The following is a 72,089-nucleotide window of genomic DNA, read 5'->3' as shown; positions in this document are numbered from 1 at the left end:
ACACAACACTCGCCGCACACTTGTACTGCCTACGTCTGTCTCCTGATCCCATCTGCCCTTGGACAAAAAATAACCAGCAAGACTATGAGGGAATAACAAATTTTTAGGTACATATGATAGTATATGGAAATCCTATTCTCACTGTATAAACAATTGCTCATTGTTCCAAGTAAAGAAAATGTTCACTTCATACAAAGGCTTATAACATCAGTAAAGAAGTAAAAATATCTAATATACACATGGCCAAAGGTACATACACAGTATGTGTGTATGTACCTTTCTTTTATGTGTTGAATCAAGACATAATAAAGGTAGCAGAAAAAACACTGGTTTATTTATTTATTTTTTTTATTTCATGTTTAGTATCTAAATATGATATTCAAACAATAATGAATACTTAAATGTAATAATCATGCTGTGTCTCATCATAATTGTTGTTATCATTGTTCTTAAAATGTTGAAGAGAAAACTAAGTCAGGGTACTCCAGAGTCTCAATCTTAATGATGAAAACTGTAAGGGAAACTGTGTCTTACATGATAAAGGTGTTAACCTGAGGAAAGACACAAACAAAAAAAAGGCTCTGAGAAAATAATAACAAGGTGGGAGAGCCAACTGAAATGTGTCTTAACCCTTCTCTTCCAAAGGAATTACTTTGAAAAAAAAAAGACATGTAGAGTTAAAAAGTATATATATATATATATATATATATATATATATATATATATATATATATATATATATATATATATATATATATGTGTGTGTGTGTGTGTGTGTGTGTGTGTGTGTGTGTGTGTGTGTGTGTGTGTGTTTGACATGAGTCACACACTTTTCATTTCAAACTACACCAAATGTCATGAATTGAAGATAATTAATAACATTAATAATGAAATACAAGTAAAGCATGAATACCTGTTCAATAAAATTAAGTTCCTTAGTTAAGCATCTCTTTAGTTCTGCATTTTCTTTTTTTAACATCTTCTCTACTCTAAAGACACTCAAGGGAGTTAAACCCCATGGAAATTAACATTCATCAAAAATATAGGCAGAGTGTGTGTGTGCAACACCTAAGCTTACCTTTGTGTTTGCTACTTCATACAGGTGAAAGCACTACATAAAAAGTTTTTTTTTCTAATCTTACACCAGTCTCACAATACTTTTGTTTACCTCATCTGATAAAACTACTGATCACTAGCAATTGGAACACCCACTATAGCTGGCAAAAAATAATCAAAAACTTGATAGAAATTTTTTTATATATTTATCCATTTGTTGGCGGGTGAAAGAAGCCCCATGTAGATAGTTTATAAGGCAATACTGTGAATTTCCCTCTAAACGTGACACCTTTCCCTCCTCGGAGTCATTCTTTCCCATTCTCGTCACATGAACAATGAGATACTGGTACACACCTCACAAAACAAATAACAGGGATTTAAGTTTATTTTTATATCACTTTGCAGCATAGTACAGTACCTCTGTTCCTCCTTTGGTAAATGATGGAGTGATAGGTGTGGATGTGTGCCTTTGTTTGAGTGGCACAGGATACACGGCGGCCCTCGTGAAATCTTCATTTCTTATAATTGCTGCAACATGTTGTTAAGAACTTGAAAGGGATGTTGTTGTTGTTGTTGTTGTCAGGGCCGCGAAGATCTTTAAATCCTTATGAGCCCTGGAGTAGTCCTGTGTGGATATCACAGGCACGATAGCTGGCCGGTCTTCCTCAAGAAAGCACAGGTAAGGCGAAGGACAGCAGATTGCCAGGAGGGATGGACACCTGAGGCCGCCAGGAGGGTAAGCAGCTCGATGCCCAGGGCAGAGAGCCAAGAACGTAATGCAGTGCAGTGGGGGTGGAAGCGTGGGCAGTAGAGCAGGAAATGCTCAATGGTCTCAGGGATAGTCCTACACCTACTATTTGTTAAATATATAATATATACATGCCTACAGTAACCTGTAATAGCAGAAAGAAGAGTTAATAGGAGTAGCGGTACCTAATTAAGCAGAGTTGGAAGTCAATATATGTGGTGAGCATGTCATCAATCACTAACAATCAGTAGTTCAGATAACCATACGATATGAAATACCACAACCAGGTAGTGGTAGCACTGAGACGAGTTTCAAGCCACGCGGTTTGAGAATTGTTTGCATTCGATCATAGGTGGCGTTGGTGTGAACTGGCAACCACAAGGCGCACGCCTCAGTTACTCTTGAACACTAGCGAGCTTTCCTCTCATAGTATTTATACTCGTTGCCCGGGGCAGCGTAGAATCGTGTTCCTAGTGAGCAGTGCGCTTGGAAATGTTGCAGTGGGGGGATGTAAGTCTCTCTCTCTCTCTCTCTCTCTCTCTCTCTCTCTCTCTCTCTCTCTCTCTCTCTCTCTCTCTCTCTCTCTCTCTCTCTCTCTCTCTCTCTCTCTCTCTCTCTCTCATGATGACGCCCGTTCTCTAAAATAATAGCATCTTTGCCCTCCTAACTCTCTCTCTCTCTCTCTCTCTCTCTCTCTCTCTCTCTCTCTCTCTCTCTCTCTCTCTCTCTCTCTCTCTCTCTCTCTCTCTCGTAACTTAATTAATGTCATTGGGCACTGCATTATAGAGAAAGTTTATTCAGAAAGTGGGATGAATATCATAAAAATTGAGATAATAGCACACTTTATTTTTTTATATGTACAGTTCAAGTACGTACATACATGTATATTTCTTGAATATGTAGTATCACTTGTTTACAATTGATGAAATTGTGCTAGCAAAGATAGAGGCACAGTACGAACATGCATACATAAATGTTATATATATATATATATATATATATATATATATATATATATATATATACAGGCAACCCCCGTTTAACGAAGGTTCACACAACGAAATTTCGCTATAACGAAGGTTTCATTTTACTACCATCTGCTCGTTTAGCGAACACCAAACTCGCTTTAACGAAGTTTTATCCAGGTAATTTTTTTTCCAAATTTGAAAGCCCCACTGTATCATGCAAGCTGACAGGCTTTTGAATACATCAGGAGCTGCTGGTACTAAGGCCTGCCTCAGGAGGAATCCTTAGACACCTATAGAATAAAGATCAAGATCAAGCCTCTCGTGGACAACACAGGTTCTGCCGATACAAAGGCCTGACTCAGAAGAAATTCTGTGTCACCTGTAGCATCAAGATCAAGATCAAGATCACACGCACCCCTCACTGCCCAGTCAAAACATAACAGCGTCACCAGCAGCTCATCTTCCTTAGTTCAACTTACCACCAAAACACCCTGCAATGTGGCCTAACGTTCCTAAGAAGACCAGAAAGTGTCTTACTCTCGAAGTGAAGCTGGGTATTATTCACAGACAAGAGAGAGGCCAGAAAACTAATAACATTGCTTGGCTCCATTTACTGTCTACTATTTTCAAGTCAAGATACTCTATTAAGAAGGCTAGTGAGACCTCATCTTCCTTGCAAGCTAAAAGAACCACCAGAACTCGTGACTCTAGAATGGATAAAATGGAAAGCCTTGTGGAAATGTGGTACATAAGTTTTGTATGCAGTACCATGATGCGCACTTTGTTTACATTCCACAGGTTGCCGGTTAGTGTATTTCCCGTTTCACTCTCCCTCCCTTCATAAAGTTAAGATCATCAACATTATAAAGTTACGTACATACATATATTAGTGTACATTATAATGACTTAAATTAAACTACCTAAATATTTAACTTCATAATTTTTACTTAAATTAAACCTTTTACTGTACTATGATGCACTCTCACTTTCCTTACTCTCAGTGGAAGTTCAAATCAGGGGTTATACTTGTTATAATCGGTTCGCTTAACAAAGTGTTTTTTAGGAACGTAACCCCTTCGTTAAACGGGGGTTGCCTGTTTATGTATATATATATATATATATATATATATATATATATATATATATATATATATATATATATATATATATATATATAATTTAAATACATATATAGGTACATGTATATTCTTTTAATATCTATTGATCATCATTTCTTTATATATATATATATATATATATATATATATATATATATATATATATATATATATATATATATATATTATAGGTGGTCCTATATGTATTCCATGTCTAATTAGACTTAACCTAGTAGACAGCAGTTTGTTTTAACACTTTCACTATTGGAATGCCTTCTTACCATGAATTTTGGATATCATTAGACAATTCTATTTACATTATGAACTGTCTATGGAGGTCAAAAAGGTTAACAACCATGCAGGAGTCTTCACTATTTAAATCATCACACAAGTTTCAGAGACTGTATAACATCACTAGATAGTAACCAAAATTAATATGAAAATGCGTCCTTGTACTGAAAGAGTTAAATTCAGAAATTCGATCCCCTTCTACTTAACCCTTAAATGCAGGAGCCCTTTAATCAATTCCTATACTGCTAGAGCCACTACACCTCACTGAGTCTTTTATTTGTTGCCCTTGGCTTGGTTTATCTTATAATTACATATTATATATATATATATATATATATATATATATATATATATATATATATATATATATATATATATATATATATATATATCTTATTGATGTGCCATGCCCCTGCAGACGTTGGCGACCATGGACTGCCACATTTCTCTGTCTCTTGTCATTTGCAATATTTGTGCAGCTTTCTTTCCATCTCCAACTGTTCTTGTTATTCCATCCATGTATTTCTCCCTTTGTCTGCCTCTTGCTCTACAACCTGGGATTCTCCCTGTTAAGCTTAGGTCTTCTATCTTTCCTCTTCTCATAACATGTCCTACGAACCTCATCTGTTTTGCTCTTATCTTTACCATTATTTCTCTATCACAACCCAATCTTCTTAATACTTCTTCATTCGATATTCTCTCTGTCCAAGATATTTTCAAGAGCCTTCTCCAACACCACATTTCAAATGCTTCTATCTTCTTCTCCATCCTTTTATTCAATGTCCAGGCATCTGATCCATACAGTAACACTGACCATATATATGTTTTAACTGCTCTTTGTCTTGTTTTTGCTGATATGTGGCAGTTAGTAAGAATATTTCTCATTTTCTGAAAAGCATTCTTTGCCTCACATATTCTTCTTTTGATTTCTTCTACACATCTTCCATCTTCTGTAATGAAGCTTCCCAGGTAGCAGAATCTTCTCACCTGCTTTATGATCTTCTCATTCACTCTTACACTACACTTTGGAACCTGTATCTTCTTACTGATAACCATCACCTATGTTTTATCTATATTAATTGTTAGACCTTTTTCTTCACATGCCTCCTTCACTGTTGTTAAAATATCCTGTAGTTTCTCCTGTGAGTCTGCAATCAGAACTGTATCATCTGCATATCTTAAATTATTTATATTTCTTCCACCAATAGCAAAACCTTCTTTATCTTCTATTGATCTCATTATCATCTCACTGTATAGAGAAAACAGATCTGGAGAAAGAACACACCCCTGTCTTACTCCTCTTCTAATGTCCATCCAATCACTTTGGTCTGTTCCCACTCTTACAGCCACCTTCTGGTTCCAATATAGTTATGTCATATCATTCATTTTAGATATTTTCCATCTACTCCTATTCCTTTAATATTTCCATAAGATCTTCATGTTTAACTCTATCAAATGCTTTCTCATAATCTATGAAACATAAATACATATCTTTTTGCATCTCTATACTTCTTTCACTTAACATTCTTAATATGAAGATCGCGTTTCTCGTTCCTTTTCCTTCCACAAAGCCGTATTGTTCTTCAGCTATCTCCCTTTTTATCTTACTTCTTATTCTTTCTAGCACAATTCTTAAAATTAATTTTAATACTTGACTCATTATACTTATAGTTCTATGTTTATTGCACTCTAAAGTTCCAGGTTTCTTTGGTATGGTTATAAATACTGATTGGTACAAATTCTCACTGAGTTCGCCACTTTTGTATATTTTATTTGCAATTCTTGTGATGTTTTTCGTACTAAAATTATCGAGAGCACGCAGCATCTCTATTGCCACACCATCTTCCCCAACTGCCTTTCCTCCCTTCATTCTTCCCATTGCCTTCTCCACTTCATTTTCCCTGATATCCGGTCCAGTCATTTCTACACCCAGCTCTAACTGCTCTGGCCTCTCATCCCAGAACAATTCCTGTATGTACTCTTGCCATCTTTGAAGTACTTCCTGTTTTTCCATTGCCATCTCGCCATTCTTCTTCATTATTACCTCCCCCGTACGCAACCTTCTTTTTCCAGTGAGTTCTTTCACTCTTTCATACATCATCTGAGTATCCCGATTTGCTAGCTCTTCTATTTCATCGCACTGTGCATTTATCCATCGCTCTTTTTCAGCAGAACATCTGATCTTTATTTCTCTGTTTATTTCTCTATATCTTAATACATTTCTATGTTTGAACTTCCTTCTTTCTTCCATTAAATCGAGAATATCATCTGTCATCCATTTTTGTCTTGCACGCCTTTCTTTCTTTGGTATTATTTCCTTATCCACTTCTACATATGCTTTTTGTAAACAAGTCCATTTCCTTTCCAAGTCATCACCATCCATGTCACTTTCATCTACAAGTTCTTCATATCTATTCTTTGCTGCTACATTATAACGTTTTCTTATGTCATCTTTTCTCAATTCGTTTAAATTCATTATTGGTTCCTTTTTCTTTTCTTTATGTTTTTCAATCTTAAATTAACTATTGCTACCACTGGGTTATGGTCGCTTTCACAATCTGCTCCAGGGTATGTTTTAGCGTACTGAATTGCGTTTCTGAATCTCTTATTTATAGTTATATAATCTATTGGATTCCTATAATTATCTCCTGGGCTCTTCCATGTATATAATTTCCTTGGATGTAAACGGAACCATGTGTTTGCAATCATCTGATCGTTTTCTTCACACCATTCAATCCATAGGTCACCTCTTTCATTTCTATCCCCCAATCCAAAAGGGCCAACTGTATCTCCTTCTCTTCCTCTTCCCACCTTGGCATTCAAGTCTCCCATTATCATTATTATCTCATGATTCTTACATTGTTGTTTTGCTGTGTTCAAGTTGTCATAGAACTGGTTTATTTCTTCATCATTGCTTTCAGTAGTAGGTGCATACAATTGTATGATATTTATATTAATTGGTTCTCCTCTCAATTTCACCAGCAATACTCGATCTGATATCGCCCAGTATCCAATTAAACTTGAGGGGATCTTTCAGCAGTGTGTCCGCCTGAATGTATAAAACATCCCCCGTCTGTATCCAATCTATTCACTCCTGGCCATCTTACTTCACTGACTGCCATTATATCTATTTTCATCCGTAACATTTCTTTCTTCAAATTCTCAAATTTTCCAGCCTGATAAAGAGTTCTTACATTCCATGTGGCACATTTTAACTTTGGGTTTCTTTGCTTTCTTTGATATATATATATATATATATATATATATATATATATATATATATATATATATATATATATATATATATATATATATATATATATATATATATAAACATGCATGCCATACATACAAAACCATCTGTAGTTTTGAAGAGTGTAGAGTCACACCAACATTACGCTGCTCCAAGCTCAGCTCTAGCCCAGCACAGAAAACTGATAAAATATATCTCCTGCCAAGCAGGTTAATTATGTCTATTTGGACAAAGGTTAGTTGAAAGAAAACTCTTTATTAAAATCTAGGGCTTTTAATGCAATTATCAATAAGCTGTTCTCCTAAAAATAATAATAAATAAATAAAATAAATAAATAAAAAAAACTGCCTTAGTATGTATAAATATATATATACAAAAAAAATTCCTGTCATAGTCAATTTCATTATTTAAATTAAAGTGAAACATGAATTCCTGCAAAATAGAAAATAAATAAGTATACAAAATAAAAATAAATAATATGTATCCTTACACATAGTCACATAAAAAAAAATTATGCGTAAAAAATAATCACACACACACACACACACACACACACACACACACACACACACACACACACACACACACACACACACACACACACACACACACACACACACACACACACACAGCCAAAGAAAGAAACATCATTACTGCAAGAAACAAAAAAATTGCTACACATCCTTGCACAAAAAGATTCACAAATACAAAGAATAAATGCATAAATAACACACAAACACATTTACATCATAAAGTCTTGCAAACTCCTCTTGAGGGGAGATCCCTTTAGGATCACATTGACCTCGGTTTCTTGAAAAAGAAAGAAACGGTCAGGCGACGACAGCTTAGTCTCGGGCAGGAAAGGTTCGAGTCCCGTTCCAATTCTCAAGGATACTGGGATCGCAAGAGAACGCCCTGAAGTATTCAAACCGTGGCCTCACCCAAAATATTTGCCTTATTCTCAACTTTACACAAGTAATACATTCACCCTCAGAAAAATCTGCAATCACAGTATCATCTTTTAACATAAAACAGTAAAAAAACATCATTCCTGGAAAAAAAAAACATTCTTGCACAAAAATATTCACAAATACAAAAACAAACGCATAAATAATATACACACCCACATATTCATTTTCTAAACTCTGACAATGACTAGATCGGATTTCCTCACATTCCCACGGTAATCGCATTAGACCATGCTGTCACCTTCCACGTATGAGATCCTGTAATGACCAAAAAACCATCAAAGGCAATAGGACATACATTGCTCATATGTTAGCAGATATCATGAGATGGCATGAGGAAATTTTAGGCACTACCCATCTCCTTTCCAGGTCTGAGAGTTTACCAGAGAAAGGTATGAATGTTTGAAAGTACTGGTTAACTTTTGTATTAGAGAATTGGACAGATAAAGGGTGAAAGGAAGAAGGAGGCTTTGTGCAGCAAGGTTGAGGGGGGGATGGGAGGCATACATTTAGCAAGATCAGCAGAGCAGTTAGTAAGAGATGAAACTTTGCAGTGGTAAGAAACAGGCTATAGACCAGTCAGAGGAGGGAAGTTGGTAACATAAAAAGCTTTAGATTCCACCCTACCTAACTGTTAGTGGACACCATCTCCCCCTCCTCCCCAAAAAAAAAAAAAAAAAAAAAAATGCAAAGGGTACTCCATACATGGGTGGATAAGGCCCTTGTACAGAGTTGGTATTGGGGATGAGAAAACCTGGCAGAGACGCCTCAGAATGCCTAACTTCATAGATGCCATTTCAGCAAGAGATGAGAAGTAAAATTTTCAATTTAGATTATGAGTAAATGGCAGACCAAGGATATTCACTGCAGAAGAGGGGACAGTTGAATGTAACTGAAGAAGAGGGAACAGTTGTCTGGAAGGTTGTGTCAAGTTAATAGATAAATTCAGTTTTGAGGCATTTAATACTAAAGTTTTTTCTAAATAAGAAATCTTAGAAAATCAGAAGAAATCCTGTTGGAGCTGTGACTTCCTGAAGGGTTGGTAGTCTCTGAAAAGACGTGGAAAGGTGAAGGGTAGTATCATCAGCATAAGTGACATCACAGATCTCTACACTACATCTACATATCTACTCTACATTTTGCACATATGAAAAGGTTTACATCTGCCTCCTTTTCACAGTGCAAATGATAGAAGCTTTTACACACCATGCACTCCAGCAATGTATTACCATCATGCTTTGGCAGTCTACATTTACTACATAAGGTAATTTCATAAAACATACTACTACTCTCACTCTGTAAAGGAGCTATTTCTACAGGAAAAGGTGTCATTTGACCAGCCATAAAACAATTTGCCAGGTGGGTTCTCATTTCATCTTGAATAAAATTCTGAGTGTCTGGACACAAACCAAAGAAAAGACCAGTGGCACAAGAAATAGCAAATGGGCCACAATCATCAGATCCTCTTTGTTGTTTAATATTTACATATTCTACTCTAATAGAAGAGGTCTGGCAATGCAACAAGATCACCACCTGGCAACGAAACTGATCAGAGGCTTCCAGTGTAGTGCTCCTTTTACTGTCAAATTTTTACTGTATTACCGTTGCAATGAATATTACTTATTGCTATCCAGTGACAATCTCGTACATTCAGGATCTGAACAAAACAAGTCTGGGGGGGTTTTAATATGAGCAAGGTTGTTACTTGTAAAAACAACACAAGACTGAAAACCTGAGACAGGCTAAAAGTACTACCCAGTAAATGTTTCGCATGTTTGGAGAGGTTCCAGTCACACAGCTTTGCTTGATAGGGTGGAATCAAAAGCTCTTCGTCTCATCAACTCCCCTCCTCTCACTAACTGTCTTCAGTCTATTTCTCACCGCCGAAATGTTGCATCCCTTTCTATCTTTTATCACTATTTTCATGGTAACTGTTCTACTGATCTTGCTAACTGCATACCTCCCCTCATCCTGCGTCCTCGCTGCACAAGGCTTTCTTCCTCTCATCCCTATTCTGTTCAACTCTCTAATGCAAGAGTTAACCAGTACTCTCAATCATTCATCCCTTTCACTGGTAAACTCTGGAACTCCCTCCCTGCATCTGTATTTCCGAATTCCTACAACTTGTCTTCTTTTAAGAGGGAGGTATCGAGGCATTTACTCCCCTAATTCTGGCTGACAGTTTTGGCACTTTTGCACTTTTCAGAGACCCAGCACTCAAGTAGGCCTTTTTTAACTTTCTTTTTTTTTTTTTGCCCTTGGCTGGCCCTCTTCCCTAAGTAAAAAAAAAAAATAATAAATAAATAAATAAATAAAATAAAAAAATAAATAAATAAAATAAAATACTGAGCATGGTCTATTGCTACATCACTAAGCCATTTCCCAGGATCCAATATGTCCACTGCTGCAAGGCAGGGATCATTGGTGGCAGGTGCCAGAAAGATCTCCTTTGGCTGTTCCTCCATTATTGGCTGCTTCTTCATCTCAACTCCATCATTGCTCAATCTAAAAAATTAATATAATGTAAGTTTTTTTTGTATTTTTTCTTTTGTTTTACGAAGCAAATGAAATTAATATAAAACCTTGAGTGCAACCCTCCCATTATTTTTTTTTTCCATGATGAGAACAAAAATGGATCTTTGAAACAGATAGGAAACAATCCTGTAGTACAATGTCTATTGTCTTTGTTAAACTTCTTTCCATGATATGGGTACATACATACATACATATATCCTGACTGTCTCCTCTGGGCTTTTTTTTCCCCATAAAATGAAAAGAAGGTATTGTGCTTTGTCTTAGCTTCCCCTTTTCTTGGAGGAGACAGTCAGGATATATGTATGTATGTATGTACCCATATCATGGAAAGAAGTTTAACAAAGACAATAGACATTGTACTACAGGATTGTTTCCTATCTGTTTCAAAGATCCATTTTTGTTCTCATCATGGAAAAAAAAAATAATGGGAGGGTTGCACTCAAGGTTTTATATTAATTTCATTTGCTTCGTAAAACAAAAGAAAAAATACAAAAAAAACTTACATTATATTAATTTTTTAGCCCCTTAAAATATCAGAAGGAATTAGCTAAAAGCCTGGGACACATGTCTTGCCACCTCTCTCTACAACGAAGTAAGTTGTAGGAAGATGGAAATACACAAGCGGATAGGGAGTTCTAGAGTCTACCAGTGAAAAATATGAATGATTGAGAATACTGGTTAACATTTGAATTAAATGGTTGGAGAGAATAGGGATGAGAGGAAGAAGAAAGCCTTGTGCAGCAAGGCCACAGGAGGAGGGGAGGCATGCAGTCAGCAAGATCAACAGAGCAGTTAGCATGAAACCAATGATAAAAGATAGAGAGGGATGCAACATTTTGTCAGTGAGAAAGAGGCTGAAGACAGTTACACTTATGTACTTTGGTTCAATAAACTCATGCAGGGCAAATGTTGTTATTACCACATCATACTGGTACATGGCAGCAAGGTGATATCATATAGAAAAGATTGGTGGGGGCCAAACACTAATGATACAAACCTTGAATCATTGAGTCTTTTCAGATACGGCTTTAGCTGACCATAGGGAAGCCGGGAAGCAATTTTCTTGCCACTCTATTCAGATTCCTGGGTTACTCGCCTGGATGAATTCTATGTCAAGAACTCTGCAAAAAAAAAAAAAATAATAATAATAAATAAATAAATAAATAAATAAAAATTTATTAATTAATCAATTAAGAAAAATAAGTTATATTTTATCAATTTATTTTTTTACTTTTTTATTTTTATTTTTCATTTTTACGCTAAGGCCTATAGCGCCTGTAAGTATACTTGAAGAGTATGCATAAGAAGCACGGTTCAGCTTCCACCCATTAGTGGCGCAGGCAATTTTATTTTTAGTGGTGGGCAAATTAAGGCCCATATCACCACCCAGGCACATCTTTGGTGTAATCACCCAGAACCTGGGTATCATGGTGACATGTAGCTAACTAAACCACTCGACAAATGGCATAGCTTCAAAATGATATGTGGTGGGATTTGATTATACGTGCGGACATCTGCCCAATCGCACACTCACCACCTTATCCACTACACCACCGCCTCTACCTACATCATCTCTGTGCTTCCCTGCATGCCTGGAGTGGCACTATAGGGTAGGCGAGGCGACGCACCACCCCCCCAGCGTATGTCCCACCATGAATGACTGACTGATTGAGGTGAATGTGGAAAGAGCAGTAAAGATGACAGTCGCCATAGCAGAGAGAAATTATTGGCCTATCTGTCCCTCTGAGAAGTAGAGCAAGGGTGCATGAGGCCTGCATAAGGTCTGTTTTACAGTATGGGTGCTAAGTGAGAAACTATCAAGAGTTCTGACAACTTGTAACTGTAAAAAAAAACTATAAGGCTGGTGTCAGATAGAAAAGTGTGTGAAAAGTGAGTTGATGGAGAGGTGCAGAAATGTAAAACAAAAAAGAAGAATGGGCAAGACTCACTGGAATTTTGTTGCTTTTCTCCGGATGAACTTTTTATTTGAATTCGTCTCATCATAGACAAAATCGCCGCTCTGTAAGAAAATTATTATTTTCTCGTACACAGCATTGTCCATCTCAAACTTCTTGTGCCTACTATCATACTCCTCCACAGAGAAGTTGGATCTGTAAAAGAAAGAATAACAAATTATATAACTTTAAGTATATATATGTTACACCCCGTTTGTGAAATTGCCCATTTCATGAAATGGGCAAACCCAATTCATGAAATGAACCTAACCTAACCTAACCTAACCTAACCTAACCATTTCATGAAATGGCCTCTCCATTGCACATTTCATGAATTGGGTTAGGTTAGGTTAGGTTAGGTTAGGTTAGGTTAGGATAGGTTAGGTTAGGTTAGGTTAGGTTCATTTCATGAATTGGGTTTGCCCATTTCATGAAATGGGCAATTTCACAAACGGTGTAACATATATATATATATATATATATATATATATATATATATATATATATATATATATATATATATATATATATATATATATATATATATATATATATATATATATATATATATATATATATATATATATATATATATATATATATATATATATATATATATATATATATATATATATATATATATATATATATATATATATATATATATATATATATATATATATATATATATATATATATATATATATATATATATATATATATATATATATATATATATATATATATATATATATATATATATATATATATATATATATATATATATATATATATATATATATATATATATATATATATATATATATATATATATATATATATATATATATATATATATATATATATATATATATATATATATATATATATATATATATATATATATATATATATATATATATATATATATATATATATATATATATATATATATATATATATATATATATATATATATATATATATATATATATATATATATATATATATATATATATATATATATATATATATATATATATATATATATATATATATATATATATATATATATATATATATATATATATATATATATATATATATATATATATATATATATATATATATATATATATATATATATATATATATATATATATATATATATATATATATATATATATATATATATATATATATATATATATATATATATATATATATATATATATATATATATATATATATATATATATATATATATATATATATATATATATATATATATATATATATATATATATATATATATATATATATATATATATATATATATATATATATATATATATATATATATATATATATATATATATATATATATATATATCTCAGATATGGGCATGATTGTGAAAAGTTATCATGATTAGATTTTGATTATGGTCTGCAATCTTTTTTTTTATATTGATTAAATCGTGATTATTATTATTAGGCTTTTTTATTGTTCTAATTATGATTACTGGAGTTTTGCTGCTTTTAACTGATTTTTTTTTTTTTGTGTGTGTGCATGATTATGATAAGATTATGGTTATAATCACAGTTCACTATGATTATTCATAAAAACAATGATTAAGACGTACAGTACAGTTCAGTACCAGCACCAATCATGTTTGCTGTTCATGTTAAAGACACGCGGGAAGGAGTAACTGGCTACATAAGTGTCTTTGGTGATGATGTGAGAATCATAAGGGGAGCCTCAATCAGGAGGACTGTGAAGTACTAAATCAAGACTTAGCTATTTAAAATAAATGAAGCCAAAGAAATAGAACATGGAGTTTAATGCTAGGAAATGTAGCGTGATGGAGTTTGGAAGGAGTGCTAGAACAAAAAGTACTTATTACCTAGGAAACAAAGAAATTAATAAAATGACAGAAAACAAGCATCTGGAAGTAACTATTCTAACATGTTGTTTGAAAAGCATATTAACGAGATCACACAGTATACCTGTAATCTACTTGGAAATATCAGAGCAGCACTGACATACATAGATCGATGAAGACATGATAACAACAATGATATGTACGTAATTGGAGTATGCAGCATTAGTGTGGTCACCAAATAAAAAAAAATAAAAAAATACATCAGGAAGCTGAAAAGAATCAAGAAAGCTGCAACAAAAATCCCTACAAATCTAAGTGAATATAGTTATGAAGAGAGGTTGGAAAAACTGGGACTGGAAGAAAGGAGGGAGAGAGGTGATATGATAGCATTATACAGGACATTGGAAGGGATAGAGAAGGTGGACAGAGATGATTTCATCAAACTTGATGTGAGGAGCACCAGAAGACATGGAAGGAAACTGAAAATGAGTGACTGCAGAGGTGACAAAGAAATACAGCTTTCCTTTAGAGCAGCATGAAACAAACTTTATGAAATGGTGTACAAAGACCATACAGAAATTTAAGCAAATTTTTGATAGAAACAGATCAGGAGGCAGAACAGCATGAACCTAGTGTGGGCCTTTTCCTGTATCTCACAACTGGGTAAACAAATTAAGTAAATACAAAAGTTGCAGCAGGCAACATGTATAAATAATGTTATGTAGCCCTGTGGCCAGGCTTTCTCATTTCTCACACCAGCCTTCATCATATTTACAATATTACCAGTGTTCTTTAGAGATTATCACAACTACAAAGGCATCTAAATATCAAGTGTTTGAAAATTCTCAACTTATATCCCTTCAGTTATGTTGTTACTGAAAGATATTGTACGTACTTACTGTTTGAAATTTTTAATCATTAGTTTTGATGGGAGAGCAAGTGGTCCATTTTGCACCACTGGTCCAACACACCCCACCTTCCTCTATATTATGACAGACAAGCAAGTCATAACAGGAGACAGCGCTTATGCTTTCAAAACCTACTTTGACTTGAAAGCAAAGGGGAGCGCGACGTTTCGTACCCACGACGATTCGTACACAAGTAAAAACGATGTTTCGTGCACAAGGAAAACGATGCTTCGTACACAAGCATAACGATGATTCGTACACTCGGAAAACAATTGCTATGTTCAGGTAGTCGACCACTCCTAGTGTTTACTACATGTAAGTTCTTATAAGTAATTGGTAGTTTACTTGAATGGTTGTACGTTTTAAAGTCTTAAATGGTTGTACGTTTTAAAGTCTTAATGAGAGTTGTTGACTCTTTCAATAATATAGTTATTAAAAACAATTTGAATACCAAAGTAATTGCTCTACCAACTCTGAGTAGGTCTATATATGTTACAGTCATTAACTAAATCCAGACAATATGGATGCGTTCCGCGGGGCCAACAACTGAGGCGCGTTTTTTATAGTCCACGCTTAAGGCAGCCTTAAGCCTGGCTTAAGGCTGACGTCATTTTGTGTTCTTTCATGTCCCCAAACTTGAGCCAGAGTGTAGCCCGCCTTAAGGCAGGGCCGGCCAAACTCAAGCCAGCTGCAGAGCAGGCTCGACTTTCCGCTAGCCAGTTGTGACGTCACATGTAAATAAACAAATGATAAGACATGACGAATGAATGCTCCATTAGCTGCTGTTGATAGTTCTGCACCAAACTGAATGCTGTTTCAGTATCTTCTGGTATCTCTGGCAAGTCTGGAAACATGATGGACTGGACTGTTGATGCAGGGAGGAAAGATAGCAACTAGGATGATACCAGCTTTGAAGCGCCTGGAGTATAGAGATAGATTAAAGGCATTAAACATGTTTTCATTTCAGAGGAGATGTATAAGAGGGGATATTTAAAATGTTCTCAGATACAAACTACATAGATGTGAGATCTTTCTTTACCTTAGAGGAGGGAAGTAGGACTAGAAATCATGGCAGGAAGATTAGAAAGCAAGGCTGCAGGTTAGATATAAGAAAATATTTCTTTAGTCATAGGGTGGTAGACTTCTGGAATGCATTGCCAGAGACGGTTGTAAATAGCACTAGTTTGACAATGTTTAAAAACAGATTAGATAAGCACTTAAATTTATTAGATTTATAATTATGTATAGCGCTGCATGATTGTTTTTATAAGAAATTTACTATAGTTAAACAAGACATGATCCCCATGTATGGGGACCACAAATTGTAGAGGATTTCGCTGCAGGACTTACCCCTGTTAATGGGCCAAATATTTAGAATTAGTATATAATGTATTGTGTACTTGTAAGTGAACTTTAAGTACTGATGACGAGGTCGCTGTGCGACTGATACAGGATAACCTAGATGGGCCCTGGTGGCCCTTTGTTATCCTATTATTTATGTTATGTTATGTTATGTTATGGAGGAAAGATAAGTTACAAAGCTGCAGCATATCTTGCACTTCCTGTTCGTCTGCCATCTTTATTGTTGTCATCTGTCAGCTGGTGACTGGTCACGTGATCGAAGGTCTAGCAGGCCCGTTTTCCATTGTCCCAGGTTCTGCTTAAGCCTGCCTTAAGGCGAGGTCTAGCCGTAGGGGCATTAACAGCTGACAGGCAGTAGCTAACACCTACCCGAGCCGCTAGCTGCTCCAAACTAACTGTTAGCACTTGTCAATTTATAAATCAGCTAAAAATTGCAAACAATTTACAAAATTACTAAAGTTTTGGGAGATTTTCTTGGCATATTGACTGAAATGAATCCTGGTATGGGAAAGATTACAAATTTTCAAAGCCAGAGCTCAAACAGCTGCGCTATTGCGCCCCAACAACATGTATTTCCTTTATTATTCCTCATAATAGTATAAATATCTCTCTCTCTCTCATATATATATATATATATATATATATATATATATATATATATATATATATATATATATATATACACATATATATGTGTGTGTGTGTGTGTGTGTGTGTGTAATTCACTGTTTGATCTGCTGCAGTCTCTGACGAGACAGCCAGACGTTACCCTACGGAACGAGCTCAGAGCTCATTGTTTCCGATCTTCGGATAGGCCTGAGACCAGGCACACACCACATCCCGGGACAACAAGGTCACAACTCCTCGATTTACATCCCGTACCTACTCACAGCTAGGTGAACAGGGGATGCACGTGAAAGGAGACACATCCAAATATCTCCACCCGGCTGGGGAATCGAACCCCGGTCATCTGGCTTGTGAAGCCAGCTCTCTAACTACTCTAACCACTGAGCTACCGGGCCGTGTGTGTGTGTGTGTGTGTGTGTACGAAACGCATCCTGTTAAAGGTACGAAACGTCGTATTTGTGTACGAAACGACGTGGTTACGAAACGACAGGTGTACGAAACGACGTTAACCCACACGATCTTGCAGGGGACCACAATCAAAGACTATATAAATAAACAAGACTGGAAAGCGTCAATTTACCGTGTAGCCTATAGTCTGACCGAGCTCAGATTTTACGGCTATGGGGGGGCGAGGGGAACTCTACAGTGCTGCCACGTTTCCAAAAAATGCGATGTGAATTGGAAGTTATTGGTATACAAGGCATCGCAAATACCATCAATTCAGATGTATAAAATTTCGACTTGTGTATATAGATGGCTGAATCAACAGTAACCATCATATGCATAAAAAACTGTATAGTACCATACAAACATGGCATACATATTCAACAGTGGTGCTGAGATATCAACTGCAGTAACTTATAATGGTACTTAGCGTATGTTTAGGGTGTGTAATAATATCAGTGTTACAGATATAAGATAATGAGCATGGAAAAAAGAAATAATCTATTATCCAAAGTAAAAAAAAAAAAAAAATAGTAGAAGTCTTGTGAGTGGCGGTAATACTGATGAACCCAGCCTGGCCAGGCCGAATAGCCTCACCTTGTAGTACCAGATGTTGCTATAATTATAAGATAAAATGCTCACATTTACTGGCTTTTACAGTAATTTCAAGGGTGAGGCATAATCGCATTCATAATTCGTAAGCAAAGCTAATGTGTAGTTTCTATTTTTACAAAATAGTAGGTATATGCCAATACATAAGTGAAAAAAAAAAGCATTTTTCACTTGAGAGCGGCAACTCTTCCACACCCAGCTGGTGGCCTTGACACATTGTGGTGGCGACGTGACTGACCTCGTGCCACTCACTTATATATATATATATATATATATATATATATATATATATATATATATATATATATATATATATATATATATATATACATACAATTATAAATGACTCTCTGCTTACCTTTGATTCTTTAGTAAGAGAGAGAGAGAGAGAGATTAACAGAACAGTAGTGAAAACGTGGCAATACTGTACAGAGACGCTCGCCCCCCCATGGCCGTAAATTAAGGCTGGTCAGACTATAGGCAAACTGGTAACTCTTCTTGTTTGCGGTTCACTCACGCGATGGCGCTGCTGCTGCAGCTTAAGATCAAGATCAGCACCGTTGATCTGTCTGCACGTTTGCGTGTGTCAACACTCAAACAAGAGGGCCCACAGCAGTGACAGGTTACACGCCGCATGTTCTCAAGAAATCCGCAAAAATTAACACTAGAGTGGGACATCCATGTGTTAATTTTGTCGCAGGACAAAGGGCACCCACCCACACTTGGTCTTCTATCGCTTTCCTAAAGATCATGACAGGTAAGTACTGGTGTTTAACATGTGGATCGTAGTATACTTGATTTGGTTGAGACCTGTACAAATCAGTATAAACCTGCGTTATATTTGTTTGCTTATGCTTGCCTGCTTCTGCTATATTTGTAACATAGCTTCCATTCTAGAATCTAGGCCAGTTGTTTTGGTAATTGTTTATGTTTATAATTTCCAATGAACTTATTAAACTTGCTTAGATATGTGTTTTTCCTTTCATGAGAATTCCAGATTTCTGGATAACACTTAAAAAAAAAAAAAAAAATCATTGCTCTCAAAATTGGCAAATAAATAAAAAATATGACTTACAAAAACATTGTGTTTGTATTTACCATTAATATGCAGAAGTAATCCATGTGTAGAGCACCAAACAGGTACAGTATGTACGCATATTACTTTGTTACTGTGCAGTACCCAACGCCAACAAAAAATATCAAACACAACAGTTACAAAACACAGGAATATTACATATTTTCAGCATACTGTTTTATCTCTTTTCAGTACATAAAGTATGCATATCAAACACTGTTCTGTATTTCCATATAAATGAAAGAAAATAAAGCATTCAACTGCAAAAAACATATTCTGTGAAACTAATTATTTTTTTCCTGATTTTATTTTTTTTTTTCCTTAAAAATCTGGATTTCTAGCCTTTTGAGAGTATTAAGAGCCGAATTAATAGAGTTCGTATATATATATATATATATATATATATATATATATATATATATATATATATATATATATATATATATATAATCTGTAATTTGGCTTATTTGAACCAATTTGAAAATATTTAACTAAGTAGGTGACATGTAATTTACCAAAGTACATTATAAATAGAGAAAGTACACACACACACACACACACACACACACACACACACACACACACACACATACACACACACAGAGCAGTGGACATCTGGAATAGCTTAAGTGAAATAAGTGAAAGGGTGGTTATTGCAGCCACCATACACATCTTTAAAGACAAGCTATATGTATAGCTATAGATTCTTGGACTACCGTGGGATCCACCTCACCCAGCACTTCACCACTGCGACACCTCATAATTATCACTTCCCCTCGTCCCGTTTTTTCCGCATTGCCTCCGTATAGGATTAGTATTATTGTTAGGTATTAAGTTGGGTTCTTTATTGTTGTATTTCTTTGTGTTATATATATATATATATATATATATATATATATATATATATATATATATATATATATATATATATATATATATATATATATATATATATATATATATATATATATATATATATATATATATATATATGTGTGTGTGTGTGTGTGTGTGTGTGTGTGTGTGTGTGTGTGTGTGTGTGTGTGTGTGTGTGTATTTACCTAGTTGTATTTACCTAGTTGTAGTTTTACAGGGCCTGGGCTTTATGCTCGTGTGGTCCCGTCTCCATATCTACACTTATCCAATTTTTCTTTAAAACTATGTACACTCTTTGCTGATACCACTTTCTCACTCAAACTGTTCCAAGTCTCAACACATCTTTGCGGGAAACTAAATTTTCTAACATCTCTCAGACATCGTCCTTTCCTTAGTTTCTTACTATGCGATCTTGTGCTTCTAAAGTCATATTCTTCTCTCAGGATCAGTTTCTCATTATCCACTTCATCCATTCCGTTAATCAATTTATAAACTTGTATCAGATCCCCTCTCTCTCTTCTCTGCTCCAAGTTGGTAGATCCATTGCCTTTAGTCTCTCCTCATATGCCATCCCTTTAAATTCTGGAACCATTCTTGTAGCCATTTTTTGTAGTCTCTAATTTTCTTATGTGTTTCTTTTTATGGGGAGTCCACACAACTCCTGCATATTCCAATCTAGGCCTTATTTTAGTACTTATCAATTTCTTCATCATTTCCTTGTTCATATAGTGAAATGCTACTCCAATATTCCTTAGCAAATTATACGTCTCTCTGAAAATTCTATCAATATGGCTAACCGGTTGATTATTTTCTTCCATTGTCACTCCCAAGTCCTTTTCCTTTTTTACTTTTTCTAGTTCTACTCCATCTCCCATCTTATAGATTCCCACTGGTCGTCTTTCACTTTTTCCCATTTCCATGACATGGTTTTTGTCCACATTGAATTCCATCTCCCATTTTTTTATCCATTTCCAGATCTTGTTTAAGTCTTCCTGTAGTATTTCACAATCCTCTTTTTGTTTAATGACTCTGCACAGTTTCGCATCGTCCGCAAACAGATTTATGTAGCTGTTCACTCCTCTGGCATGTCATTTATATATACGAGAAAAGTATTGGTGCCAATACTGACCCCTGTGGCACTCCGCTGTCTACTGTTCTCCACTTGGACTTCATATCTTTAACTATCGTCCTTATTTCTCTCCCCCTTAAGTAATTCTTCATCCATCTCAATGTGCTTCCTTTTAAGCCACCCTTCTCCTCTAACTTCCATAGTAATCTTTCATGTGGCACTATATCAAAAGCCTTTTTTAGATCTAAATAAATACAGTCAACCCATCCTCTCTCTCTCTCTTGTACTTTATCAACTATTCTAGAGTAGAAACTCAATAAATTTGTCACACATGACCGACCTTTTCTAAAACCAAATTGGCTATTTGATAATATTTTGTTGTCTTCAAGAAACTCGATCCATTGCTTCTTTATTACTTTTCACACATCTTGCATATTACACTAGTTAGTGATACCGGTCTGTAATTTAAAGGTTCTTCCTTCCTTCCGCTCTTATATATGGGAACCACCTCAGCTCTTTTCCACTCCACTGGCACTGTTCCATTTTCTATTGAGCATTTTATGATGTTGTATATTGGACTTGCTAGTTCTTCCCTACATTCTTTCAGTATTCTGCCTGAGACTTCATCCGGTCTCATTGCCTTTTCCTCATCCAATTCCGTCATCAACTTTTTTATTTCAAGCTTGGTTACTTTAATCTCTTTCATATAGACAGTCTCTCTATTACCCTGTGGTCTTTGGATTCCTTAGTAAAGACCTCATGAAATTTACTATTTAACAGTTCTGCCATACTTTTTGGGTCTTCCACCATTCCGTTTTCTCCTTTAAACCTTTCTATTGTTTCTTTTTGTCTTATTTTTCCATTTATGAATCTGTAGAACAATTTTGGTTGTTCCTTACATTTTTCGACAATGTCCTTTTCATAGTTCTTTTCTTCTTCCTTTCTCACCTTAGCATATTCATTTCTTGCTGTTTTGAAGTTTTCCTTATTTTCTGGATTTCTGTTTCTTCTCCACCTTTTCCATGCTCCATCTCGTTTCTCCTTTGCCCTAGCACATCTTGCATTAAACCAATCTTTCTTTCCTTCTTCTTTAGGTCTATATTTCGGAACATATTCCCTGACCCCAGTTTTGTATATTTCCAAAAATAAGTTATATTTTTCTTGAACCGTTAATGAGTTTTCCATCTCCTCCCAGTTTACATTTTTAAAATAGTTCTTGAGATTCTCAATATCAGCCTTTCTGTAATTTAATCGGTCTCCTTTGTATGATTCATCTCTATCTTCCTTTCCTTCTTCTATATCCATCTCTAATATTACATGGTCACTCTTTCCCAGTGGGCACTTGTATCTTATATCATCGTTAATTGGTATATCCCTTGTAAAAACTAGGTCTAATCTTGCCGGCTCATCGTTTCCTCTGAATCTTGTGTTTTCCTTTACTCTTTGGACCATCAAATTATCTATCATTAGGTTCAGGAATCTATCTCCCCAGGCATCTTCCCCCATACCACTTTCATAATTTTCCCAGTCTATCTCCTTACAGTTGAAATCTCCTACTTATATCACTTTTCTCCTTTCCTTAATGATTCTTGTAAGACTCCTTATTGTGTCATCTATCATGTCTCTATATTCTTGGTTAGTCCATGAGTTTGTTTTTGGTGGCACATATGTTCCAATGATTGTTAACTCCTTTTTGTTAATATGCATCTTAATATGCATCTTAACATACAGTATTTCTGTGTGTGTGTGTGTGTGTGTGTGTGTGTGTGTGTGTGTGTGTGTGTGTGTGTGTATGTCAGTTTCATATTATATTTATGTGCATTTCAGTTTCATTGTTATTGGGTTATTATATAGCTTCTTAAGTGCCCCCTTTACATTTCCTCACCAGTTGAACCGGCAGTTTTTTTTTTTTTTTTATTGTTATTGTTCACCGACTCCCCGATGCCAATCTTACCCTTTTAACCGGTGAACATAACAATTGGCGACCGTGACAGGACTTTTGTAACCCATGTTCAGTGTTCCATTTTTCCAGTGACTTTTTTTCTGTGATTACATTATTTTTTTTTTTTTTTTTTTGTGTTTCTGTGGTGTTGTGACTTTGATGTGTTTTTTTTTCTGTGACTTACTCTGCGTGTGGTTTAAATTTACCTTTGTGCGATCAAGTGGCTCCTTTTGGGTTAAAAGTGCTTCGTGACTTTCATTGGTATCGCATAGCAGTGGTAGAGCAGGAAACCAGGTAGAAAGGCGTGTTCACCGATAGCACTTATCTCTATTTTTTGCACATAGGCAGGTGTGTAATAAGTGTTATCCAAGTGTTGGGATCATCATATGTTCATGCGAACCCTCAATCCCCTCACTTCGCGGATCATTTTTCTCGCTAGTTAGAATTGGCCATTTTAACTAGTCCTCAGACTAATCCGCCTCCTTATCAATAACAAGTCTCAGTACAATTCGCTCCTCACTCTCAAGTCTCGTAACTAGAGTAATCCGGATCCTCTTAATGCCGTAATTCTCTAGTTTACCCCTCATTAGTGATTGTACTCATAAGTGTTTACTTAAGTATAATCTAGGTAATTTCAAGGTTGCCTTTATTATCACTCTGCCAAGTTCCTCACTTAAGTAATTCGCTTATCATTTTTTTTGTTGTTTGTTTAACATCTATTTAATATGGCTTCCGCTCAGTTTAACGTTGAAGATTTTTGTGCTGACCCTTCTCTGGAACAACTTAAAGATGCTAATATAAAGAAGGACCAATGGAAAGCCATCGCTAAACATTTTGATGTTCCCATCACGTCTCAGATGACTAAAGAGGTCGTTAAGAATGTAGTTGTTGAACATCTAGTGCAAGAAGGTCAGTTGCTAGGAAATGCCATAGAAGAGTTAACTCCCATGTCAACAGCCTCTACGAGGACTATAATACACAGTCCCCAGGAAGAACAGGATAAGTCAGTGGGAAATTGAGAAGCTTAGACTAGAATACCGGATGCATGAAAAACAAATGCAACTACAGGCAGAAAAAAGAGAGAATTACAGGAAAGACAAATGCAACTACAGGCAGAAAAGGAAGAGAGAGAATTTCAGTTACAACTTAAAAGGCAGGAGAAAGAGTTAGAAATTCAGGAGTTAACCCTACGAAATGACGCTAAGTTTAGAGGGGAAGAAATAGATATAAAGAAAAAGTTAGCAAGCTTTAATCCTGCTACAGCTGCTCCGCTAGTTCCCCCTTTTGATGAATCTGATGTTGACGGGTCATTTCGCGCTTTTGAGAAGATTGCTAATAGAAATAAATGGCCCAAGGATCAGTGGGTGTCTCTCCTTGTCCCTAAGCTAGTAGGAAAAGCTTACAGGGTATACAACGGCCTTAGTGATGAGGTAGAGTATGAAGAGATCAAAGGTAACATTCTAGACACCTACTCTATCACTTTTGACGGATACAGACAACAGTTCCGAAAGTATGTGAAACCACACTCTCACACCTATGTTGAATTTGCTAGTGAGAAACTAAGACAATTTAAGAAATGGTTAGCCGCCCTTAACATTACAACCTTTTCGGAGTTGCTCAATCTAATGGTCCTGAAAGAATGGAAGAACAAGTTACCCTTTAATATTCTGAGGCATGTGGAAGAACGGGGAGAGAGTGATCTTATGTCTGCCTTCCATGCCATGCCTCTCAACGTCAACCTTCTTTTGTGGCCCCTAAACCTAACACATTTGAGAACAAGAAACCAGTGGCCCTAGCTAACCCTGTGAACTCTCCTCTAGAACCTTATGACTCGTACACATATCAAGGTAAAGTGTCCCTGACTGATGGTAAAGACAAGGCAATAAATGTCAAGGTTCTGCGTGATACAGGTGCTGCCCAATCCATCTTAAGGGAAGATGTCATCCCTAATATCAAACAGACTTTCACTGGGGAGAAGGTGATCCTTATAGGTCTCGAATCACAGCTCTCCTATCCCTTGGCTAAAATTAGCTTACAGTGCCCTTTCATTTCAGGAGAGGTTGTGGTAGCCATTAAACCTGGTGAACTGCCAGTACCGGGGGTACATCTTGTACTGGGTAATGATCTTGCGGGTAACTTGGCTGTTCCTAACTTAATTGTTCTTGATTCCCCCTTAACAGAAAGTCCCACTAAGACCCTGGACGAAACATCCCCTCACTTCTTCCCAGTGTGTGCAGTCACCAGGTCTCAGTCCAAGTCCCCTGCCCTTTCACCACCTCCTCCACCAATGATTGCCTCTACTGACAACTTGTACAATAACATCATTTCAAAGGAGAATTTGATTAATGCTCAGGAACAGGATCTCACTTTGGCTAAGATCAGACATGTTGCCAGTGAGACAAAGGATATGTCTAGATTGCCTTGTTTTCATTATCAGGAAGGAGTCCTGATGCGTGCCTACAGACATCCTGAACTGAAACAACTAGCCACCTGGTCAGAAACACATCAAGTTGTCATCCCCTTGTCTGTAATACCAGCCATTATAGAACCAGCTCATGATGGATTGTCAGGTCATCTAGGCATCCAAAAATCGTACAAGAAAGCTCTTCAACATTTTTGGCCAGGAATGAAAAAGGATGTGTCGTAAAAACATGTCATATATGTCAAATTGTGGGTAAGCCTAACGAACGCCTTGTGCCAGCTCCTCTGACACCTATTCCAGTTTAGATGGAGCCGTTCGAAAAGATCGTTCTGGACTGCGTAGGGCCCTTACCCAAAACCAAACGAGGGAATCAGTATTTGTTAACCATCATGGTACCCTGAAGCATTCCCTCTTAAGAACATCACATCAAAGACCATTGTAAAACATCTAATACATTTTTTCACCTCGGTAGGAATTCCAAAACAAATTCAGTCTGACAAGGGTAGCAATTTCACTAGCAATTTTTTCCAACAGATAGTGAATGCGCTAATCATCGACCATGTAACCTCTTCGGCTTACCACCCCCAATCCCAAGGCTGTCTGGAGCGGTTTCACCAAACATTAAAATCCATGATGAAGAAGTATTGCTTGGAGCATCAAGGAGACTGGGATGAAAGTATCTCTTTTCTTCTCTTCGCTTTAAGAGAATCTCCTCAAGATTCTTTAGGTTACTCCCTTTGAATTACTCTATGGTAGACAGATCAGGGGGCCTCTCAAAATATTAAAGGATCAATGGTTTACTCAAAATACTCCTTCAAGCCCCAGTGTGTCTGACTACATCAGTAACCTTAAGAATAAAATCAGTGAAGTCAGATCTTTGCTAAATCAAACTTCCTCAAATCTCAAACTAAAATGCAACAAATTTTCTTCCCAAATCTGTTATGAGAAGTTTCAAACCAGGAGACAAGGTTTTACTTTTTCTCCCTACTCCAGGCAATGCTCTTCACAGTAAGTTCATGGGACCTTATGTTGTGGCTCAAAAACTAAGTCCATTAAACTATGTGGTCCAAACTCCTGACTGTCGTAAGGATTCCCAACTAGTTCATATTAACCTAATGAAACCTTACCAGAGAACCAGAGGACGGCTTGTCTCGCACTCTACCTGTATGTCTGGTAGGGAAGGAGTCTAGTCCTGTGCCCCCGGAGGAAGAGTCCGACATCGAATTCCTCTTCTCATTACCTAAAGGACGCCCCTCAAACAGCCAAATCATGTCCAACCTTGATGAGGTTTTTCTTTCCTTAACACCTTCACAACAGTCTGATCTTAAAAAGTTATTGCTAGACTTTTCAGAAATCACAGGTGATATCTAATGACATCAAGCCTATAAGACAACCAGCCTATCGCATTTCACACATTAAAAGAGACTTGATGAAAAAAGAGGTAGACTATCTGCTCTGTCATCACCTTGCAGAACCTAGCATATCCACTTAGGCTTCTCCCTGCCTGTTAACATCTAAGCCAGATGGCAGTAGTCGATTTTGCACCGACTACAGGAAATTAAATAAAGTGACGGTGCCAGACTCCTACCCATTGCCCTTGATAGAGGACCTTATAGATAGCATAGGAGTAGCCAAATTTGTAACCACTATAGATTTACTTAAAGGTTACTACCAGATTCCCCTCTCGGACGAGGCCCGAATAATATCTGCTTTCATCACCCCTTCGGACTATACCAATACACAGTGATGCCCTTCGGCTTATCTAATGCTCCTGCACCTTCCAGAGGGCTATAAATTACATCACCCAGGACTTGGAGGGAACATCTGCCTATCTGGACGACCTGGTGGTGACTTCGGACGACTGGGTGACACATCTGACCCGTCTCCGGAGGCTGATGGGTCGGTTGCAGGAAGCCGGTCTTACAATCAACCTGGCCAAGTCCACCTTCGGGAAGTCTACGGTGGTCTACCTGGGACATGTGGTGGGGAATGGCAAGGTTCGCCCCAAGAGAGCCAACGTGGAGGCCATCCTTGGCTTCCCTGTCCCTACCACCAGGAAAGCTCTCATGAGGTTCTTGGGGATGGCTGGTTTCTACAGACGATTCTGTAGGAACTTCTCCACCCTGGCCGCCCCTGACGGACCTTATCAGCACTTCCGTCCCCTTCCACTGGACCCCGACCTGTGACCAAGCCTTCCAACATCTCAAGGCGTTCCTCTCCTCGGAGCCAGTGGTCTGGACGCCAGATCACTCCCGCCCCTTCCATCTACAAGTGGACGCGAGTGGAGTTGGAGTGGGTGCTGTCCTACAAGCGGACCCCACAAGCGGCATCCTCCATCCCATCGCCTATCACTCCGCCAAGCTAAAGAAACACCAACTCAACTACTCCACCAACGAGAAGGAGGCTCTGGCACTCGTCCTGGCGTTCCAACGTTTTGAGTGCTACCTTCATCCTGGCCCTCAAACTACGAAGGTCTTCACCGATCACAACCCTCTGGCCTTCCTTCACGCCATGAAGAACCGAAACCAACGCATTCTTAGGTGGGCCTTGTTAACTCAACCCTTCAACTTGGAAGTCCACCACATCAAGGGGGTGGACAACATCGCCGACGCCTTATCAAGATCTTCCGTCTCACCTCTTTCATGAGCCCATTACGGAGGTCTTAGGGGGAAGAAAATGTTACGGCCCGTCCATAACATACTCCACTACCATCACCTCCTCCGCTTGCTACCTCGTTCGCCACCTCTCCACCTCCCCTTCCACGTCACCGTCTCATGAACCTTCCACGTCACCGCCTCATGAACCTTCCACGTCACCGTCTCATGAAGCCCCGTTACTGCCCCGAAGTTGGATTCACGCGGCCCCATTCGACTCAAGCAGAAGTGTTAAGCAAGCTCTCGGCTTTCTGGAAGGGAGTCGAGGTCAAGGCCTCAACCAGTGAACACAACGCCTCTTGGACTACCGTGGGATCCACCTCACCCAGCACTTCACCACTGCAACACCTCATAAGTATCACTTCCCCTCGTCCCATTTTTTCCACATTGCCTCCATATAGGATTAGTATTATTGTTAGGTATTAAGTTGGGTTCTTTATTGTTGTATTTTTTGTGTATATATATATATATATATATATATATATATATATATATATATATATATATATATATATATATATATATATATATATGTGTGTGTGTGTGTGTGTGTGTGTGTGTGTGTGTGTGTGTGTGTGTGTGTGTGTATGTCAGTTTCATGTTATATCTATGTGTATGTCAGTTTCATTGTTATTGGGTTATTAAATAGCTTCTTAAGTGCCCCTTTGCATTTCCTCACCAGTTGAACCTGTAGTGTTTTTTTTTTTTTATTATTGTTATTGTTCACCGGCTCCCCGATGTCAATCTTACCCTTTTAACCGGTGAACTTAACATATGACACTGCGTGATGTGGTGTGGTGGTGGTGGTACTCATGGTGGTGCAACGTGGAGCGCTGAAGTATTAGATATGGTGTGCCGTGGCGGTGTGGAATGGTGCTGATGTGTAGCGTGGTGACTCTATGTGCCTTGGTACTATGTATGGTGTGGTGGTGTACGTGTAAATGCTTGATACGGTGTGACGTCGTTCATGTGATGTGAAATGGTAAAATGGTGTGATTCGGCAATATGAGGTTGTATGACGTAGCTTTGGGTATACACTCGTGTTACATAGAGCTATACCGTAACAGGTACGAGTCAATGGCGTCCTTGCCGTGTGGAGTTATTTTTACACCCGAACATGAAAGTCCTCTGGGTGGTCTAGCTCCGACACGAAAACCTTTGTTGCGCAAACGAGACCCTTTTGTGTACGTGACAGTCTTTTCACCGCATCAGCACCATCATCACATACATTACGTAAAGTAGAAACACCACTAGAACCACCCCTACCACAAATAACGACATTTGAGGACTTAATTTTCCATACCCTTCACTTTTTCTTTTTGAACAACTAAAATGGTTTTACTTTATGTAAAATTCAAGTGTCACACTCTTTGGCTGGATGGTAGAGAGTTTAATAAAGAACACTCAGGAATTTTGGAGGGAGTTCATCCAACTATACAGAGATTTTCCTGTATTGTGGAAAGTAAAAAGTGACGAGTTCAAGAACAGAAGCTTAAAAAGTGAATGCTACGCGAAATTAATTGACAAAATAAGAGAAATTGACCTAAATGCCCCTCGTTCCACAGTAGCCAAGAAAATAAATAGTTTACGTTCCAGCTATCGACGGGAACTGAAGGTGATGAATAGTGTGAAGTTAGGTGCTGGGTTGGATGATATTTACAAACCTTCACTGTGGTTCTTCGATGATTTCTGTAATCTGCAGGAGCAGAGAGAAGCAATTCATGTAGGAAGTTTTCATGTGTGAATTTATTTCTTTTTTAAGCCATTCTTTCATCCACACCTTTCTTTTCACAATTCCCTTTTCTTTTTCATCGTCTAAAGGCAGAAGAATGGCTATGCATGCAGGCGCTTTACTCATCTTCACTCCACAACTTCCAAAAGGTAAGTAATGATTGTTCAGTCTTACTGATAGCGTGTGGCCCAAACACTGCTTCAACAATCTCGATGATCATGGAATCATTATTGACTGTATATAGGGGCCTTGAGAGGAATAGAAGTTGTCCACCTTATTACAACACGTACCGTTTAGATAACGGTGGATGGCAAGTGATATTTCATGAAGACAGCTAGTAACAGGAGGTGAGGCGATGAGGCGAAAGGACTGCGTGAGTAAAGCTCTGCCACGGAAATCGTACAACATACAAATATTAATATATTTGTATATATTAGGCATTCCTGAGGAGGTTAATTAGACGTATATGGTACACTGGCGGATACGGTACACAACAAGCAACTTTATGGAAATGGTTTTAGTAAGATATGGAAAAATTTTCAGTTAAGATTTATATTTTAGCCTATATATGAAATCATTTATCTATTTATTCATTTATTCTTGCTGGTGATATTTCAGATATATTTGATGTCGAGCATGGGGTTAGTTGAGTGTCACTGAGGAGGGGATAGTTATCTGGATGGTTGTATGAAGAGAAAAAAAAATGGAGGAATTGAGTTTTTAGGCAATGAATAACATGAGGTTTACAGAGATAAGAATTTAGGCGTCTTATGGTTATCTGAGAGTATATGGTGAGTGGTTTAGCTTAGAAAATTACTTATGTTTTATAGCAAAGTTATGGTTAATAAAATTTGTACTGCATATAGGTAAATACAACAAAGCAAATAACCACAATTTAAAAAAAAGGAAATGGTGGGTGGGGTCGGAGAGACGTCTTACGGTACCGAGAGAAAAACACATGACCCCAATGGCTTCTTGATCACCGCAGCAGAGGAAGCAGGGCATCAGATAAGCGGCTGCCTAATGACGCACACTGGCTATAAAGAAACCGTGACACCGGGAGGATGGTGAGTCTGTGAGCGGTGGTAGGACGTGAGTGTCAGATTAGGCTGAAGAGGATGTCAGGGAGTGCAGTGGCGTGAGGAATTAAGGTCGAGGCCTAAGGTGGGACTGAACGATAGTAGTGGCGTTGCTCAACCCCCACAATAGTGAGTAATTCCTGTAGTTGTTACTCATTGTAATGCTTCTCTGTGTGTAGCTTCGCAACTTGGTCTTACTTTTTTTTATGTGGCCTTTTAAAGTCCAATTCATGGAGCAAACCCAATAGCTTAACTGATTAATCTATTGTCATCATTATCTTTTAGCACCATGAGATTCCAGTATGGAGAGTGGGCTTGTAAGTTTGTTTCTAAAGGTTATCTGAAGCTTAAGTAGTCAGTCTTCATCCATGATGTCAAGATAAAAACTGATATTAAGGTACATAGAAACTTGCCTTATAATTGCACTTAAAATAAGGGTTATTATCTCCACGGAAACAATATATATATATATATATATATATATATATATATATATATATATATATATATATATATATATATATATATATATATATATATATATATATATATATGTGTGTGTGTGTGTGTGTGTGTGTGTGTGTAAATACCAGACACTGGTCAAGAATTTTCAATTCAAGTACAGAAAAGCAATGTTTTGATAAATAATATCAGAAACTACAAGATAAGAAGGCTCAATTTTGAAACCTGGTCATAGCCTTATATTTCTGGGACGGCTGCCAGTTTCCGGTTTACTCAGCCTTAACAATGAATACTGGCCAGCTGTTTGTGCCAGGGAAATGGCAGCCCTGCATCCTGTGCCGAGACTTGTCTGCCCTGTGTCGATGCTCATGACTGAGTGTAGCACATATTAATATTACATTTTCAATGTTTCACATTAACTTGGCACTGACAATGTGACTATTTAATTTGAATCATCTACCACTCTACTAGCGAATGTTATTTTTCATGTAACTTAAATTTGTTACTTCTAGTCCTCTAAAATTACTACCTCTAACGATCTTGTCTACCTCACTCAATATCCTGTTACTTTAACTCCTTACATACTTCATCTCGATTCGCCGTTATTCGACAGCTGCCTAACAAATATAAACTCGAAAATGTTAAGCTTCTTTCATAAGAGATACTACATGGTTGTTAGATATTTTTCGTCATTCTCAGTATATTAATTAACAAACCATGTTTCCCTCCTGTAATGATGAGGACCAGAAATGAACATCATAATTCAGATGAGATTCGTCAAATGTCAAATATAATTAAATATAAATATATTTGGCGCTTGTGATTATCACTTTTGAGTCCCTATCTCCTCCTTCATACTCTTAGTGAAGTTGACCATTATCCTCGCTTCTGACAATGTCCTCGCTTTTAAGCATTACTTACATGTCTTCCAGAGAAAGCAAGGCTAAAATAAGTCACTTGGATTTTCACTTATTCTTTTTCCAGGATAAACCTCCATCTCTATCTTTATTTTCATTTTGCATATTTGAAAACAAAGACGAAAAATAAACGTTTTGCCTTCAGGATTTTTGCATGATAGGTAAATATTTTAAGAAATCCGTTTGAATTATTCTTCTTTTATTCGAGTATTCATATTTTTTTTTTAACTTCTAGCAACATTAATCTCTTTATTCCCATGACTGCGCATGTTTTATATCAATTCACTCACAAAAAGAAAAGAAAAGAAAAAGAAGAACGGATGGAAGCACAAACTACACTGTGCTGGACTGACCGGTTTCTTCGCTCCATCGGCTCCAGGGTTATTCTGATAAGTTTGAATTGTCTTTACGTTACATTATCAGTGTGTTAGCCTTCAACTAATAAATTTATATCATATTAGAGATACCAGCTTCTATGCGTTAGAATCTCTCAAAGGTGACAGATGGTGCGAAGGTCTCACTTTACACTGGAATTTCACTTTTAACTGCCACACAAGGCATGATGTATCAGCACCATGGATCATCAATGGAGTCTCTAGATGACGTTGGGTGTTCACGTTTCGATGTCATACCTCGGCTGAACTGAAACAGTCTCAGGTGGAGGATTATAATCATATAATGACAATTCAGCAATAATCTTATAGTATCAATGGATTAAAAGAATAGTGATGTAAACTCTTCTAATCACCTCTGTGGCCAATAGAATTAAAGTTAAAAAAAAAATTCAAGGCGTTTCATGGTATCAGTAAAGAGAATTATCAATCAAACATGAATGAAATCTCTACTTCCATTGTCTTACACTGGTGGCGCCGTGTTCTATTCCTCTGGTGGAGTTATGGGTATGATGCCTAAAGTTATAGATCAATGTCTGTCACAGAATAATGGAACAACACTGAAAAATGTATTTTGCATCCTGTTCCATGAATTATGCGCAGTTTTTCTGGTCATAAGAGTAAGGAGTCTGATTTCGTGACGATACATGCTTACTAGTAAGCATTACACTTACATTTGAGACAAGAGCCAGGTATTGGGGAGGGGCAAAGGAAGGAGGACCTTAGTAACACTTTGTTAATAGATCTAATTACAATTTACCGTGATCTCTAAGTAACTGGTGTCTACATTCAATATAGTGTGTTCCGTGAGTTACGATACTTATTTCTAGATTTTGATAGTTTAAATATTTCTGACTCGGAAAATAATTTATATATTATATTATGCTCTGTTTTCCTTTATTTTGCCAGAAATTAACGCGAAAGTTGTGTGTAGCGGAATGTCACATGGTTGTGCCTCTTTTTTTTTTTTATACCATGTGGGCTTTACACGGGAATTTATGGGCTAAAGGGAGTACTTTTTGATGTACCTCCTATCTCAAAGCCCACCCGCTAGGAAACCGTTGCCTCGAGTGAAGAAGCCCAACCTACACTCGGACCGTGGACAGGATTCGAACCTGTGCGTTTGGAAACCCCTCGGACCCCAAAGCGCCGCGCATGGTTCCACTGTACCACGACGGAGAAGCAATAAAACTGGCTAAATGAGCAGTTCCTACTACGTTAATTTCTCGCAAAATAAAGTAAAATAATGCATATGTATATACAGTACTTTTAACTTACAATTACTTGAAATATCAAAATATATCAAATCCCGGAACTTAAATTTCCTTTTTCCCTCTTTCCTTCCTGACTAGATTATGTACTCAAGTGGTGCCGCGGGCAATATGTGATCGTTTTCCGTGTACAATATAGGCAGTCAAAGCCTTTAAGGAAATGGTAGCAAAAGCCAAATTAAATTTTGTTATGTTAGTCAAGAAAATGTACAGGTAAGACACGCTACTTTTTAAACATATATGGCCATTCATTGCAACTGCCATCCACTCAACACTGTCTTGAGAACATAGTGACAGGCCTCGCCAGTCAATTGACTGCCAAAGTGTATATTTTTTGTTACGGTGAAGATGTCGTTGGGTATTCGGTCATGATATTCATATGATGATATTCATAAAAAATGAAAATTATTTCAGGCGGCTGCAACAGCTAAGATCATGACACTGCTAGGGTTAATGGGAGAACGCTACATCTCCCACCGGGCAACTAGGTTTGGCTAGGATTCTAACGCGATCCGCCTTAACCAACCATCCAACCCTCTGATATTGATATTCATAAGATGATATTCATTCTGTGATGGAAATGTAGCTCAAGATATTATCGTTCGGACAATAATACAAAAAAAACATCAGTACAATAATACAAACTCAGATGCAAAAAAAGGCAAAACTCGAGGAACAAAACACAATTTGACGTCTCTTAGAAATAGTATCGTATAATATAAGGGAACACTCAAGAGTAGCGAGAAGGTAGCCATGATGCAGGCAAGTTGCCATAGGTGTTTGGAAAGTAGTGTTTAGCAACCACTGCACTGCCATGTTACTTAACTGACACAAACAAAAAATAATTTGTCATTTGCTTATTGTTACTTATAAGGTTTCAACCAACAACATTATACACAAAAATTATCACATAATGGTGCTAGGCACCACTCAAGAAGCCAGGGAGAAGGTAAGTAGGAAGGAAGAGTACCGGCCAAATGAGCAGTTCTTGCTACACACAACTCTCACGTTAATTTTTCGCAAAATAAAGCAAAATAATGCATATGTATATACAGTACTTTTAATTTACAATTACTTGAAATATCAAAATATATCAAATCCCGGAACCTACAAATCAGCAGTCCATACACTACCCAAAATGTTTTATGTGCTATTCACTTCAGGTTTCTATTATTGTTTAGATTTTTAATGGTACGTAAAGCAGAGATAACTACAATTGGAATATATCACAACGAAATAAATATGTGATGGCAATGTTTTGATGTTTCGGTCGATAGTGCGGTTGATGTTAACTCACTACATCTGACTACAGCGTGATGACTGGCTACGTTTGGGCCAATAGTTTCTTAACTATGGGTAAATCACTCCCTCGGAGTAATACATGTGTTTCTGTAGTATGTAGGCCGAAAAAAAGTAAAGAATTCTGATAATCAAGAAAATATTTGCAATATCTAGCAATATGATTAATGTTTACTTGATCTTAGTATAAAAACTAAAAGAATTATATCAAATAGTAAATTTAAATTTGATGACAATAATGATTAAAACTACAATACAATATTAGGTAAAAAGAAATATATATTTCGGTGTGTCAAGCCATGAATATTTTGACAGACATGCTTCAGGACACAGTCACACAGCAACGAGGTGTTCATTACGTGTCACTCACTCACTACCTGAGCCTGCCTCTATTTTTCACTGTCAGTTTCTTTGTGAGCATCAGCTGGGGTAGGTGTAAACAGATATGTACGGTTATGCATAATATTATGTACAGTATGGTTAGTGTTTGCCCTCTGTTACACCCTTCCTATGCTTAATATCCTCTTTTATATTAAAGTCATATGTATCATGTAGTCAGGGTTGAGTCAATACGGAGCTTTAAAAGAAGGTTAGATAAGTTCATGGATGGGGAAGATAGATGGAATTAGGTAGCTTAAGCACACTGGGACTGCCTCGTATAGGCCTGGCTGCCTCTTGCAGCTTCCCTCTTTTCTTATGTTCTTAATATTGACAATGTTCTTTTTAAAGCGGTTAACACACCTAATGTGGCATGTTAAACAACTGGATAACAAGCTGAAAAAAGGGTTTGCGAGTCACTGATCTGAGTAAATCATAAATGTTTAGCAATCAGCTGATCATGATCTCTTTGCCATCCGTAATTCAGTTAAAAACAATAAATAACATTTTATCCTTCCTTAAACTCTGGCTTCTTGTTAATAGTCACTGAAGGCTGAGTGCTTTTGCTTTTTAGAAAAAACAAGACCGTCAAGCAGTGATGCGAGTGTGGGGTGTGAGTATGGCATGGACGAGACGCGAAGGAGTGTCCCTGGCAGCAGTAGGGGCGGTGATAGTGCCGATGGTGGCGTCCCTCGTCACCTATACCTTCGTCTCGCTACCCGGGGAAGCCATCGCCTTGGACCAGACGGGCTCCCTCGTGGTGCTCCTGGTGCTACTCAAGATCTTCGTTCTTGGCATTTCTGGTCACTTGCCGTTTGATCTGAACAAGCTGTGGAGTCATCACGGACGACGCGAGAAGAGGACACTCCCTTACTTGCTGCAGGAGGTGGGTAGAGTTGGTAGAGAGATATGGGCGTGTTAAGTCTCTGTGGTGAACCAGTCTGGCTGGCGGGGGATAGGCACAATATCAGTGCTATTTAACATTTTTTTTCTTTTACTTTTGATCTACGTGCGATCCCTTTTTATGTATCACTGCATACCAGACGAACTCTTCATTTCATTTCATTAAATTAGATCAAGAGCAAAGCAAATAATACCAAATTACCCAGTATGTTTTATGACCTCCGCTGAACCCTTAACTTATCATTGCACCAGATTAGGAACACTTGACTTGCCACCTTAACAGTGGATGGAGCTGACTGCCAAATTTTGTTGGGCCTCCCCGTAGTAGTATAGCTGGCAGGGTATGGAAGGAGCGCGGTTCGTTGGGCTATGATGGTGTCAGGCTAGCTTGTAGCGGGACATTGACTTATCAGCTCTCAATAGTCAAATTTTCTGAAGTCTGAAACATTTCGTTTTTCTCATTACATTTCACAATACACCAGATAAGACAATATCTGAAAAAAAAAAAAAAAAAAAAAAAATAGAGGGCCCTTATGACATACAGATTACTTTGAGACATGAATAGTATGCCGGAATATGATTAACATCTTGAATTATGACAAACATCTTAGGTCAACGAACAGAAGGGACCGCAAATATCTAACATAAAACAATTATCTTAAAACAAATAAAAAAAAAATACTTCTTGAAACATAATGAACCCTTTCCGACACAACGAATAATTTGAGATATGACGAATAGACATTCTAAAACATCCCCAGCATTGCCTCATAAAGATTCAAATATCAATATTCGAAAGATGAAACTTAATCTTCGATGAGAGCGAAACTATTACTGACGAAAAAAAAAATAGAATATGAAAATGGAGCTCCTCTACTATTCTAAATAAAAAAAATGCATTGGTGGTTTAAATTGTCACGAATAACAGAAAGATGGTGAGTCACGTGTATCGAAGTTGTATTCATCCCGAGGGACATGGTGATCGCTTTCTTTGTGGCGGGGAGCAGGAGAGTGATCAGCTTATTGGCAACACCTTGTGTGATCGATGACCCTGATATTGGCAGAGTTGTTTAATAGAAGCTTGGCGCCATAACAGTGAAGTCATATGGTACTATACTCAGAGAGAGAGAGAGAGAGAGAGAGAGAGAGAGAGAGAGAGAGAGAGAGAGAGAGAGAGAGAGAGAGAGAGAGAGAGAGAGAGAGAGAGAGAGAGAGAGAGAGAGAGAGAGAGAGAGAGAGAGAGAGAGAGAGAGAGAGAGAGAGAGAGAGAGAGAGAGAGAGAGAGAGAGAGAGAGAGAGAGAGAGAGAGAGAGAGAGAGAGAGAGAGAGAGAGAGAGAGAGAGAGAGAGAGAGAGAGAGAGAGAGAGAGAGAGAGAGAGAGAGAGAGAGAGAGAGAGAGAGAGAGAGAGAGAGAGAGAGAGAGAGAGAGAGAGAGAGAGAGAGAGAGAGAGAGAGAGAGAGAGAGAGAGAGAGAGAGAGAGAGAGAGAGAGAGAGAGAGAGAGAGAGAGAGAGAGAGAGAGAGAGAGAGAGAGAGAGAGAGAGAGAGAGAGAGAGAGAGAGAGAGAGAGAGAGAGAGAGAGAGAGAGAGAGAGAGAGAGAGAGAGAGAGAGAGAGAGAGAGAGAGAGAGAGAGAGAGAGAGAGAGAGAGAGAGAGAGAGAGAGAGAGAGAGAGAGAGAGAGAGAGAGAGAGAGAGAGAGAGAGAGAGAGAGAGAGAGAGAGAGAGAGAGAGAGAGAGAGAGAGAGAGAGAGAGAGAGAGAGAGAGAGAGAGAGAGAGAGAGAGAGAGAGAGAGAGAGAGAGAGAGAGAGAGAGAGAGAGAGAGAGAGAGAGAGAGAGAGAGAGAGAGAGAGAGAGAGAGAGAGAGAGAGAGAGAGAGAGAGAGAGAGAGAGAGAGAGAGAGAGAGAGAGAGAGAGAGAGAGAGAGAGAGAGAGAGAGAGAGAGAGAGAGAGAGAGAGAGAGAGAGAGAGAGAGAGAGAGAGAGAGAGAGAGAGAGAGAGAGAGAGAGAGAGAGAGAGAGAGAGAGAGAGAGAGAGAGAGAGAGAGAGAGAGAGAGAGAGAGAGAGAGAGAGAGAGAGAGAGAGAGAGAGAGAGAGAGAGAGAGAGAGAGAGAGAGAGAGAGAGAGAGAGAGAGAGAGAGAGAGAGAGAGAGAGAGAGAGAGAGAGAGAGAGAGAGAGAGAGAGAGAGAGAGAGAGAGAGAGAGAGAGAGAGAGAGAGAGAGAGAGAGAGAGAGAGAGAGAGAGAGAGAGAGAGAGAGAGAGAGAGAGAGAGAGAGAGAGAGAGAGAGAGAGAGACACACACACACACACACACACACACACACACACACACACACAGCTGCTAGACTGATGCCACTGTTGGTGACGCAGGTGACTCTAGTTTCTGGGGCAACGCCGGCTGCTGCTCACTTGGGAAGCCAATACGCTGCTGCACTTCATAATTCCACATTCTTATCTTCCTTCCTTCTCTCTCCTTTCCCCCCTTCTCACCTCTAATTTTGAATATCTTGGAAGCGCGGCAATGCATTCACCGTCAGCTTGAACAACTCGGGATAAAACAACAAGGTCACATTTCAATATTCACAACTACCATAGGAACGCTTATGCTGCGAGCAAAGGCTCAATGAAAAATTCCATTTTGGCCTAGTAATCAAATTACACTATGGGGTTCTGAAAATATAAGCAAAAATCAGGCCATACAAACTTAGCTAAATTATCAACACACGTTTTACAATAGACATGCAGACTTGGAAAAAAAAAAAAAAAAAAAAAAAAATGTTAATGGAAAATACACGCATTTCTTTATATCAATAAGCAACATAAAAGTGGTGTTCAGCCAGTGAAACACAACACTGGCAAACTAATAACGGAGTTGAATCAAAATAATTTGTCAGGTGAACATTCAAATTAAGTCTTCAATACAATTTGAAGCAGCGACGGCAGTAACACTCAGTTATAAATATATATTTTTTTTTTTTTTTTTCATACAGGGAGCAACAAAAATTTAAGAAAAAGGCGCACTGGGTTACCAGTTCCTGTAAAGATCATAAGAGTTATCCAGAAGTGAGGGACAAATATCTTAGAACCTCCCACTTAAAAGAAGTCAAATCGTAGGAAGATGGAAATACAGAAGCTGGCAGGGGGTTCCAGAGTTTACCAGAGAAAGGTATGAAAGACTGGTTAACTTTTGTATTAGAGAGTTGGACAGAATAGGGGTGAGAGGAAGAAGAAAGCCTTGTGCAAAAAGGCCACAGGAGGAGGGGAGGCATGCAGATAGCAAGATCAGTAGAGCAGGTAGCATGAAAATAGCGAGAAAAGATTGCAAGAAATCCAACATTCAGGCGATGAAAAAGAGACTAAAGACAGTCAGTCAGAGGAGGGGAGTTGATGAGACGAAAGGCTTTTGATTCCACTCTAACAAAATCATGTGAATGCATGGAACACCACCCCCCCCAAACATGCGAAGAATACTTCATACAAGAACGGATAAGGCCCTTGTACAGAGTTAGCAGTTGGAGGGGGCGAGAAAAACTGGTGGAGACTCCTCGGAACGCCTAACTTCATTGAAGCTGTTTAAGCAAAAGCAGAGATGTGTAGTTTCCAGTTTAGATTACTAGTAAAGGATAGACCGAGGATATTCAGTGTAGACGATGGGGACAGCTGAGTGTCATTGAAGAAGAGGGAATAGTTGTCTGGAAGGTTGTGTCGAGTTCATAGATGGAGGAATTGAGTTTTTGAGGAATAAAACACTAGTAAGTTTTCTCTGTCCCAATCAGAAATATTAGAAAGATCAAACGTCAGGCGTTCTGTGGCGTGCCAGCGCGATCCGTTGACTTCCTGAAGGGATGGTTGTCCCTGAAAAGATGTGGAAAAGTTATAGTATCATCAGCGTAGGAGTAAATCGAGTAAGAAGTTTGGTTAAGATCATTAATGAATAATAGAAAGAGAGTGGGTGACAGAACAGGACCCCGAGGAGCACCACTGTTGATAGATTTATAGGAGAAAAAGGGTAGTCAGGATGTTGCAGAGATAATTATTTTGTCGATTGGGAATGTGTCGCAATGCTGTAGAGATGCTGACGAAACGAGACGGGCTAATAGTCTTCGCTTGGTGATTTTTGCTATACACACACACACACACACACACACACACACACACACACACACACACACACACACACACACACACACACACACACACAGTACATTACGTCCTTGCGTGTTTCAAGTCTTGCGCCATATACTGCTAAACATGAGGTACGGTGGTACAGTTTATATTATTTATTTATTTTATTTCATTCATTTTTATGCTGACATACTCCTAATGTTGATGTGGCTTCAAAAATCAGGTAACAAGCCGAGGTTTTGACAGACATGGTGCTACATGTGTGCGTGCGTGCGTGCGTGCGTGCGTGTGTGTGTGTGTGTGTGTGTGTGTAATTCACCACAGTCGTTTGCTGGTCACCCATCTCGTCTTCCCCATTACGGAGCGAGCTCAGAGCTCATAGACCGATCTTCGGTTAGGACTGAGACCACAACACACACTCCACAGACCGGGAAAGCGAGGCCACAACCCCTCGAGTTACATCCCGTACCTATTTACTGCTAAGTGAACAGGGGCTACACATTAAGAGGCTTGCCCATTTGCCTCACCGCCCCCGGGACTCGAACCCGGACCCACTCGATTGTGAGTCGAGCGTGCTAACCACTACATTACGCATGTGTGTGTGTGTGTGTGTGTGTGTGTGTGTGTGTGTGTGTGTGTGTGTGTGTGTGTGTGTGTGTGTATGAAGGTGTGGGTGGTGGTGGGTTTTTGTTGTATATTACGTGTATGCGTATGTGTTATTAAATACTTGCATAAAGTACGCTGATATTACCCATCATCTCCTCTTCTCATTGTAAAATGTACGCATGTGTGCGTTGTGAAGTACTTGTTACATGTGAATGTTAATAATGCCCACCATATTCCTCTCTCATGTAAAGTGTATGTGTCTATTGTATAGTACTTAAGTGTTGAATAGTACTTATATGATGTGAATGTTGATATAACCTTGTATGGAACGATGTGCGAAAAAGCTAATATGCTACCAAGCCTTGTTTATCCGCGTAGTGCTGTGCCGGATGCCTTTCGTGAGCCCACTGTTGGTAAATTTCAGAGCCTGGAGGAAGACCTGCCCTGCACAGTGAGGATCCTGTGTGAACTCGAGACAGCCGCGAGGACATCGAGCGAGGATGAACTTCCAGATGTCTCTACGCTTCATCACGGTGAGGTGGAGAGAGAGAGAGAGAGAGAGAGAGAGAGAGAGAGAGAGAGAGAGAGAGAGAGAGAGAGAGAGAGAGAGAGAGAGAGAGAGAGAGAGAGAGAGAGAGAGAGAGAGAGAGAGAGAGAGAGAGAGAGAGAGAGAGAGAGAGAGAGAGAGAGAGAGAGAGAGAGAGAGAGAGAGAGAAGGAAGATGGGTAGGGGAGGGAAGACGGGAGCGAGGAAAGGAGGAAAGAAGAAAGAAGGAGGAGAGGATGGGAAGGAGGGGAGGGATGAAAGGTAGAAAGCAGAGAGAGAGAGAGAGAGAGAGAGAGAGAGAGAGAGAGAGAGAGAGAGAGAGAGGGCAAGCAGGGAGGGAGAGGGAAGGTAGAGGACGAGGAAGGAGGGAGGGAGGTACAGCGCAGGTAGGAAGGGAGAAAAGGAAGGTAAAGGACAGGTAGAGAGGGAGGGAGGGAGGGAGGGAAGCTTTACGACAGGGAGGGAAGGAGGAAAGATAGAGGGCAGGGAGGGAAGGAAGGAGGAATTGTTAATTGGATGGTTAAGAGTAAGATGTCTCGACTTCTCACTGTTATGGTGTAGCAACAAAATGTTAAAAACTGAAATTGTGATAAATTAGTAGTAGTAGTAGTAGTAGTAGTAGTAGTAGTAGTAGTAGTAGTAGTAATAGAAGGGAATGGACTAGAGGGTCCGAAATAAACAGGAAAGGAAAGAATGATGGAGAAATTAAGTATTTAGAGAGAGGAGGAAAAGTAATAGGTAAGAAGGTAAAAAAGGAGAAATTAAAGAAAGGAGAGAACAAAAAGCAGGGAGAAGAAATAAGGGATGGTGAAGACTAAGAAATATTTCAATATGGAAGAGTGGGATTAGGAAAGGAGAGATGAGGAAAAGTAAGAGGAATAAGTAGAAACAGAGGGGGAGAGATGAATGAAGAAATAGGAAAGATTTAATGAGGAAGAAGGAAGAAAGGTCAGGAGGAATGTAAGGAAGATAAAAACGTGGCAAGGAAAACCATTATGGAAAGGTAAAGGGAGGTGAACTGTGTGGATAGGCTGACAAGCTATACTCTACGCATTGAAAGCTTGTATCTGGACTGCAGACGAGTCACGTAACAAGGAAAAGGTAGACATTCACTGAGGGAGGTATTTAATAATATGAAAAAAATAAGAAACCAAAACTAAACTTCCCTTAACTGATTTTGTGTCGCTTTTCACTCTATAATTCTTAAATTCATATTGATGTTGGTGCATTGGTCTGCCATCTTACGAATCATGCAAACATTGTGTAAATTATGTATGTTTTCATATTTTTTGTGTGTTTGAAAAAGAGGAACTGAATGGGAAAAGAGAAAAGAATACCAAAGAGGTAGGAAAATAATTAAAAAGAGGAAGAAAGATATAAGGAAAGGAAAGAGGGATAAAAGATAAGAGAATTAACTGAAGAAAGAAGAGCATAAACACAAATGACGGGGAGAAAAGAAAAATTCAATGACAGATGAAAATGGAAAATAGGAAAAGAAGGGAAATGGAAAGAAACAATAAAGAAGAAACAGGCAGAAGAGGAAGAAGGAGAGATTTAGGAAAAGGAAAGAAAGTAGGAAAGAATTGCAGCACGTTATTACAAACTGTAGTACAACACTTGAAAAAACGTGATTGACTGTATGCTGCAATGATGAAGTCACTTAGAGTAGCAAGTTATATTCATACACACATAGGGAAGGTTAGAGGACTGCTGGGAGGGAGGACAAGAAGAGAGGGAGGGAAGGCGTGGGAACTGGGGAGAGAGGATCATGTGGTAACAGAGAAGGCAAACGTGCAAATAGATCAAGCGACTGAGGGAGGGAGGATGAGAGAGAGAAACAACCTGGGAGATGAAGAGAGGGAAACGAAAAATAAAGGAAAAGAACAGGAATATGGAAAATAAATGCCAGGACATGGTAAGAAGGTAAGACACAAGAGCATGACAGAGGTGGAAGGAGAGAGGATGAGAGGCAGTGTGGTAAGGTATGCAAGCCAGGCAGTGGTTACGACGTGTAAAGGAGAACAGATGAGGTGAGCTAACAGGAAAGCTCCCTAAAGAAGACGATACTTCCATTATAATATCCTCTTGACCCACTGACGCCAAGTCATCGCACGCAGCACTAACGGGAATATGGACCCAGTGATTGAAGTACCAGATATTCTTTGGTTAAACCAAAGAACTGACTCTAGTTCATCAGAGTAAATTTGCAGGGAAGTAGGACGAGATCACCAATAGTTGTAGGAGTCAATTATTGGGCAGGGCGGGAGGGCTTAGCAAGAATGAGACCTCTGTCGTAGGATTCAGAGACTTGTTCCCCCCTTTCATCCTTCCTTTGCTGCTTAAATCTATCATCTCTTTACGACACCGCGCACCACGGCCCGGCTTGTATCGAACGTATTCAGTACTAGTAATTAAGGTTTCCAAGTCACTGCGTCCTGAGGGATCGCTTGCCCGCCTCTCACACGGCACCTGGCCCACCATTCCATTGATTGCTCTCAGTCTGTCTGTCATTAGCATTTGTGCAGCAGATTCAAATTACTATTATCATGTGTATTGCCATTTTGATATCAACTATTACTTTGAATTCGGAGATTTTAATGAATAAGTAGTTATGATAAATAAAAGACTGTCGACGAGAACTTTCGTCTTCTGAATCTTTAAAGATTATACTTGTTTAGTTCTTTGCCTCTTTTAGTTTTTTTTGTGATCTGAAGGTTATACATCAATTCAGGAATAAGTTTGAAAATTGGGAAGACTCATTGACCCTTAGTGACACCAGGCGTCGTGCTAAGGCAGAAACCGACGTCAGATATAGAACGGTTATGTTGACTGTAGCCCGTGATAAGGTGGTTTCGGCCCGCATGGTAAGAAGGTACATATCTTCTTTAAACAATGGTTGCTCTCCTGGAATGGATGGTATAATGGCAGAATATTTAAAATATGCCATAGACAGCCACATTACAGTTCTATTAGGATGTATGCTTACCCTGTGCATAAAATTTCATGTAGTGCCCAAGTCATTTACAAAGGGCATCCTTATACCCATACTTGAAAAGGCAACCCTTGACCCATCGACCCCTGGGAATTACAGACCAGTTACTGTCTCTACTGTATTTTCTAAGATACTTGAATTGTATATTCTAGATAACTGTGGGGGTTATGAAATGAGTGACCAACAATTTGGATTTGTCACAGGACGGAGTACAAATATGGCTGCTGTGCTAGCGCAAGATGTTATCTCATATTGTAAATTCAGAGGCTCACCGTTATTTGCATGTTCTTTAGATGCCCAGGGAGCCTTTGATGCGATACCTCATGAGGTCATTTTTTACAAGGCAATGGGAGCGATTCCTAAGGATTGCTGGGCTACTTTGCTTACGTGGTACACATCAATTACGGTGCAAATTAAGTGGGAAACATATTTATCAGATGATATCCAAGTCTCTAGGGGTACTCGCCAAGGTGGGCTAACATCTCCTTTTTTATTTAACCTATTTTACAAAGATCTTATGGATACTTTATCAGCGTATAATGGTGGAGTTGTTATTGGCTCCAAGTCTTTTAATGTTTTTAGTTATGCAGATGATATTCTTTTATGTAGTCTAACTGTCACAGGTCTGCAGCAAATGATTGAAGTTTCTAATGAGTATGTAAGTAATCATGGCTTGTCTTTTAATCCTAGCAAGGAAAGTTATTTTACGGAGCGTCCTGTATGGCACCTAAATAGAAATATTTTGAGAGAATGTGATGTGTTGAAATACCTGGGAGTGAATCTTTCCCATAGAAAACCTCACGCTCATGTTAATGAACGCAGTAGTGCCTGCAGAAAAGCATTTTACGCACTACAAGGAGCAGGGTTGTGAAACTTGGAAACTAATGTTGACACAGCTTCTTATGTCTGGAAAACCGCAATTAGACCTGTAATGACCTATGGATCGAATACTGTTAACATCGATAAAAAACGTACGAATGAGTTAGAGTCCATGCAAGGAAAACTTGTAAGGGCTATGTTCGGACTACATAAATACTGTAGAAGTAAACCCTTATTGAAAGCCTTAAGGATACCCTCAATGGAGTCTATTGTGGATGTAATGGATATTGACCTATTATGCCAGATTTTTCATAATAACTCAAAAGCAAGATGCTTTTATATATATTGCTATAATAAAGTTTTGAATGAAAGGGAATTCATATCAACAGGCTTACTTGGAAGAGCTAGGGACATCTGTTCAAAGTACAATGTAAACTTAATGAAATATCTGTTTGACTCTAGCTATGCAAAGAAGGCCAAATATGAAATAGAACATCAGAGAATGGATAATGATGGGTTATCTGACAGTGTCCGTACCCTTCTGGCAAGTGAAAATTCATTTGACAATTATGTTTTAAATTTGCTACTTGCTCCATTTTAGTTGCATGATAGTGTAATCTAAAAAATGACATTTGTATAATTTTAGAATTTATGCTTTAATCTACGTATAATTTTGAAATTGTTTAGGTAGCTGTAAGATTTCCCTTGTTTACTTATAATTTATTCTTTTCGTCTAATATTCTAAAGTTTATAATGATGTAATTTTTAAACTTTTTTTTTAGTTTCAAATTAATTTTATGAGCGAGTGAAATATGTTTAAAGTGTCCTATGTATCTTCTTTTGAAGGCAAATAAATAAATAAATAAATAAATAAATAAATAAATAAATAAATATATATATATATATATATATATATATATATATATATATATATATATATATATATATATATATATATATATATATATACATATGTATATATTTGTTTGTTCATCTAGTCCCTAAATAAAATGATAATTTCTTAATATTTATATTCACGTCCACAGACATTCATAATATCTGAGAGTAAGAAGATCAAGAAATATTTAAATAAAACTGAGGGAATTTAGTTTAATTGATATGAACAGTTACCAAAGCTGGGAGGGATTTTTTTTTTTCAGTTGCGACTTCGACTTGGCGTCTTTGCTGCCTGATCTGCTATAACTGTGAATTTTCGGCTTTATAAGACAGAAACATATTTATTATGTTTTATTTTTTTGTTAAAACACAGCCTAAATTAATATCTACAGGTCATCATGTTCCTCTTCCTCCATTTCCTACTGGCTTATCTTCTCTAGACGCGGCAATTTCTTAAAAATACGTCGTCATTCTTCGTGTTCACAAGTGCGGCATAAGTCGTGAAAGATTGGCGGTGTGACTTTGCTTAGTCCAACTTTTTTTAAAAATTCATGGTGCAAGAGTCAGTCGCAAAGTCACACCTCGGTAATTACCGATATATGCTACCAAGAATGACTATCTATTGCTGATTGACCACGGACAAGTAGTGGTCAACATTACCACCAGTCGCCATACTACTGCATACCATTGCAGGACAAAGAATTCCGCAACAGCTTCCACTCACCTCTGCCGGCTCCATGTCTATTTCAGCATACCCAAACAATGCCTCTGATATCATCCCTTCATGTTGTTTCCTGTTTGTCCTAGATTCCTGTTTCATAACTCTTTATCCCACTTCGCTACTATCTGTTTGGATAATTAGTGATAAGAACGAATAGTGGACACACACGTGAACGGAAAGTAAGCACACAGATTTATATAATGACATTATAAATGCGAGTGTCGATGGCGATAATGGCAGTAGTGATAACATTGCTTGATAACGAAAACGACGATGGCGATAATGATGATATCGATGATGACAATGATGATGGTAATGACGATGATGATGATGATGATGGCGATGATGATTATAATGGTGGCTGACATTCATCCCTCAGGAGAGGTGGATACACGAGGCCAGACAACTGGTGACGGAGACAGAGTGGACGGAACACTGCTGGAGGTAGATCACGTGGTGGACTTCCACGAGGAAGCTGTCGCTGCGCTATTCCAGTGAGTACTGAAAAACCGTAACTGTCCTTCCTTCAACCTCTCGCCATCAGACAACGCTGTTATGGCACCTTCAGTTAGTCATATCACATACCCTAGCATGACCTCCCGCTTACCTGAGGGACAACCGTCACCTCTTTGGTAGACCATCACAAACACAAAGACACACACACACACACACCCGGTAGCTCAGTGGTTAGAGCGCTGGCTTCACAAGCCAGAGGACTGGGGTTCGATTCCCCAGCCGGGTGGAGATATTTGGGTGTGTCTCCTTTCACGTGTAGCCCCTGTTCACCTAGCAGTGAGTAGGTACGGGATGTAAATCGAGGAGTTGTGACCTTGTTGTCCCGGTGTGTGGTGTGTGCCTGGTCTCAGGCCTATCCGAAGATCGGAAATAATGAGCTCTGAGCTCGTTCCGTAGGGTAACGTCTGGCTGTCTCGTCAGAGACTGCAGCAGATCAAACAGTGAAACACACACACACACACACGATTTCGTTTAATATACATACATATCATAATTTGTATTGTGTTCACTAAAATGATAGCGTTATACAGGAATGTTTTTCATAATAGTATATTTGCAGTTAATTGACAATGTTTGTGAAGATTCTAATTTCCTGACTCTTTTAAGATATTATATAAAACAAAAGGTAAAAAATCCAAGGAAAAAAAATCTACATCTAAAGTCGTGATAATAATTTGATGTTATGACATTCATGTAGATTTCAGAGAAAAAAGAAAGCATGAATTCCATACTCTTTAGGAAAGCGATGGAAGACCAAGTGTCGGTGGGTGCCCTTTGTCCTGCGACAAATAACACATGGATGCCCCACTCTATTGTTCATTTTTGCAGATTTCTTGAGAACATGCGGCGTGTAACCTGTCACTGCTGTGGGCTTACTTGTTTGAGTGCTGACACATGTAAACATGCAGAAGGATCAACGTGGGTATCTAGGGGACATGTAGGTAACTTTAAACCACTCGACAAATGCAAAGTATCAAGGTGGTACATGGTGGGATTCAAACCTACGCGTGGACGTCTGTCCGATCCCACCACCACTACCACTAGGCCACCGCCTCCCTGAAGATGTAGACACAGGTGGCGGCTACTCTGACGTTAACCTTTCATTCATGTACAGAGAGGACGCGCGTGGTACTGCAGTTCTTTCTCTCCTTGCGGGACTCACTGGACCTGGTCTTTGTGAAGCCGCCTACGCCCACTGCCCTGGCTCCCTTACAGCCCGGCAAGCAATGGGGGTGTTGTTCAATGAGCTGCACATTGCCCCCGCTACGCCCATGGACCTTACCACCACCACAGCTTCGACGCAACCGGCCACACCACACCCAAACTTGGGACACGCAAGGATGAGAAGAAATCAAACGCTCAGCGCCATTACACCTGCATAGCAATACAGCAACACATATCAACACTACAAAGGCTAATCCTCAATACAGAAAATATAACTTTCAACGCAACATCATCTGACTTTTCAAAGAGTAGCGCAAGCTGCAACAAAGTATCAATCAAGAAACAACATACTCTTAACTCAACAGCATGATCTTTAAAAGTTAAACACCAACATCTGGTTCCCAACAACGGCAACACTGGATAAAAAGAAGTACACTACGATTAACGCCTTTCAACACAGCAACTTGAATCCTAGCAACACATGGGTTTCAAACCGTGTATTGAGATCTATAGCAGCTACAATAAACTCTACATAGCAATGCTGTACTTATGATATAGTAGCTCATGACTTTCTGAATTTCAACACTGCAATATATAATTTTAAATACAGCAACACCTGATTCATCACACAAACACCTGAATCAACACATCAACACCTGATTCAACAAAGAAGCACCTAACTCTCAATATATCAAAAAATAAATATCAACAGCAACAGCAACATTTGACTCTCAACACAACAAAACCTGACTCTCAATTGAGTAACACCAGACTCAACAAAGCAACACCTGACTCAACACAGTAATACCTGACTCAACAATGTAACAATGGACTTAAAAAAGCAGCCCCTGAATCTCAACACAGCTCCCGCTGAATCTACACAACGACACCTGGAAAAAATTTGTAATATGTAAAGCATAAAATCAATAATAATAATAACAATAATAATGATAAGAAGTATAATGATAATAATAATAATAATAACAATATCAATAATAATATTAATAATAATAATAATAATAATAATAATAATAATAATAATAATAGTAATGATAATAATAGTGTCAGCAATTGGATGTATGAAGAAAATTACAGCAACATACATAATTTATCTGATGCAATGACACGACTTTATTTTAACATTCACTTTTAGTAGCCGTAATAATAAAGTTGTTATATCTTATTTGTTACTGTTAGTAGTAAGTAAAGTTTACATGCACTATTCTCTTTTCTTATTAAATTAACCATATGCATAACTAGAAGTCATGGTGTTTAAACCTTTCGTTTCTTTTTCATTCTATCATATATATATATATATATATATATATATATATATATATATATATATATATATATATATATATATATATATATATATATATATATATATAAGAGTATACATGTTTCATTAAAATAAATATATATATATATATATATATATATATATATATATATATATATATATATATATATATATATATATATATATATATATATATTAAGAGTATACATGTTTCATTAAAATTGATTGCTAATTCAGCATTCGTTATTTTCTTTAAGATATTTTCTTTATATCTTATAACTGTCTTTTTCTCTTTCTCAAGTTTTTGTATGACTTCGCCGAAGCTAGTCACGTTGGCTATATCGCGATTTCGGGTCTTGTGACCCTTCCTCAGTAGCGTTGTTTCTCTTCTGCTGGTGCCAGAAGGAATGCTTTGACCGGGCTAAACGCTAAACTTAATAGAAGCTGTTTTAGCAAGAGATGAAATGAGAAGTTTCCAGTTTAGATTATGAGCAAAATACAGATATATATAGGATATTCAGTGTGAAAGTGTGTTATGTGGCGTCCCTGCGTGATCTGTTGACTTCCTGAAGGGTTGGTCGTCTTTGAAAAGACATGGAAAGATGTAGGGTGAGATCATAAGCGAAGGCGTGGATAGGGCAAGAAGTTTAGTTAAGAATATCATTAATGAATGATAGAAAGTGAGTTGATTGACGGGACAGTACCCTGAGGAATACCGCTATTAATAAATTTAGAATAACAGTGGCCGTCAACCACTGCCACAATAGAACGGTCAGAAAGACCCTTGAGATAAAGTTTAAAGTTGCAGAGAGAAGGATAGAAACTGTAGGATGGTAGTTTTAAAATCAAGGCTTTGTGCCAGACTCTATTAAATGCTTTTGATATGTCTACTGCGACAGCAAAAGTTTCACCGAAATCTGTAAAAGAGGATGGCGACGAATCAGTAAGGAACGCTAGATCACCAATAGAGCGACCTTGACAAAAGCCATACTGGCGATCAGAGAGAAGATTGTGAAGTGACAGACATTTAATAATCTTCCTATTGAGGATAAATTAAGAAAAACTACACAAGCAAGAGATTAAAGCTATCGGACGGTAGTTTGAGGGATAAGGACGGTCACCCTTATAAAGAACAGATTGAATGTAAGGAAAATTCCAGCAAGAAGTAAAGGCAGAAGAAGTCGATAGACTTAGTGGAAAGAGTTTGGCCAGTCAAGGTGCAAGTACGGAAGCACAGTAGTTGAAAACAATGGGAGGGACTCAATCAGGTCCATAAGACTTTCCTAGGGTTTAGGCCAGCGAGGGCATGGAAAACATCATTACGAAGAAAGTTCTTTGAAGGTATGAAACATTCAGAGGAAGGAGGAAAGGGAGGAACAAGCCCAGAGTCATCCAAGATGGAGCTGTTAGCAAAGGGTTGAGAGAAGAGTTCAGCTTTAGAGACAGAAGAGATGCCAGTGGTGCCATCAGGATGAAATAATGAAGGAAAGATGAATAAGTAAAGGTAATGGACATGTTTTTGGCCAGATGGCAGAAGTCACGATGGTAGAGTTTGAAAAATTTTGACATTTTCTATTTATGAAGGAGTGTTTGGCAAGTTGTAGAACAGACTTAGCATGATTCCAGGCAAAAATATAAGGTGCATGAGATTCAGAAGTTGCAGGGCTCATATGCCTTTTGTACAGCACGAGAAGAGGTTGTGTTAAACCAGGGTTTAGAAGGTTTAGGTTGGACAAATAGAATAAGGAATGTACGCCTCCATGCCAGAATCTATCATTTCTGTTATGCATTCAGCACAAAGAGATAAATCTCTGACACGAAAACAGTAATCATTCCAGGGAAAATCAGCATAATACCTCCTTAGGTCCCCCCAACTGGCAGAAGCAAAACACCAGAAGCATCTCTGCTTTGGTGGATCCTGAGGATCCACCAAAGGTAGCGATGTCGTAACTCGATCAAACTAGGGCACTCTACCAAAAGGTGCCGCACGGTGAGCGGCACCAAGCAGTCATCACAGTAAGATTGTGGGTCCCTGGTCAGGAGGTACCTTTGTGTAAGTTACGTGTGACCTATACGAAGTCGTGCCAATAAAATCTGTGCACGGCGATCCCGGACATGGGTGTAAGTAAGTCCATTGAGGGAGTGTGGAAGTAGTAATCTCTCCCATTTTCGAGGTTGCGACCCCCGTTAGCCATCTCCTCAGCCAAATTGCTGCAAAAGCCACACGAATTGCATGAAATACATCTCGAAACGGAACAGGGGAAGGAGATGGAGCGCGACTTGCTGCCTCTTTAGCGAGGCGGTCTGCGTGTTCATTCCCTGGAACACCTATGTGACCAGGGACCCAACAGAACCCAACACGATATCCTCGTTTGGTAAGAAGATATAGGCACTCCAGGGCTGATAAACCAAAGGGTTAAGGGAGACAGTGCAAGAGAGAGCAGTAAAAGCACTGCGACAGTCACTAAAAATTGTAAAAGACGAAACCGGGAGAGTAAAAATAATCTGTAAAACTAGGACTATGGCAGACAGCTCCGCAGTAAAGACGGAGGCTACCGAAGGAAAACTGCCAGACCGATAAAAAGGAGGGGAAAACCACACTAAACCCAACGCCTGCGTCGGATTTGGAACCATCAGTAAAAACGGGGATGTCATCAGAATGGATAAAAGTGTGTTCTAAAAACTGTGTGTGGGAAGGAGCTGGCAAAAAATCCTTGCCATCCATGGCAGGAGGGCATATTGAAACAACCGGAAGCTACCAAGAACCAACTTGTGGGAGCCGGAAAGAGTAGACAGGAATGGGGTCGATGGACAAATCCAACATGAGGTCTGCCACTCGAAGGCCAAAAGGTTTAGGGAGACTCGGTCGAGTGACATACCCCTGCGAACGCGAGTCCCGCAACAATGACAGAAAAGGGACAGAATCGGGAAGACGGTGGGTGCGAAACCAACACCGGAGCATCGAAGACTGGCGCCGGATGTCGAGCGGCCAGAAACCAGCATCCACTAGAAGGCTAGGTATTTGAGATGTCCAAAATGCACCCGTAGCCAAGCGGACCCCAGCATGATGCACGGGGTCAAGCGTGCGTAGTCGTGCATCCGTTGCGGATGAGTATATCTCACAGCCGTATTCCAGCTTGGGAAGTATGAGTGTGCGGTAAAGCAGCAGCAACGTGTCCCTGTCCGCCCCCTCAGGAGGTGTGACTTAAAACCCGAAGAAGGGAAAATGCCTGCCGACAAGACGCCTTAAGAGAACGGAAATGGGGAACCCAGGCGAGACGGTTGTCAAATAAAAGGCCAAGATATCGAATCGCCTCCACGCATGAGAGGCGTCTATTGGCGAGGTATAAATCCGGGTCTGGATGGACACCACGGTTGCGACAAAATGCATGGCTACGGTCTTGAGGTGGAGAATCGAAAACCGTTCATGTTGGCCCAACTGGACACCCTATTGATCGCCAGTTGGAGCTTGCGCTCAATCAGTGACATACTAGCAGCAGCAAATGAAATACATAAATCGTCAACATATAAGGAGCTGTGAATGCCATCAGGGAGAGTATCAATAACACCATTAATGGCGACTGCGAATAATGTAACACTAAGAATACTTCCCTGTGGACACCATCATTTAGAGCAGTAGCCTCAGAGAGAACACTCCCCACTCGAACCCGTAAAAGACGTCTGGATAAAAACTGCTGAATAAAAATAGGAAGGTGGCCATGAAGGCCAAAATTAAACAAAGACTGTAAAATGCCATGACACCAAGCCGTGTCGTAGGCCTTCTCCAGGTCAAAAAAAACTGTTACTTGATGGTGGTGATTAGCGAAGGCCTCACAAATGGAAGACTCTAGGGATAAAAGAGCATCAGTAGTAGACCTCATCATTCGGAAGCCGTACTGTACCGATGACAAGTACTTCCCCCTCTCCAAGTACCACATGAGTCTTACATTTACCATCTTTTCTAACACTTTACAAATGCAGGATGTCAAAGATATAGGACGGTAGTTCGTAGCCTGGAGATTACCTTTCCCAGGCTTCGGAAATGGGAGAACCACTGCCACAGCCCAAGAAAATGGATAGTCACCGGTATGCCAAATCATATTATAAAGATTTAATGAAAAGTTAAAAGCACGGTCAGACATGTGACGCAAAAAGGCATAAGGAATGTCGTCTGGACCAGGAGAAGAATCATAACACTGAGACAAATCAGTCCGCAACTCGGAAGCAGAGAAAGGGACATTATAAGACTCTCCTCCAGCGGAAGAAAAATTTAATCTGAGAGATTCCATTCTCTGGCGGTGACGTGCGCCCGGGGCTGCAAAAGGCAAAGTGCTCCGCGAAGAGGTCGGCGACAGTCCTAGGGTCTGCCACCGTTCGCCCAGAAGACAACAAAACTGGTGGGGAAGGAGCAGAATACTTCCCAGGAATTGGGCGGACTTTGCTAAAGGCATCCTCCGTAAGAAGGGTGCGGGCATTAAGGGAAGATACGTAAGCTTTCCAAGAGGCTCTTTGTGCTTCTTTCAAAACGCGGCGGGCCCGAGCTCGACAGCGCCGAAAAGCTTCCAGGCACTGCGGGTCCCCACGATGTCGCCGGAGACGAGAGAAAGTTGCTTTAGTGCATGCTGCGTTCCACCAAGGAACGGGACGCTTAGTAAAGCGACCGGACGTCCTAGGGATTGTCTGAAGTGCTACTGAACGTATAAAATCGGTAAAATAATCAACAGCCTCAGCACAAGTAGAAAAGTCACCCAACGGACGCATAAAAGAGCTAAGGTCTGTGAATCGAGGCCAATCTGCCTTGTCTAAAACCCAGCGTAGGGGCCGGGAGTGTGCCTCAGAGTTGCAAGGGGACAACAGGTATGTCTTGACGGACAAGGATAGCTGTGCCACCGTGGTGGCCCTGGTCAGGGAAAGGAGTGCTAAAAAAGGCACGATAGCCAGGAGGACTAGAATAAGTACTATCACCTAGCATAGTCTCTTGTAAAGCTACATAGAGAGAACTCCGACAACAAAGCTCGGAGTTCCCCCCACGAGGCGCTAAGGCCTCTAGAGTTCCACTGTAGAAGCTTGAAGATGACTATTTAGGTGCAGTGGACGGGCGAGCCTTCTGAATGGGCTGCCCGTGACTCACCTGACTAGAAATAATCTACCTACGAGTAGACACCGGGAGTTGAGATGTACCAGGTCGTTGGACAGCAGCCTTTCGGCCTACAGGTGAGTAATGCGAACCATTATCTCTCCTACCGGTCATCGGAAGACAAGGGTCAGGCTGAACTGCACTTTTTGATACAGCGGGTCCACGAGGGACGGCTGTGACAATATCATCGGACGTCTCCATGCTAAGACCGTCCTCTTAACAAGAAGCCCGATCTGAGATAGGAGGCGTCACAGAAGGCTGGACAGAAACAACTGGCGCTACTATTGCAAAACAGTTCCTGGAGGACTCACGATCTTGTACACCGGGAGAAACCTTAGATTGTTTAGTCTGAGCTAAATCGATCGACTCCGCAGAGCCGCGGTGCCGTTTGGTCAGGCCCTTCAAAGGCTTAGGAGGTACAGGTGGCAAATGAACATCTACTATATGGGTGACTTTGGTCAAGTCCGTATTATCCTCGTCACTTCTTAGAGATGACTCAACCGAGTCATCGGACAAAAGGACAAACCTATTTGCCAAATGAACAGGACCACCCGCCCCAAAAGAGCGAGAGGTAGCAGTAGTTGTCTTTGGACTTGCAGACTCAGGTGAAGAGCGTGCGGCCAATGAAGCGTAGGATGCGGCACCAGTACTGGCCTTCTGGCGGTACAGGAGTTCACGGCGGGCACTACCAAGGCTTATGAATTGGCTGTTAGCAAGCTTTAAAATGTCCTGCTCCAGGCGATACCTGGGGCTTTGCCTGGAACATACCTGATGAGCATCACGGCAATGGAAACAATAAGCAGCAGCATTGCAATGCTCCTCAGTGTGTGAATCTAGTGCAGAGCAATTACCACATCGAGAAGCCTCCTTGCAGGAGCTTTTACCATGACCATACGAATAACATGAGAAACACTGAAAAGGGCGAGAAATAAAACGCCTCACCCTAAGATTAATAGGTCCGATATTAACACGGTCAGGAAGGGTGTAACAAAAGAAGGTGAGAAGGACCATGTTGGAGGAGTTCCTCATCTTTGACACCTTATGGACTGAGCCAGGACACATTGCTAGTATTTCCTCATCAGGGAATTTATAAAGATCCTGACTATACACACAACCTTAACTGTAATTAAAGGTGGGATGTGCCTTTATAGTCTCAAATATGCTGTCAGAAGGACATGGTAATTGTTGCAACATCCTTGCCTGCGTGATATATTTCGCTCACACTACCACCCCCTTACCGTATTTCTTGAGGTTTCCCTCAGGAAACGTGCCGATCTCTTTTGACAGGTACCAGGAGGCATGTATGAAATTCCCGTGCCCATTTTTGTAGTACGCCACAAACGAACGTGGAGGCGAGATCTGGTGGACTTCAGGAACTGAACTCTCAGAATGGTGGTCAAAAAGATTTGGAATGTAGTCCGTGTCACTGTCCGAAATATTGCGAGTGTGGAGAAGTTTTGTCTTAAAGCCAGAGCCAGCAAGGGGCAGGGATGCTACATGTTCTACAGCCAAACGAGCTTCATCGCATGACAGAAACGTTACATAGCAGCGGTTAGACGGAAAATCCTTATCGTAAACAAGTCGAATACGGAGATGGATTTACATTTACCATCAAAAGGGAGTCACATGCAGCAGAAATGCGTCCCTCAGAAGAACTCCCAGAACAGGAGACTGCTGCGGGAGGCTCTTGTGGAGGGGAATCCTCCTTCCCACTCTTGGGCCGCCATGGTACAGTGGAACCATGCATGCTTTGGGATCCGAGGAGTCTTCAAGCGCACGGGTTCGAATCCTGTCCATGGTCCGAGAGGCTCCTCACTCGGGGCAACGGTTTCCTGGCGGGTGGGCTTTGAGATAGGAGGTACCCCAAAAAGTATCTCCTATAGCCCATAAACTTCCGTGAATAGTCCACATGGTATAAAAAAAAAAAAAAGAGATCTGGGCCAGGTCAGCCACCTCACGAGAACCTGGTAGTTTTTTGTGTTTGACCATATGTATAAAGTTACACAAAGAAAAATAGCTCCAGGGGCAAGGGAAACCACCTATTGGGACTACAGTGGGAGGGAGCGCTGGCTGCCATGGACGGGGTACCTCGTCCCCATGTGGACCAATCGTTTTAAAAAAAGGTCCCACGATACAAAAGTTTTTGCACAACAGAGCCGAGACCCCCTCACAAAGCATCCCAGCCTGGACACCCAACCATTCAGCACAGGACGGCCCCTATTGGGCGATCCCTCCAGTGGGTGGCTCCTCTGGTCCACTGGCAGCCTACGTAGGAACCATTTAGTCTGGCCCCTCACTGGCGACCGTACTAGCATGGGTAGCCCTCTCCCCCTCGAAAGGGCAGAGCAGGGGCCTAAGCCCCCATTAGCCTAGCTCGCCAGGTCACAGGGGCACGCAAGCCCCCCCACCACGACAAGGCGGTTCCCATCTGGGGGGGCAGTGCAAGAAGGTCAGTTGCTAGGAAATGCCATAGAGGAGTTAACTCCAATGTCAGCAGCCTCTACGAGGACTATAATACACAGTCCCCAGGAAGAACAGGATAAGAGTAGGATAAGTCAGTGGGAAATTGAGAAGCTTAGACTAGAATACCGGATGCAGGAAAAAAACAAATGCAACTACAGGCAGAAAAAGAAGCGAAAGCAATGCAACTACAGGAAAAACAAATGCAACTACAGGCAGAAAAAAAAGAGAGAGAATTACAGGAAAGACAAATGCAGCTACAGGCAGAAAAGGAAGAGAGAGAATTTCAGTTAAAACTTAAAAGGCAGGAGAAAGAGTTAGAAATTCAGGAATTAACCCTACGAAATGACGCTAAGTTTAGAGGGGAAGAAATAGATATAAAGAAAAAGTTAGCAACCTTTAATCCCGCTACAGCTGCTCCGCTAGTTCCCCCTTTTGATGAATCTGATGTTGACGGGTCATTTCGCGCCTTTGAGAAGATTGCTAATAGGAATAAATGGTCCAAGGATCAGTGGGTGTCTCTCCTTGTCCCCAAGCTGGTAGGAAAAGCTTATAGGGTATACAACGGCCTTAGTGATGAGGTAGAGTATGAAGAGATCAAAGCTAACATTCTAGACGCTTACTCTATCATTTCTGACAGGTATACAGACAACAGTTCCGAAAGTATGTGAAACCAGACTCTCACACCTATGTTGAATTTGCTTGTGAGAAAATAAGACAATTTAAGAAATGGTTAGCCGCCCTTAACATTACCACCTTTTTGGAGTTGCTCAATCTAATGGTCCTGGAAGAATGGAAGAACAAGTTACCCTTTAATATTCTGAGGCATGTGGAAGAACGGGGAGAGAGTGATCTTAAATCTGCCACTAAAGTGGCTGATGTCTTTGCTTTGTTGATGGGATCCCTGGGTAGTAGAGGTCGTGGTTCACCATCTAATGTTAGGTCCTCTTTTGGGGAAGGTTTTGGGGACGCGGGTGGTAAGCCGACCGGATTCTCGCCAAATGCATATAATTCCCAATGGTGTACATACTGTAAGAAGCCAGGTCACACGATCCAGAAATGTAGACACCCAAATTGCAAGGCCTCTCAACGTCAACCTTCTTTTGTGGCCCCTAAACCTAACACATTTGAGAACAAGAAACCAGTGGCCCTAGCTAACCCTGTCAACTCTCCTCTAGAACTTTATGACTCGTACACGTATCAAGGTAAAGTGTCCCTGACTGATGGTAAAGACAAGGCAATAAATGTCAAGGTTCTGCGTGATACAGGTGCTGCCCAATCCATCTTAAGGGAAGATGTCATCCCTAACATCAAACAGGCTTTCACTGGCGAGAAGGTGATCCTTACAGGTCTCGAATCACAGCTTTCCTATCCCTTGGCTAATATTAGCTTACAGTGCCCTTTCATTTCAGGAGAGGTTGTGGTAGCCATTAAACCTGGTGAACTGCCAGTACCGGGGGTACATCTTGTACTGGGTAATGATCTTGCGGGTAACTTGGCTGTTCCTAACTTAACTGTTCTTGATTCCCCCTTAACAGAAAGTCCCACTAAGACCCTGGACGAAACATCCCCTCACTTCTTCCCAGTGTGTGCAGTCACCAGGTCTCAGTCCAAGTCCCCTGCCCTTTCACCACCTTCTCCACCAATGATTGCCTCTACTGACAACTTGTACAATAACATCATTTCAAAGGAGAATTTGATTTATGCTCAAGAACAGGATCTCACTTTGGCTAAGATCAGACAAGTTGTTCCCCCCAGATGTGAACCGCCTTGTCGTGGTGGAGGGGCTTTCGTGCCCCTGTGACCTGGCGAGCTAGGCTAGAGGGGGCTTAGGCCCCTGCTCTGCCCTTTCGAGGGGGAGAGGGCTACCCATGCTAGTAAGGTTGCCAGTGAGGGGCCAGACTAAATGGTTCCTACGTAGGCTGCCAGTGGACCAGCGGAGCCACCCGCTGGAGGGATCGTCCAGTAGGGGCCGTCCAGTGCTGGATGGTTGGGTGTCCAGGCTGGGATGCTTTGGGTGGGGGATCTCAGCTCTGTCGTGGAAAAACATTCGTATCATGTGGGGCCTGTTTTTAAAACGACTGGTCCGCATGGGGACGAGGTTTCCCATTCACGGTAGTCAGCGCTCCCTCCCATTGTAGTCCCAGTAGGTGGTTTCCCTTGCCCCTGGAGCCATTTTTTGTGTAACTTTATATATATGGTGAAACACAAAAAACTGTCAGGTTCTCGTGAGGTGGCTGACCTGGCCCGCGAGACGTCATCTTCAGGTCTGAGTGGGAAGGAGGATTTCCCTCCACAAGAGCCTCCCGCAGCAGTCTCCTTTTCTGGGAGTTCTTCTGAGGGACGTATTTCTGCTGCATATGACTCCCTTGTGATGGTAAATGTTAACCCATCATTTTCTTATCATGCCCTGCGCTCACTTCTCAAGGTGTATGGTACGGTTCTTCGCATTCGACTTGTTTACGATAAGGACTTTCCGTCTAACCGCTACTATGTAACGTTTCTGTCATGCAATGAAGCCCGTTTGGCAGTAGAACATGTAGCATCACTGCCCCTTGCTGGCTCTGGTTTTAAGACAGAACTTCTCCACTCTCGCAATATTTCGGACAGTGACACGGACTACATCCCAAATCTTTTTGACAACCATTCAGAGAATTCAGTTCCTGAAGTTCGCCAGATCCCGCCTCCACGTTGGTTTGTGGCCTACTACAGAAATGGGCGCGGGAATTTCATTCACGCCTCCCGGTACTTGTCCAAAGAGATCGGCACTATTCCTGAGAGAAATCTCAAGAAATACGGGAAGAAGGTGCTCGTGCGAGCAAAAGACTTCACGCAGGGAAGGATGTTGCAACATATTTCCTGCCCTAATGACAGCATGTTTGAGACTATTAAGGCACATCCCACCTTTAATTACAGTAAAGGTTGTGTGTACAGTCAGGATCTTTACGAATTTTCTGAAGAGGAAATATTGGGTATGTGTCCTAACTCAGTCCAGAAGGTGACAAAGATGAAGAATTCTACCAACATGGTCCTTCTTACCTTCTTTGGTTCCACCCTCCCAGACCGTGTTCATATCGGTCCTATCAACCTTAGGGTTAGGCGCTTTGTTTCTCGCCCTCTTCAGTGTTTCTCTTGCTATGGGTACGGTCACGGCAAGGCCTCCTGTAGGGAAGCTTCTCGATGTGGTAATTGCTCTGCACTAGACTCACATTCTGAGGAGCATTGCAATGCTGCTACTTATTGTTTTCATTGCCGTGATGCTCACCAGGTACGTTCCAGACAATGCCCCAGGTATCGCCTGGAGCAGGACATTTTACAGCTTGCTAACTCGCAGTTCATCAGCCTTGGTAGTGCTCGCCGCGAACTCCTGTACCGCCAGAAGAACGGTACTGGTGCGACATCCTATGCTTCTTTGGCCGCTCGCTCTTCAGTTGAGTCTGCCGGTCCGAAGACCACTCCTGCTACCTCTCGCTTTGTTTGAGCGGGTGGTCCTGTTCATTTGACTAATAGGTTTGCCCCATTGTCCGAAGACTCAGTTGAGTCACCTGCAAGAAGCGACGAGAATAATACGGACTTGACCAAAGTAACCCATGTAGTGGATGTCCATTTGCCTCCTGTATCGCCTAAGCCTTTGAAGGGCATGACCAAACGGCACCGCGGCTCTGCGGAGTCGTTAGATTTAGCTCAGCCTAAGCAGTCTAAGTTTCTCCCGGTGCACATAATCGTGAGTCCTCCTGGGACCGCTCTGCTAGGGTAGCTCCAGTACTTTCTGTTCAGCCTCCTGTGACACCTTCTGTCTCAGGTCGGGCTTCTTGTGATAAGGACGGTCTTAGCATGGAGACGTCCGATGATATTGTCACAGGCGTCCCTCATGGACCCTCTGTATCGGAAAATGGAGTCCTGCCTGATCCTCGTCCTCCGAGGACCGGTAGAAGTGATGATGGTTCGCATCACCCACCGATAGGCCGAAAGGCTGCGGTCCAACGACATGGCACATCTCAACTCCCGGTGTCTTCTCGTCGTTTGATTATTTCTAGTCAGGTCAGTCACGGGCAGCCTTAAAAGGCTCGCACGTCCACTGGACCCAAATAGTCATCTTCAAGCTTCTACAGTGGAACTGTAGAGGCCTTCGTGCCTCGTGGGGGGAACTCCGAGCTTTACTGTCGGAGTTTTCTCCAGCCTGTGTAGTTCTGCAAGAGACTATGCTTGGTGATAGCACTTATTCTAGTCCTCCTGGCTATCGTGCTTTTTTAAGCATTCCTTTCCCCGAACAGGGCCACCATGGTGGCACAGCTATCCAAGTCCGTCAAGACATATCTATTGTCCCCTTGCAACTCAACTCACCCCTTCAGGTGGATGCTGTTAAGGTTTTTATGGGACGGTCGTACACTATTTGCAGTTTATATCTCCCTCCTCATGTTCCTGTCTCCAGGAGTGAGCTTGACGGCCTGGTGCGTCAGCTGACTCCGCCTTTCCTTTTATTGGGAGATTTTAATGGCCGTCACCCATTGTGGGATGAAGGTGCTAGTAATCCTCGTGGGGTTTTAATCGGTTCTTTTATTGAGGCTGAGGGATTGGAGGTTTTAAATTCTGGGGATGTTACACATTTCCACAGTCCTACTGGGACTTTTACAGCTATCGATCTTTCTATTTGTACATCTAATTCTTTCCTTGATTTTAATTGGCGGGTCCTACTAGATTTACACGGTAGTGACCACTTTCCGATTTTATTACAATCTGTGAACACTGAGCCACAGTCCCGGCCCCCACGTCTGGTTTTAGACAAGGCAGATTGGCTTCGATTCACAGACCGTAGCTCTTTTATCCGTCCGTTTGCTGACTTTCCTACTTGTGATGAGGCTGTTCATTACTTTACCGATTTTTTACATTCCGTAGCGCTTCAGACAATCCCCAGGACGTCCGGTCGCTTTACTAAGCGTCCCGTTCCTTGGTGGAACGCAGCATGCATTAAAACTGTGAAAGAAAAACGGGCAGCTTTCTCTCGTCTCCGGCGACATCTTGGGGACCCGCAGTGCCTGGAAGCTTTTCAGCGCTGTCGAGCTCGGGCCCGCCGCGTTTTGAAAGAGGCACAAAGAGCCTCTTGAAAAGCTTATGTATCTTCCATTAATGCCCGCACCCCTCTTACGGATGTCTTTAACAAAGTCCGCCGAATTGCTAGGAAGTATTCCGCTCCTCCCCCACCAGTTTTGTTGTCTGCTGGGCGAATGGTGGCAGATCCTAAGACTCGCCGACCTCTTCGCGGAGCACTTTGCTAGTGTTTCCCGGAGGCATCCTGCAGCCCCGGGCGCACGTTGCCGCCAGAGAATGGAATCTCTCGGCATTAATTTTTTATTTATCTGGAGGGGAGTCCTATAATGTTCCCTTTTCTGCCTCCGAGTTGCGGACTGCTTTGTCTCCTGGTCCAGACGACATTCCTTATGCCTTTTTGCGTCATATGTCTGACCGGGCTTTTAACTTTTTATTAAATGTGTATAATATGATTTGGCATACCGGTGACTTTCCATCTTCTTGGGCTGTGGCAGTGGTTCTCCCATTTCCGAAGCCTGGGAAAGATCATCTCCAGGCTACGAATTACCGTCTTATATCTTTGACGTCTTGTATTTGTAAAGAGTTAGAAAAGATGGTAAATGTAAGACTCATGTGGTACTTGGAGAGGGGGAAGTACTTGTCATCGGTACAGTATGGCTTCCGTAAGATGAGGTCTACTACTGATGCTCTTTTATCCCTAGAGTCTTCTATTTGTGAGGCCTTCGCTAATCACCACCACCAGGTTACTGTATTTTTTGACCTGGAGAAGGCCTACGACACAGCTTGGTGTCATGTGATTTTACGTTCCTTGTTTAATTTTGGTCTCCGTGGCCACTTTCCTATTTTTATCCAGCAGTTTTTATCCAGACGTCATTTACGGGTTCGTGTGGGGAGTGTTCTATCCGATGCTACTGCTTTAAATGACGGTGTCCCACAGGGAAGTATTCTTAGTGTTATGTTATTCGCAGTTGCAATAAATGGTATTATAGATATACCGGATGGCATTCACAGCTCTTTATATGTGGACGATTCTTGCATCTCTTTTGCTACTGCTAGGATGTCAATGATAGAGCGAAAGCTCCAACTGGCAATAAATAGGGTGTCCAGTTGGGCCAACATAAACGGTTTTCGATTCTCCACCTCAAAGACCGTGTCTATGCATTTATGTCGAAATCCATCCATTCAGATCCCGATTTATATTTAGCCAATAGACGCATCTCATGTGTGGAGGCCACTCGATATCTTGGCCTATTTTTTGACAGCCGTCTTACTTGGGCTCCACATTTCCGTTCTCTTAAAGCGTCTTGCAGGACGGCACTATCTCTTCTTCGTGTTTAAGTCACACCTCTTGAGGTGCGGACAGGGACACTTTGCTACTTCTTCACCGTACACTTATACTTCCAAAGCTGGAGTACGGCTGTGAGATTTATTCATCCGCAACGGATGCACGACTACGAACGCTTGACCCTGTGCATCATGCTGGGGTCCGCTTGGCTACAGGTGCATTTCGGACATCTCCAATACCTAGTCTTCTAGTAGATGCTGGTTTCTGGCCGCTCGACCTCCGGCGCCAGTCTTCGATGCTCCGGTGTTGGTTTCGCACCCACCGGCTTCCCGATTCTGCCCCTTGTCTGTCAACATTGCGGGACTCTCGTTCGGAGGTGTATGTCACTCGACCTGGTCTACCTAAACCTTTTGGCCATCGAGTAGCAAATCTCATGGCGGATTTATCTATCGACCCCACTCCTGTGTACTCTTTCCGTCTCCCACGAGTTGGTTATTGGCAGCTTCCTGTTATCTCATTATGCCCTCCAGCCATGGATGGCAAGAAGGATTTTCTGCCAACTCTGTTTTTAGAACACTTTTTAACTCATTCTGATGATATTCCCGTTTTTACTGATGGTTCCAAATCCGACGCAGGCGTTGGATTTAGTGTTGTTTTCCTCTCTTTTTATCGGTGTGGCAGCCTTCCTTCAGTGGCATCCGTCTTCACTGCGGAGCTGTCTGCCATAGTCTTAGCTTTACAGATAATTTTTACACTCCCGGTTTCGTCTTTAACAATTTTTACTGACTCTCGCAGTGTTCTTACTGCTCTCTCTTCCACTATCTCCCTTAACCCATTGGTTTTATCAGCCCTAGAGTGGCTATACCTACTTACCAGAAGAGAATTTCGTGTTGGGTTCTGTTGGGCCCCTGGTCACGTTGGTGTTACAGGGAATGAACACGCACACCGCCTCGCTAAAGAGGCAGCAAGTCGCGCTCCATCTCCAGCCTTTATTCCGTTCCGAGATGTATTTCCTGTAATTCGTGAGGCAGTTGCAGCAATTTGGCAGAGATGTCTAATGGGGGTAGCAACTTTGAAAATGGGAGAGCTCACTACTTCCTCTATCCCTCATTGGACATACACCCATATCCGTGATCGCCGAGCACAGACTTTATTGGGGCGACTGCGTATAGGTCACACGTACCTTACAAATAAGTTCCTGTTGACCAGGGACCCTCAACTTTACTATGATGACTGTCTGGTGCCGCTCACGGTGCGGCACATACTAGTAGAATGCCCCAGTTTGACTGATTTAAGACACCGCTACCTCTACCGCTGTCGCAGTAGAGATAGCGGTGTCTATTATATCTTAAAGGTCCTTGGACCAGAGTGCCTGGCCCAGGGCTATGATGTTTTTCGTTTTTTGGGAGAAGCTGGCCTTCTACCAAAACTGTGAATTTTATATTATGATGTTTTTAGCTTTACTGTATTTTTAGTTTTTTTGTTTTAGCTATTGTATTGGTTTTAACTGTTTTTAGTTAGCCTTTTTTTTTTTTAACTAATGTCTTAATTTTTTTTTCAAATGACCTCTTGATGTTGCGGCGCCAGAAAGTTAAAATCCATCCATCCATCAGACATGTTGCCAGTGAGACAAAGGATATGTCTAAATTGCCTTGTTTTTATTTTCAGGAAGGAGTCCTGATGCGTGCCTACAGACCTCCTCAACTGAAACAACTAGACACCTGGTCAGAAATACATCAAGTTGTCATCCCCTTGTCTGTAAGACCAGCTATTATAAAACTAGCTCATGATGGATTGTCAGGTCATCTAGGCATCCAAAAAACCTACAAGAAGGCTCTTCAACATTTTTTTTGGCCAGGAATGAAAAAGGATGTGTCACACTACGTAAAAACATGTCACATATGTCAAATTGTGGGTAAGCTTAACGAACGCCTTGTGGCAGCTCCTCTGACGGCTATTCCAGTTCAAATGGAGCCCTTCGATCGTTCTAGACTGCGTAGGGAATCAGTATTTGTTAACCCTCATGGATCCCACTACAAGATACCCTGAAGCATTCCCTCTTAAAAACATCACATCAAAGACCATTGTAAAACATCTAATACATTTTTTCACCTCAGTAGGAATTCCAAAACAAATTCAGTCTGACAAGGGTAGCAATTTCACTAGCAATTTTTTCCAACAGATAGTGAATGAGATAAACATCGACCATGTAACCTCCTCGGCTTACCACCTCCAATCCCAAGGCTGTCTGAAGCGGTTTCACCAAACATTAAAATCCATGATGAAGAAGTATTGCTTGGAGCATCAAGGAGCCTGAGATGAAAGTATCTTATTCCTTCTCTTCGCTTTAAGAGAATATCTTCAAGATTCTTTAGGTTACTCCCCTTTTGAATTACTCTATGGTAGACAGATTAGGGAGCCTCTCAAAATATTAAAGGATCAATGGTTTACTCAAAATACTCCTTCAAGCCCCAGTGTGTCTCACTACATCAGTAACCTTAAGAATAAAATCAGTGAAGTCAGATCTTTTGCTAAATCAAACTTCCTCAAATCTCAAACTAAAATGCAACAAAATTATCTTCCCAAATCTGTCATGAGAAGTTTCAAACCAGGAGACAAGGTTTTACTTTTCTCCCCACTCCAGGCAATGCTCTTCACAGTAAGTTCATGGGACCTTATGTTGTGGCTCAAAACTAAGTCCATTAAACTATGTGGTCCACACTCCTGACCGTCGTAAGGATTCCCAACTAGTTCATATTAATCTAATGAAACCTTACCACTCCAGAGAACCAGAGGACGACTTGTCTCGCACTGTACCTGTATGTCTGGTAGGGAAGGAGTCTGGTCCTGTGCCCCCGAGGAAGAGTCCGACATCGAATTCCTCTTCTCGTCACCTAAAGGACGCCCTCAAACAGCCAAATCATGTCCAACCTTGATGAGGTTTTTTTCCTTAACACCTTCACAACAGTCTGATCTTAAAAGTTATTGCTAGACTTTTCAGAAATCACAGGTGACCTTCCAGGACTTTGTACTACTATCCAACATGATATAACATTAATATCTAATGACATCAAGCCTATAAGACAACCAGCCTATCGCATTTCACCCATTAAAAGAGACTTGATGAAAAAGAGGTAGACTATCTGCTCTGTCATCACCTTGCAGAACCTAGTATATCCCCCTGGGCTTCTCCCTGCCTGTTAACATCTAAGCCAGATGGTAGTAGTCGATTTTGCACCGACTACAGGAAATTAAATAAAGTGACGGTGCCAGACTCCTACCCATTGCCCTTGATAGAGGACCTTATAGATAGCATAGGAGTAGCCAAATTTGTAACCACCATAGATTTACTTAAAGGTTACTACCAGATTTCCCTCTCAGACGAGGCCCAAATAATATCCGCCTTCATCACCCCCTTCGGGCTATACCAATACACAGTGATGCCCTTCGGCTTGTCTAATGCTCCCGCCACCTTCCAGAGGGCTATAAATTACATCACCCAGGACTTGGAGGGAACATCTGCCTATCTGGACGACCTGGTGGTGACTTCGGACGACTGGGTGACACATCTGACCCGTCTCCGGAGGCTGATGGGTCGGTTGCAGGAAGCCGGTCTTACAATCAACCTGGCCAAGTCCACCTTCGGGAAGTCTACGGTGGTCTACCTGGGACATGTGGTGGGGAACGGCAAGGTTCACCCAAGAGAGCTAACGTGGAGGCCATCCTTGGCTTCCTGTCCCTACCACCAGGTAAGCTCTCATGAGGTTCTTGGGGATGGCTGGTTTCTACCGACGATTCTGTAGGAACTTCTCCATCCTGGCCGCCCCTGACGGACCTTATCAGCACTTCCGTCCCCTTCCACTGGACCCCGACCTGTGACCAAGCCTTCCAACATCTTAAGGCGTTCCTCTCCTCGGAGCCAGTGGTCTGGACACCAGATCACTCCTGCCCCTTCCATCTACAAGTGGACGCGAGTGGAGTTGGAGTGGGTGCTGTCCTCCTACAAGCGGACCCCACAAGCGGCATCCTCCATCCCATCATCTATCACTCCACCAAGCTGAAGAAACACCAACTCAACTACTCCACCATCGAGAAGGAGGCTCTGGCACTCGTCCTGGTGCTCCAACGTTTTGAGTGCTACCTTCATCCTGGTTTTCAAACTACGAAGGTCTTCACCGATCACAACCCTCTGGCCTTCCTTCACGCCATGAAGAACCAAAACCAAAAGGTGGGCCTTGTTCACTCAACCCTTCAACTTGGAAGTCTACCATATCATGGGGGTGGACATCATCGCCGACGCCTTATCAAGATCTCCCGTCTCACCTCCTTCATGAGCCCATTACGGAGGTCTTAGGGGGGAGGAAATGTTACGGCCCGCCCGTAACATACTCCACTACCATCACCTCCTCCGCTTGCTACCTCGTTCGCCACCTCTCCACCTCCCCTTCCACGTCACCGTCTCATGAACCTTCCACGCCACCGTCTCATGAACCCTCCACGCCACCGTCTCATGAATCCTCCACGTCACCGTCTCATGAAGCCCCACTACTGTCCCGAAGTTGGATTCACGCGGCCCCATTCGACTCAAGCGGAAGTGTTAAGCAAGCTCCCGTCTTTCTGGAAGTCAGTCAAGATCAAGGCCTCAACCAGTGAACACAACGCCTCTTGGACTACCGTGGGATCCACCTCACCCAGCACTTCACCACTGCGACACCTCATAAGTATCACTTCCCCTCGTCCCGTTTTTTCCACATTGCCTCCAATAGGATTAGTATTATTGTTAGGTATTAAGTTGGGTTCTTTATTGTTGTATTTATTTATGTGTTATATGTATATGTGTATGTCAGTTTCATGTGTTTCATGTTATATCTATATGTGTATGTCAGTTTCATTATTGGGTTATTAAACAGCTTTTCAAGTGCCCCCTTTACATATCCTCACCAGTTGAACCTGCAGTGGTTTTTTTTATTGTTATTGTTCACCGGCTCCCCGATGCCAATCTTACCCGTTTAACCGGTGAATGTAACAGCTGTGTGTGTACTCGTACGTTAACAGACGATAATTTGAGTCACAGACAGGATAAATAAGAACTTTTCAACATACAGGTCTGATAAGCACTCACTCTGTGAAAATGAATAATATTAGTACAAGAGTACTTCACAAGAACATAAGTGTATCAGGAGAAAATCAAAATATGAAATTATACTAAGTACACTTTTACAATAATCAAGAGATATAATAATGACAATTTACACTATAAAATGATTAAAGTGCTGTACTAATTACGTTAATATTTGTAAATAAGAATGCAACAAAATAATTATAAAAACTTGATAAGTAAATGATTATGGCAAGTGCACAATAAAAGAAAACATGAATATAGGAGTTACCCTTAACATTTGAATCAAAGAAAACTGCGTCTGAGGAAAATCACGTATCAAACAAATAAATAAATAAATTATATATGCACACGTAAATTATCACAGCATATAACACTAACACATCAAAACATGCATAATAATGTAATAGCACAGACACAAAAATTATGTATAAATGTGTACTCACTGTAAAAAAAATGTGTGTACTTGCACAGAAATAAATATTTGGTACCTCAACCACAATAATAAATATGGCGTCCGTCCAGAGCCAATCAGGAAGCTCTTATGTCATAGTCGACCAATCAGACACTGGCATCACTGGGGACAAACATGGCGCGCTTTTTTACGCATAAAAATATTCACAGAAAATTAATCACTGTGGTTATAAAGTTTTACTCACGACAGGTGATACTTATAAAGTAGCAGAGATGTATGGATGTCCTCAGCTCCACGAAAATCCTTGGCAGGGCGGTAGGCTGGGGGAAGGACGCCGTCACTAGGCTGCATGTGGCGATGATGATCACGGCTGTGGACGACACACCAGCTGCCACCATCAATGTCCTGGTACCGCTGACACCACCAATATGTTCTGGTGTGATTGAACAGAAACACCGGGGCCTTTCCCTATGTTTATTGTAAGATACAAAGCGTATTGAAGCTTGGTAGACTTGGTAGCGAGTAGCCGTGGAGGCTTCAGAAGTAGACGGTGGCCAGAGCGAGACTTATAGTCGGTAGCGGCTAGATGAAGCTTGGTAGCAAGCGTGATGATGTAGAATTACAGTCTACATAACTGAAGTGTGACTGTAGACTGTAGAACTAGACTGGCTGTGCAGGACAGGAGAACCAGTCAAAGAGAGAAGGCAAACGGATTGCCAGGAAGAACGTGAGCCTATTCCCTAAGCTCCCCAGGTCCCCAGGTCGGACTGCCCCTCTGCTGTCGACCTTGGGTGTCTTGACACTTCATCTAATACTTTCACTATCAATTTCTGCAACATTCGTGGCCTTCGTTCTAATTTTCAATCTGTGGAACACCACCTCTCCTCTACTAAACCTCATCTTCTCTTCCTAACCGAAACACAGTTGTCTGTGACTACTGACAGCAGCCCCTTTTCTGTTCCCTCCTACTTGCTCTATCCTCATTTTCAATCCAAAGCTGGATGTTGCGCATACGTGCGTAACGACACCACTTGCTCTCGTGCCCACAATCTTGAATCTTCAGAATTTTCTACCATCTGGCTAAGACTTCAATGTCACTCTCTAACTAAATTCATCTGTGCTGTATACCTCTCACCTAATTCCTCTGACTATGTAAAATTCTTTGACTATTTGACTTCCAAGGTGGAGCACATCTTATCTCACTTTCCTTTTGCTGAGATCTCCATTTTAGGGATTTCAATGTTCACCACCAGCTTTGGCTTTCATCTTCTTTCACTGACCAACCTGGTGAACAAACCTTCAACTTTGCTATCCTTCATGACCTAGAGCAGCTAGTGAAGTTCCCTACCCGTATTCCTGACCGCCTTGGAGACACGCCCAACATTCTTGATCTTTTCCTAACCTCCAACCCTTCTGCTTACTCTGTTAAACTTTCCTCTCCGTTGGGCTCCTCCGACCACAATCTAATTTCCGTTACCAGTTCTATCACTCCAGTGCAGCCTCAGGACCCGCCTAAGCGGAGGTGCTTCTGGCATTTTAACTCTGCTAAGTGGGAGGAACTAAGGCAGTACTATTCTGATTTCCTTGGGATGATTATTGTTTTCATGTCAGAGATCCTTCTCTTTGTGCCGAGCGCATAACAGAGGTGATTATCTCTGGCATGGAGCTATACATTCCTCATACTTTCTCTAACCCTAAAGCTAAAAAGCCTTGGTTTAACTCTGCTTGTTCTCGTGC

At 40.5% G+C, this 72,089-nt stretch overlaps 1 protein-coding gene across 5 annotated transcripts; it reads left to right on the top strand.

The window, feature by feature from the left end:
• Positions 1-29,489: 29,489 nt before the first annotated feature.
• Positions 29,490-66,545, top strand: LOC123506801. Of its 5 annotated transcripts, none has more exons than XM_045259149.1 (5): positions 29,490-30,647; positions 36,871-37,182; positions 42,354-42,462; positions 48,284-48,398; positions 49,249-49,524. In XM_045259149.1, the coding sequence occupies exons 1-5, from the start codon at positions 30,606-30,608 to the stop codon at positions 49,478-49,480; spliced, it is 810 nt and encodes a 269-aa protein (XP_045115084.1). In that variant the 5' UTR covers positions 29,490-30,605; the 3' UTR covers positions 49,481-49,524. The 5 variants fall into 5 exon arrangements, with proteins under 5 accessions (XP_045115084.1, XP_045115086.1, XP_045115087.1 ...); XM_045259152.1 differs by lacking the exon at positions 49,249-49,524 and adding an exon at positions 66,487-66,545 and having other exon boundaries at positions 29,502-30,647; XM_045259148.1 differs by lacking the exon at positions 49,249-49,524 and adding an exon at positions 49,535-50,806 and having other exon boundaries at positions 29,506-30,647.
• The last annotated feature ends 5,544 nt before the right edge of the window (positions 66,546-72,089 follow it).

This window comes from Portunus trituberculatus, chromosome 20 (genome assembly GCF_017591435.1).
Source record: "Portunus trituberculatus isolate SZX2019 chromosome 20, ASM1759143v1, whole genome shotgun sequence".
NCBI lineage: Eukaryota > Metazoa > Arthropoda > Malacostraca > Decapoda > Portunidae > Portunus > Portunus trituberculatus.
The sequence above is the reverse complement of the archived record's forward strand: the minus strand, read 5'-3'. Positions and strand labels throughout refer to the sequence as shown.

Coding starts and splice junctions, on each gene's coding strand:
- LOC123506801 (XM_045259148.1), top strand. CDS start 30,606: ATGCAGGCGCTTTACTCATCTTCACTCCACAACTTCCAAAAG. Junction 30,648..36,870: donor CACTCCACAACTTCCAAAAG/GTAAGTAATGAT, acceptor TTTGCTTTTTAG/AAAAAACAAGACCGTCAAGC. Junction 48,399..49,534: donor GCTGTCGCTGCGCTATTCCA/GTGAGTACTGAA, acceptor ATTCATGTACAG/AGAGGACGCGCGTGGTACTG.